Below are 72,089 nucleotides of genomic sequence, written 5' to 3'. Positions count from 1 at the left end.
TATGGTTCAATTGTCTACGCCTCCGCGAGACCATCTGCCTTAAAAATGCTCGATTCTGTACACCACCTTGGGCTCCGTTTGGCATCTGGTGTTTTTCGAACCTTCCCCGTGCTCAGCTTGTATGTTGACTGTCATGAAATGTCGCTTGAAAAAAGGCGACAGCTGCTTAGCCTCACCTATGCTTACAAACTTTTGTCGGACCCAGCTCCCCCGCTTATAGTTGTATTCAAAACTAGGTTTTCGCGCCTCCTTAACCATAAGCCAACTGTTGTGCGGCCTTTGAGCCTTCGTGTCGAGAGTCTTCGCTCCTCCCTAAATCTTGCTCACGATTTTAACCTCTTGAATGGTTCATACCATACTGCCCCATGGAATGTCAAACCCATTTTTTGTGACTGGTGGTTCACAAAATTCTGGAAGCAAAGAGTCTCACCTTTAACTTTACAGCAGGAATTCTTCGCATTGGAGGAAAAATACAAAGATTACAATCATTTTTACACTGCTGGTGCAAAGTCGTCACTGTATGTTGGTGCGGCTGTATACTCTTCTCTTTTTTCCAAAGTCACTCGTCGAAACACTCTTGCCAGTATTTTTACTGCCGAGCTATATGGGGTCATGATGGCGCTTGACTGTATAGTTCAGAGTAAAATAAAGTCATCATCTTTGTAGATTCCCAGAGTGCTGTTAGGGCTGTATGTTCTGTTTTATCAACAAAGAATCGGCTGACCCTAACTGTGCGTGTTAAGGTGCAGCAGAGCCTAGAGGATGGCCACGACATTAGGTTTTGCTGGATTCCTAGCAATGTGGGCATTGCAGGCAACGAGGCTGCAGATAAACTGGCCGCCTGTTCGCAAAATCTTCCCGTGTCACATATCCGCATCCCCCACCAAGACTTAAAAATGCCTACAAGACTTCCAGCCTTGCAATCGTGGTAGTCCGAGTGGTATGTAGAGGTTAACAATGAGCTTCACACCATCAAGCCAGACCTTGGTGCCTGGGAAACATCTTACGATAAAAATAGATTCCACGAGGTCCTCTTATGCCGCCTGAGAATCGGCCACAAATACCTCATTCATGGCTACCTGCTTACTGGTGAGGAACCTCCATGCTGTGAGCACTGTGGTGAACCTTTGAGTGTTCTTCATATTTTATTTATTTGTCCTGGTCTTCGGCAGCAGCACAAATTCTTTTTTCCTAATCTTTTCAAGCATCGCATTCCATGTCACCCTGCCTTGCTACTTGGTGAGCAACTACTGATCTCATTCAAACGTCTTTTTGATTTCATTGAAAATACCGGATTTTTAAACAAACTATAGAACTATTCCCCCATAGTTTAATTCTACTCACCCCTTTTTATTGACTTACCTTGTTTGGCGCAGTATGGCCATTGATGTTCTTGCGCCATTAAAACCGTAAACAATAAACAAACAACTGCCTGGCCTGGGACCCGTTTTTAAAGGGAGATATCAAGCTTCTTTACGCAATACAAGTTGAGCCAAACATATTTATTTTTATTCGATATAGTCGCACGTTCTTTTCTACATCGTCGATGCCTGACATTGTACTTGAAGCCATAAGTTAGTTATATTTTGAAAGCGAAACGAGAAGACAGAGGCACAGCGCTACAAACGTGTTGTAGAACGACTAAAGCTGCTACACAAAATGGTAAATAAGAACTGCATAGTTATTTGTAAAAAAAAAATGTATCGCTTTCATTACTCAATCATGGACTCGTAGCACCCATGATATATATATTGTATTGTATACGTGTCACCTCAATAGTTTTTCGTTTTTTCTGGGGATTATCGATAGTTGGAATAGCATTGATGAAGCAATTTGTTGACTTGAACTTGAGACAATAATATCAGAAATGCACTAGGTTGTTTTTTGTACCTGATGTTGTTTTAACCTGTTTTTAACCATTTTCAAATTTGTTTGTCTTTTATGGGGTGCGTACTTTGTACGTGTTTGTGTTGCATTGGTACGCAATGTATGTATTGTTTCCATATATGCCATCAGCGAGGCAGGTAAAGTTCAACACAACAAAAACTGGAACTAAAGGGCACAGCTGTCAAAAAAGACGGCGCAATTCTTGCTTTCGCAACATTCTGAACTCGCTCAATCTAGAGAAAAAAAGAACGAACATTGAATTCAAGCTTAGCGTCATCACTCGATGAAAATCAAAATTCACCTAAAAAAAATTGAGAACAGCGTACAGTTCTTTGCTCGTAGCACGCAATACTAGTCTTGATCTCGGATACTCTGCCTTTAAGAACAAAAGCAGAGATGAAGATTTCCGTCCTTCTGTATATCTTGGGTCTCGTATTTGTTCTGACTGCAGGTGTAAGGGGAAAATGTCGGAAAGAACACTTTGCCCAACGTTTAGGGAGGTATCCAGACGCCTGGAGGGTGAGTGCGATCAATATTCAAAGATTGTTTGTCATATTTCTATTGTTGTTGTTGCTGTTGTTGCTGTTGTTTTTCACAGTAAGTTAAGTCAAGAGGGATCGAAAAGTATCTGCGAGTTTCCAGAATTTTCCTACTTTGTTTTTCGATTGGAAACAGCAGCAAGTTTATTATTCATTCAAAAACGCAATTTCACCAGTCAATGCAATACGTCTCTTAATTGTAACTAATGTAAAGTTGTCATAAAAGTAAGTTATAACCATGATTTAGGAACGTATTGTATTACAAAGCAAACACTTACTTTTCTCATTTCTTACTTTACTACATAGTTCTGTCTCCTTTTAACAGATACATTCAAAAGAGTTTTAAAATTGGAAGTTGGGAAACTTTCAATTGTGAATATCTACAGCATGTACACTATTGCTTTGGACCAGTGTTGGAACTAACGCGTTACAAGTAACGACGTTACTGGTAACGCGTTAGTTTCTTGACTAGCGTACTAACGTACTCGTTAGAAACCCAAATGACTAACGAGTAAAGTAGTGTCGTTATTATTTTAGGGAATCTCCTATGAAATTACGTTACCCGGTACTCGTTACTTTTGATTAAAAATGGTCGCATGATTGTTTGAAAACAAAATAATTTTTATTCTGTACACTACGAAAAAGTAGCAAAAAAAAACAACAAAGCTATGTATAAGCGGCGTCATTTCGAACTCCTTCGGAAGACACCTTTACCGTTCTCACGACCGGGCCCAAAAGGCGCGAGATTATCGCTGCGAACCCCTCGTCCTTGCTAAGATCACCGTCGCCGTACCCTGAGCAGCCGTCTCGCTGGAAAAAGACATCCGTTCAGAAGACAACAGTCTGCAGCCGCTCGAAGGATTTTTCCTCAGCGTCCCTAGCTACTCCAGCTGGCCACATCGTTCTCTTGAAAACAATGCAATTCTCGCTCTGTCAACACCTCAAAAGATAAACACTAAGTTTGGAAGCGTTGACGTTCCAACGCTTTGAACCAAGACAAGTGTGTCCGCGGTGGCAGCGTGCTGACGTGTCGTTAATTGGAAATGCGACGCTGGTTTGTGAAGGAATAAAATTAAGTTTATTTTACCGGATTAACTTTGATTACATGAAGAGGCCTATTTTGCGTCCGTTACGTTGCGTGCATCCGGTCGTTCTTTTCAGAGCGGTTTCTTCTTCCCAGGCAGGGTGCTAATGGCAAGGTTCAATTCTCTGAATCGCGCTCGCCTAGCGCTACCTGTCCGAGGAAGTACATTTCACATCCTGCCGACAGTGAATATTTTATTAACCTGATCAATACAATGTGAATTTCTTTCCTAGTATTTATGCCGTTATTGAAATTTTGAAATAGTATTATTGTGTGTTGTTTTGAACTGTTTATTTATATTGTTAGTTGCTGGATTGTGCTGTTCGAGTTTCCAACGTATAAATATGATCTGTACCCCACTCCTCTGTTGTAATGCTCCGGCGCTGCAGAGTACAAATGAATAACTAAATAAATAATTACTCTGAACATGTGTATTGTTGGCGAAGTTTATAGAGGCGGTTTATTATAAGCAGCTGTCATATACTAACAATGAGAGGAAACGTAACGGCAAACTAACGTAAAAGTTATGTCCGGTAGTCATGGCAAGTAACGACACCGGTATTTCGTTACATTTGCAAAATAGTAGCGGAGCTCTGTAACGCCTTAGCTTTTTTCCAAGCCAACGAGTAACACTATTTCGTTACTTATTTTTGGTAACGGGCACAACACTGCTTTGGACCCACTTTAGATGGTTCCCAAAAATCGGTTTGTCAACTTACCGTGCTGCGATTTGCAAAAGATGTGCAGCTGAGGGGTGAAAGCTTGGTGAGAAAATATCAACTAAAAAACACACCTCGTTCAAAAAAAAACACTGTTTCGGCAACGCAGCGGCGGAATTCGCAGACGCTGTCATGGCCGTGCTCGCCTAGTTGTATGTGCCGCCGACAGATGTCGGAAGCGTCGAACGTGGGGTGCGCCAGAGCCGAGCTTAGCAAGGAATCTTTCCAAAGTGTTAATGATGCCGGCACGCGCCTCTTAAATGTACAATTCTGAAAGTGCGATAATTTATTCACAATTAAAACCAGGCTGACGGGGAAGACGGATATTTAAATTTCTCCTAAGTCCCCACTTTCGGTACGGAAATAATCGTCGAGGAACCGTATACTTTCTAAGAGCGCCGTTTCCCACGTTGCGCCATCTTTCGTCAGTACATACAACTAGGCAAGCACGGTCATGACATCACTTGCGGATGCCACCGCAGATAGCCCGAAACAGTTTCTTCATTTTATTTCTTAAACATTGCAAGTTTATTTGCTGCTATTACAACTCCAAGCATCCACCCCCTAGCCGCGCCTCTGTAGCAAATCGCAGCGCGATATGTTGAGAGCCCGATTTTTGTGGACCGTCTAAAGTGGCTTCGAAAGTATTGTGGAACGCTCCTTGAACATCCTACAATAAAATGTAGCGTTTGCAAACAAAAATAAAGAACAAATTTTGTTTCAAATTCCATAGTGAATTTATTATATGGGTTAACCCCACTCTCCCTATATATATATATATATATATATATATATATATGCCGGAGTCCGGCCTTCCTGACGAAGGCCGGACTCCGGCCGAAACGTCGAAGATTAAATCGTCCGTTGTTGCTGTTTTTCACTAAGGGTTTTTTTCTTCTAAGTTTTATATATATATATATATATGTGTGTGTGTGTGTTATTTAACATTAACGGCATATTACAAGCCTAGAGCAACTAAACGGAGTACAAAACAGAAACCCAGATACTCTCAAATTTCATTGAAGTTCCTGCAGTGAGCCACTAAATCAAATCATGACGAGTAAGGCGTCAGTGCATCGACTACGATCATCCAATCCGAGTGCTCCTCTTACAGATTCTCAGAAACACGACACAGCAATACTTTCTGGCATATTATTCGTACAGATCGGAAATCGGATCCCGCCAACGGTGCTTGCGTACTATAAGCCGCAGAGAGGATTACGCGAAGCCATGGACTACTTCTTTGGTTTATGGACTCACTTGGGACAATAGTACTCTGTACGTAAATATAGAATTTCTCATTAAGCGATGTATAACAATATAGAGTAATTTAAACCATTGATGTGCGCTCTGGGGCAATAATAATTTGTATAACTGTTACGTATAAGGTTTTTATTGTTAAAACGGCTCAATTTAACACAATATCTTAGAAACAACGCTTTAGTATTGTAGCCAAGATTGCATTTAATCAGGGTCAAGTATTGGGGGCCTCCTGGGCACAGAATGTTGTTGTTGTTGTTTTTTTTAGCTTACTAACTTCAAAATGCCTACGAGTGAATCTTTCAACACACATTATGTGGTGAGTTAACCAAGGATACTTGTAAAGACAAATCCAGTAAGTGACGAGCCGGAACAAAGAAATACAGATTTTCTCGAAAAAGCCTTTCGCGCAAGCGAGCTGAACATCCAAAACTTAATGCTTATTTTGTCCAATCAGATGGCGTTTTGGAGCCATACTGTATTCTGACGTCGTCATTCGTTGACTGAGCTTCGTTGACGACAGCGATGCGCCCAACATTAGTTCTCTTGGGAATTGAAACACGGAGAAATTTCTACAGCGGCCACTAATAGGGCGTCGCATAGCTTGCCGTAAATAAGTTCTCCCTCATTCTTATGCTGAACGGCTGCAACAAAAAGTTTATTCTTGTAAATACATCTCTGAGATGCTGCGATACAGAAAGGAAAACGATGCATGACAGCGGTTCGCGTAGTGCAGAAGTCTCCGAGCCCCGGCCCGCGAGCCAGACTCGGCCCGCGAAGGCGTCCCAGCCGGCCCGCGAGGTCGGCCGAGGTCTTTCTAGTGGCGCACGGCCCGAAGCCCGCTGCTACTAGGGCGCCTCACTGCGCTTCTGTTTAGGGCTATGCCATTCCTTATATAGTACCAGGTGCCGACAGGACTTTCTGCCTGGAAAAAAAAAAAAGGTATAGTGGATAAAAAAAATGACTCGTGCCGGCAGACGAGCTTTCATGCGCTCAGGACAAAACAAACGAACAAAACAGTTCGGAACAAAATTATGAGAGGTTATCACCCTAAGCGAAGCGCACATAAAGGCACCCTAGTTGCTACAGACGGGAAAAATAAGCGGTGGTAAGAAAATGGCACCGCGACGGGCAACAAAAGCGCGAACATATAGATATCAGAAATATTCGGAGAAACGGCATCAAAACGCGGGTAGGTGAGCTAGAGGAGGGAAGTGTGACGATCGCGCTGTGATTCAGCATGAAGAGCTGTGGAGGATTTTAGCGGATTTTACCCTTCGATAAGTAAAGCCCCTTCATATTTTAAAAGCAGCGCAAGGTGCGTCGATGCACGAAAGACGTGCAACGTGCAGGCCTCGGGAAGATCATGGCGGCACAGCGCAGCACTCAATGTTACTGGAGCAAGCTCGCTCCAGTAATGTTGGCAGCACAGAGCTAGATTTCAGACGCCATCTTCTTCCCATAAGGGGTGCGCGAAACGTGTCTCGAGCATGTCCACAACAATGAATAGCACCACTTTTCCAGCATAGAGGGGCTTTATCGATAAGTTTATAGCAGCGCCACCCTGCAGCACTACAGGGAAGGTGAAAGAAGTAAATAAAGGGGCTTCACAAGCACACCGTAGCTTCACTGTAGCCTGTCTTTATAGCGTCGAGTTCAATGTGCCCTGCCCAATTTCGTTATGGCTAACAGGGAAAGATTCAGTATGCGGCACTTCACGATTGTGGTCAACGATGAAGACACTTCCTTCTTTAGTATTCACAAGGTGCGGCGGAGTGCCGTTGTGGCACTGCTACGGCCTTATCGATGCTAACGCTGCGTGTTGAGCAGCATTTCCATTTTCTGCCACTGGATGAAGTGAGCGATTCTCACACTTCCCCTTCTAACCAACCATAACGCGTGTTCTCTCGCCGCATTATTTAGTGCACATTATCACCCCCAGCATTAAATCTCGTAGTTCCCCTGCTTCAGGTATGAGTAACATATGACAAAAGTTTTTCGCACTCTTATGTGTATCCTGTTTGGTGTCTCGTGTCATAACTCTTACATATTGTAGTCATCAGATCTACCATTCTCATTTGTTCCTGCCCCGTGTGAATATGTCAAAGTTTCTATGCGCTTTGATTTATACGTGGTAAGTTCTCTGGGTCACAATTATTTTGTAATCTCATAATTAGCAAAATTTGACATTTCTAAAAGAACTATACATATTCATCCACATTATATCTCTTTTTTTTTCGACACGTTTCCAATCAGGCTTCTTGGTCAAAACATTCGGGGACCCCTGGTCTAGCGCTTAGAAAGTGTGTCTTTTTTCACAGATTTTGTTTATTTTTGTTTTCAGACTGAGTGGCATAGTACAAGTTGGCATACATAAAACGAATGAGTCATTTGTTTTCGACGATGCTTTTTATACGAGATACCCAGAAAAGGGTAAATAACACAATGTGAACCCTACTTTCTGTAGTACATACATATGATTAATGAGCGGTAAGTGCGAGATATTTTACGGTCACTGAGTGAACAAGAAGGGCGGACGGTGGCTTTTCACCCCTACCACTTCCAGCGTGAACTTACCTTTGAAAACTCCTTGGCATCTCCTGACCTTCTAGTACGACGAAGGGCAATGAGAAGGTGCTTGAGGCTATGCATCCATAAGAGACGTCAAGCACTTGTCCCGTCAGTGCCCATGGTTAGGCCGAAGGTATAAAGGTAGATAGTTGCATGCCCACAACCTATGTCTTGACAGATCGTGTACAAACAGAAACAACTATAACAAAAAAAAACATCACGCAAGGTACATAATTAAAACTAACTGTTGGGCTAGTTGTGTAAACATCTTAGTCACAAAATCGGAAAAGACAAGCACAGAACAAAGATACGAACAGGACAAGTACTTGTCCTGTTCGTAACTTTGTTCTGTCATTGTCTTTTGCGCTTTAGCGCTTTTGTAATTAACATTACGCATCGAGGGCGAAAATGTAAGACGCTCTGATTTATTCAAAGGCATAAAATATAATTGTGAAAATAATAACATTGTCATCTAGGTCCGTGCAATGAATGTAACGTTATTAGAATCGTCGAGAATATTATGTATCTTTATTATGGGGGCAGGAGCTAAAGATATTGCAAAAGTGGTCGTTGAAATTTGATGGAAAAAATTATGTCTGGGGTAAGAACATGAATTACATTACCGAGGACCCAGTTAAAACTAATTAAAATCGTATTTTTGATGTGTAAACTTATGCAGGGGAGTACGGCGATTTCTTTCATTGCTCGGCTGAAATACTTTTTTTTGGGGCTTCGCTTGGCACAGTCAAAGGCGCGTGCAAAGGATGAATATCACAACATGTTGAACATATGTGTTTTAGGGCTCCTGAAGGTACAAGGGAAAGTTTAAAAAAAGTATTTTCCCTCAAAATACAATGTTTAAATGCAATCCAATCAACACTTGTGCAAATAGTGCTTAAAATATTATGCAGGGGAAATTCAATGACGTAAGAGGGATTTTCAGGCATATAGAGTACGAATTACCAGTGTGAAAGGTTTCATTAAAATGCCTTAGCAACGCACTTTAGGCGCCAGAGATTACAGCGAAGCGAAAGTATTGATTTATAGTTCAATTATTTTAAACATTCGATGCGTATTTATTTTTGAAGTTCCTTGATGTTGATGCAGGTCAGAGGTTAAAGTGTCTCCCGTAGATTGTAGATACCGCAAAAACAAGAAGAAAAAAATGAGACGAGAAATGCACTATATCCGTCCCTTTGTGCGTTTGTGGGCTGAGTACACTGCTGCAAAAAGAAAATATTTACGACCGGTGCCCCTAAATATTCAAAAAGATGGCAACGGTTTTTTTTTAGAAAGAATGGGCAAAGAAAATAAAAAACATACAGGACATAGCGCGTGGTAAATCCGTGGCGATGATAAGCACCCGTACGTGAGAATCCTCTGGAATTGATGTTGAAATATCAAAATAAAAAATGTGAAATCGAACCCCCAGCCTAAAGAACACGTACATAAGTTAAGGCATACTGTGCATAACATTAACCAAACATATATTGAATGAAGTGCTGTTTTGTAATGGTAATAAAAAGTAAGAAAGCTTGCATCATTTCAGTTTGAATAACTCCTATTGTGTCAGTCAAACTTTCAGCGTGAATTCTGGGTCCTATCAAAGTTCGGCACAAAAAGAGGTTCATTAGATGTACGTGTGTCCTCTCAGGTGCCTGAAAGTTAACTTGGCATCCATATAACTACATCAATGTGCAAACATTTGTGTACTATATTTACGCCCAGACGTTTTTGTTTCTTCTTTTTTTTCAGTAAATGATAAATACACACTTAAATTCGACACAAGCGAAATAATTTATACAAATTTCAAGACTTGTATAGTTATCTATTCAAAATTACTTGGTGAGTATAGAACCTCACATGAACATAACGTGGCATTGAAACTTCGTTCAAATGAGCGCTCTAACAAACTTATTGATTCCTCGAAGGATTACTAGTGTTTTTTTATTTCTCCAAAGTCAATCCAGCGATCACGCTATTTTATTTTTTTATTCTTCTTTCTAATGCCAATCGTCCACATATTGAACGGACTTTTGGCCATGTGATATGTCACGAATCTGGTGGAAGCTTGCTCTGGTATCATTCGCCTTAGGAACTGCTCATTTTAGGCTCGAGTATTAAGATGACGATAGCCATTCCAACGATATCTTAAAATGACACTAAACACATTTTAAATCGCTTTTTTAAAAGCACAACCAGAAAAATAAAGAAATAAAAATGCCATATTCCATGGCGACCAAACATCAGGTTACGCCCCATTTCTGGCATAATCTATCGATCGCGTTTTTAGTAAAAAAGAAAAAAGGCAATCCAATATATTGTTTCGGGGTTTCTAATATGCCTTGTTAGCATAGATTGACTTTGCGTTATAAAAGGACAATCTCAAAATCCTCTAGGGTTCTATTAATAGACAGTGGTGGTCACTATTGTGCCTTTTAAATAACGTGTACAAAACCAAATTCTAAGGTTGCTGTATTACTACTCTTTTGTTGTATTACTACTCTGCGGGAGCAACAATTAAAAAAAATTAAAAAAATTCATTGGTCTCAACAATTGCATTTAGTTTGCTAGTATTCCGAAGAGGTCCTGGCGTCCGCTGTCTTCCAGCATGTTGTTAATGTGGCTAATGTGTCGATTTTAACATTGTTAAAGCTGTAATTGTGAATTTCCGCCACTGTAAGGATAACATCACTTCTATGCAACTATTTTGTGAAAAATTAAATATACTTTCGGTGATGTTCCTGTTTCCTTACATTGTTACTCTTGTTTGTCAAAACGATATCATACGATGAAAAAGAACGTCGAGATGTATAAAGTCAATCCATTCCGATGTTCCCAAATATTTTGCAAAATATAACAGTATGCGAGTTATCAAATGTGTACACTTTTGTAGGATACCAAGTGTGGATTGCAGGGCAGAACCCCACCGGGACCAGTGGTCTCCCATACCTTTGTACGTTCGTCTATGAAGCCTGCGCTGGACCAAACAAAAACTGGGCTTACGATTGGGAGATATGCCCTAAAATTAAACCTATTCAACGTTCTTAAACAGTGCCTAACAGAGCGGCCAACATAAAACCACAAAAAATGAAAATAAAAGTGCATCCTTCTTTTTTTTCACTTTCTTGTCGCCTCCATGCAACGCTGCCTTTCATTTTATGATAACTGGGGCCTTTATCGACAGAGACTGAAGCAGAATCGTAATCAAAACGGAAAATCGTTCATACTGTGGAACACAGGACAGAGCACAACTTTCAACGGAAATTGATTAGAATGAACATATAAAGATTTTAAAAACTGCACATCCGTAAGATGATACACTTAGATTAAAAACCCGAAGAAGCCGGACGACAATGTTGAGTAACAAGAAGACTAAGGTGCGGATATCTTAGTGCACAATTTGGGGAACGTGCAAGAGAACTGTTAATACGAAGTATGTGGTTTCTCATTTTAAGGAGGATAGCCTAAGACTTTTCACTGCTGACAAACAGGGCGGCTTTGTCGTCGTGGGAGAGGCACTGTTCGCGGAGAAGTCCCGGCGAGCCATAGAAAAGCATTTCAAGCTCTTTCAGTCTGTTTCGCTGCCCGAGATTAAAGCGCAAAGTGCAAGCTTCAAAGAAACTTAATTGTGCCAGTTTTCTTAAAGGGCAAAAAGACATAAAATTGGGTGCCCGCTAGGGCAATCGTCTCTGAAAGGGATGCTTAGCAGCGGGAGGCGAGTGGGCTCGTGTGTCACACATCTTTTTGTATTCCAAGAAATTTCAGTTGAAGGGTACGCCCTGTCCTGTGTGCCAGACTTCTTTTTGTCCTCGTCTTTAGGCGTAATCCGCAGTATGAATCCTCACCAACTAAACCAACTCGCAGTCTTCATACAAAATCGTTAGAGATTCAAATATCTTTGGTAACCTTCACCGCAATATTGCTTTATTTAAAGTTTAACCACATCCCGATCGGTAACCAAAACAGGACACAATTAACCGGTAACTAATGTAGTATTATCAAGGTTCGGAACAAAACAAAAACAAAAAGCACTTTGAGAAATTTTATGAATAAAGTATCCCATGGAACTAACTTGAACCGTACAATTTATTTTGTTGAAATATACTTCAATCTCGCGAGCTTTTCTAATGGCATTTATACGCGAGACCTTTGGGCGAATAGAGAATCAGATCGCATCCCGGCCCGCTCGTCTCACGGATTTTATGATACAAGTGCTTTTAATACGAATGTCACTCGAAATGCCAGAGAGGCAGTGCTATTCCGACCTGTAGGCGATCTATGCGGGCATGAACTGAGGGGGAGGAGGAGGCGAGAGGGGACGTCGAGGCGCCGAGCTCAGCTTGGAATGATAAGGGCCAAGACGAGAAGCTGCCGCCTTTCTCCCCGCTGAACTCGTCGAACGCCTTAGAACGCGGAACGCCGGCGTCCGACGTTTGGCTTCCGGATTCGGACGGGTTCGATGAGGGCAGTGGAGACAAAGCTTTACGTCTAAATAATTCAAACCGGAGCTCGGCACGGCGTTAGGACATCCCCGAACGTTCTCGTCTCATTTTCACCCTCAATTTCTGCTCTCATAGAACAGGATATCTTAGGCAAATCATGTCAGTTTTTTCTTTGTTTTTGTTTTTCCCGAAAATATACTATAAATACACCGCTATCCTTACCACCAAAGTATACCTGGCAGATAAAGAGATCTAAATTTTACGGTAAATTTAGTGGCGTCTGGAAAATAAGTTCCACACAAAGAGGCGCTTGGCTCAATAATTGAAACGCAGAGTTGTATGCACTCTTAACACAAACGGGCGATTCCTGTTTTGTTCGTTTGTTTGTTTCTTTGCTTTTTTTTTTTAAATGGAAAGGTTTTCATCAAAACTACTAGTGTTTTGAGATGCGCTCATGTCGGGCACTAACATTTGCGGTACGATCATGTTCGCACCAGTACACCTTTAAGGTGAAATCCGAAAAAAGCGTCGACCTCCATGCTTCGGTATTTCCTCTTAATATAGGAAGCTATGGCTTAGGCTAACATTGTGGTCAATGTACAGTCGGCGCTGAAAGTGATTATCCCAAACGAGCGATTTCCTGGCCGGCATAAAGGCGACACGCGGCGCTGTAGTCAAGCTAAATCGGCTTTAGCTAAATCAGTAGGATAGAAACTGGGTGGCGTGTTCTATATTTGCAGTGCGTGGGAACCGTTCTCAAAACTCGTTATCGAAACACCGCTGCTCTGCCTCAGTCTTTAGCACGCCAGGCATGTCTCTGCACGTGAGGTATTTTTTTCTTGCTAATTGAGTGCTGGGATATCTTATCTTTTAGTCTCTACTCTACGTCAATAAGTGTGTTTATGACGCTCAACTCGCAGGGATTATAGATTAGATTCCCGATGTAGAAAAACAACAAAATATAAAAAAATAACAGCCTTCCGAAGTGGGAACTGCCCGATCACTCTGGAACTCGGTGTATTCGCGAAACCGCTGCGCTAAGTTGCAATTTCATCGTTCCGGTCGTCGACATGCGCTAATATATTTTTTAATGTTGAATGTAAATTTCTCGGTGAAATCTGGTACTGGTGTATGTTTCAATTTTAGGTTGCTGACTTTTAGGAACGTGTTTTATGCGCAAACTCCACGACTGGATTCCTGGTTTTGGGTATTTTACCAAAACCGAACATAAATATATATGCCCTATGATATGCCTGAGACTGTTTAAATTGTGAAATACTGTCGACTGAAAGACGTGCATGTTCTGGATGTTTGTCTTCCTTCCCGTCGGTACTTCCATGCTGGTATTAAATTTATTGGCGATCACGTGATTGTTGTATTTCTTGTGTTCTTGCTGCTTCGGTGCCATCCTTTGCGTGCTCACATTGATTTTTTAACTAATAATGATTTTTAACTTCGTCCATAATAAAGAGCTAGCATTAGTAAACATATGTTTGTTTTCAATCCAATAGAGTTAAAAAAATTGTTGAGCACGGAATACGAAATGGCGGAGAAAAGAAAGTTACCTCGGACATTTTCCTAAAGACGGAACGCTGAAAAGTGTATCACCACAAAAACTAGTCCAGAAAAAATCATTGTTCGTATTTACTCATCAAATTAGGTTTCATAAATAATATTCACTCAGATTTTGTGGCCGGTTTGAGCCTCGTTCAGCTTTTCCACAGATCACATTGTAATCCCAATCACTGCAATCAAAGGTGAAAGGTCTGCGAATGACAAGGATAAAAATACGTTTCGTTCAAAACAAAACAGTTTTTTTTTTTTTGTGTGTGTTTTTTTTGTGTCTCTGACAACGTGAGCATCTGCAATGCAATGTTCGTGAATCACGACTGGTCTCCCTCTGTAGATTGAAATTATTGACTTCAAGAATACTCGGCGTAAAGGTTAACGCGCAGCAGAGTTTACAATGTAACGCTCAACTCGAATCACATATCCCGCAAAGGCTGTTTCCCCACCATCTGTTGTTATGCGTGTTCTTTTAACACTGCTTTGTGCGAAACACCTTGACATGAAGCACACTGGTTTCTCGCAAAGCCAGGTGAACGTCAATTGTTCACCGAAAGCGCTTTTTATTGTTTTAGTGTGCTTTTTCCGGATCGGCGTTCAGGCGGCGAAATGTCTTCCGTTCAACGTCATACGCCTGCTGCACATTTCAAAACGTTGAAGAGGCCAAACTGTGCAAACTGAAAGAACAGGATGTTTCTTTTTTGGTGCACCGTATTCGTAGCGCTTGGTTGCTCGTTCGGTAAAACAGAAGACCAAAAATGTTTCCCAAAAGGCGTAGAGCACCGTTTGCTGCATCCACCCAACGCTTGGAAGGTAATTAAGTGTCCATATAGATATCTTGTTCAAAATGATGTTAGGACCAACTAATGAACCATGAACCAGCGTTGGGTACGTGGCGTGTCAAAGTAGAAACACTAAGCACATGGATTGCGTCCATGAAACATACCAGTCTTTCTTAGGTGATTCTCACCGAGCATTGTGTCCGGTACCGAAGTAACTGAATAGCGTTACTTCTTAGTCTGTTAAAAAGTTACTGAGATTCATTGCCGTCCTGCGAACGTAACAAAATACCGTTACCTTTACTTTCAAAGATTAACGAACGTTACTTTCGCGTTGCCTTAGCTATCAGTAATTTTTCACAGCGATAAAGAGCGGATACGAACATTGACAACATTATATAGTGTTTTTTTTTTTTATCGCCTTATTTTGTTATATTTTGCTGCAAATAACCATGACTTGTTTCCAGCCCGAGAATAGAAAGTTGAAATATTTGAACTTTCTTTTTTTAAAGGACGCTGCACTGAGATAGAATTTGTGTACTTTTCTGCCTATAGTTAACGGAAAATTTGTTTTTCACCCTTGAAAACATAATTAATTTAGATCAAATATTACGAATAACGATTGAGTAACGTATTTTATAAAACAATACCGTAAAATACTAACGAAAACTTTACTCATTAGAAAGTTTCTGTAACGAGTATTGCTAAAAACAGTAAAGTGTTACAAGTAACGTCGTTACTTGTAACACGTTACTTCAAACACTGCTCACGGAAGACTCAGTCATGCCGTTCTTGGATCGGGTGAGGCGATCAAACTTAGATCCCATCAATTGTTATACATATCCAGATGCTCTCGGAAATATCTTTAATTTGGTTCACATAAATGTTTATGCGATGCCGTCTTGCAACGTTGAACGCATATAATGTATTGTGAATGGAACAGGCTCTCCTATTCAATGTCGCAACCGGCTTTTGTACTGTAAAGTTACGAAGGTTATTATGACCTTTCAGAACCCGTTTATACATGGTACAGATTCTGTTATTACATAAAAGACCTTGCGTCGGCGACTCTCGACAACAACCCGCCCCTCAAGAATTGCCTAATGCAGTAAATTGCTTTGTAACGATCAAGTTTCATTGGTTCTTTAATACATGAACTCTCCTCAAGTAGAATAATTGGGGGATTGTGCGGATATTTATACAGCGTGTAGTGTGTCAGCCATTTCAAAGTTGCGACGAGTCACTCGCTGTAGATGAGCAATTTAGCCAGTGCAGTACAACCGCTAGCCTGGGGTCTCTAAGGTGCACCACGCAGTAGTGATACACGATCGCACGCCGGTACGATGCTCATCCAGATCGAAGCGGGCAGGGGTGGGGATTCAACCCAAAATTCCTAGGTTCTGCAACGTGCGCTTTAGCTCCACGTGCTCCAAGCTGGTGTGCGCTAGCCCACTCGGCCACCGATCCCCAAGTAGAAACTCTTGGTACATCGCACTGTATACTTCAACATGCGTATTCCGTGGTTGGCGTAAACGCAATTAGCGCCAGGATGGAGATTGGCCTTGACTATTTGCTTATGCGAGAATTTAGGAAAGTAAAACGAGAGAGCGTACCGAGAGCGTGTCACGAGAGTGCTAGCGAAGCCGATGGGTGGGTTGTAGCATCGCGATAAATGTTTATTACTAGCGCTAGCAGCCGCGTGCAAGTAATGCATGCGACTGCAAAATCACACGACACGTGGCAAGGGTGGCCGAAACCCACCATAGCCTCTAAGATTAATTTCGGTGTAAAATTCTGTCGGGGACGATTTTGTACGGCATACCTTTGATCAGTATATTTTTCCTCACCTTACCCATGCCATGATCAAGTTAGTAGTTTGGGTTATTTGGCTTTTGTTGTTTGTTTGTTTTTAGTTGGAGTGTAAACTCGGTAATGGGGTTACATTTGGGTCATTTTCAATTATTGATTGGAATCGGCAGCCAATTCCTTAAATCAAGTTTGAATTATAAAAATATAATATAAAAGATTTGTTTAAATATACAAGATATCATCGCGGCCAGAGTTTCTAGGGACACTTCTAAGGAAACTTACACAAACATGAGTGCAATATAATTCCTCAGTTCCTAATTTTTTGTGTGTGACAGGATACTTCATTAACACAATACAGTAAGTGGGAAAAAGCATACAGCACGTAATTCACGTCGATGTGTTTTATGCGAGCAGTCGCAATACCAAATTCTGGTCAAATAAGCGAAGCTACATGCTAGAGATGCCCATGCAGTGAATTAACCTTGGTAGAAAAAACAAGCAGTTGCTAGTTATCAAAACATGAAAACATCATTGTCCTTCAGTGGTTCGAGGCCTAATCACCTAAGTGTAATATTAGTCAGATGTCGGAAATACCCATATTGAACAGAATCGCTGCTATGGGAAAAAAAATTCAGCAATAGTTACACAAAAGTAAACGTTGATTTTTCCGCCGTCAGAGTAGACCTTAATTAAAGTTTGTTTTGCTTTGTATCTGATGACACTTACATAAAATATATTAGAAGTACAGTACAACATAAAAATTTCACCTATGAAAAACGTTTATTCGCCTATTGTGACTAAAGTATATGACAACCCAAATTCTTCTTTGGAAACTGCAATAGCGGCAATAGCTGAGTGCGTAGCTGCTCAGCGTGTGCTAACAGCAAGCTTCCTCGGAGTTTTGCATTCCACACCATCGAGATTGCCGGTCTTGGGGACCCATGAGTGTGAGCTCGTTCTGAGCATAACCAGTGAACTGTGCACTCAAATATGGCGTCGAGTGAGTAGCCCCTTTAGTCGGTTACAGCTTAGACGCAAGGTCTGGATTATTTTGGTCACACCTCTCGCTCCCCACTGCGTTCTTCAGCAGTTTGCTGAAGAACCGCCATAATCTCAGTGCCGTAATATCCTTACCTCCGGATCGATATTAGTGTAATGAAAACTTTCCTCACGCAGTTTTTTTTTTTTTTTTTTTGTAAACGATTATACAAGGTGACCCAAATCACTTTGCACCAAACTTTAAAAAAAGAAAACGAATCTCTCTGATGGAGTGAAACCAACTGTATTTTGTTAGCAGTGCTTTTAGGAAAGTAAATGAATTTGTTTTTATTAAGCCTAGTTCGTTCAAGGATTTAGAATAATTAGGTAACTTAATTATTCGTTTAAGCGTTCAGGTGTGATTTATAAAATTTTAGATCGCAATGAGAATCACCTAGTGACTGCTCTAAATCAAAAGCATAAAACAAGCGGCATCTTGCACGCGCGTTCCTCAACGCCTTTATTTAGATTATTTCTAATCTTTTATACGGGGAAGACGTGCGCTTGCGGCGCCGGCGGTGGTGCGAGCGTAGAGTATTTGAGAGCCGTGTATTGAGAGAGTGTGGTTAATGGGAGGCGCGGGCAGAGCCAGGGCGTGCACCAGACGCAGAAAGTGGGTTGGCATGCTCTCTTGGCCAACCAGAAGCCGAAAAGAGTCCCCTAGCGGTGGGAGCGAGAAACAGTTTTAATCATTAGAATATGGTTTTAATGAGCGTGCAAGGATTTAAATGTAGTAACCTTTCATGATTAAAAATATGGTGCATATGATGGTTCAATTATGACCATGCAGTAAGATGTAAGGAACGAATGTGCCGTTCAACTCTGTTTTGCTCGGACAGAGTGTGACCGCTCGGATCGTAGATCCTCGGCCCTCGGCGCCTGGCGTGCGGATTATGTCGATTGTTCCGCTAGTCGCACTCTTCCACCATGATTTTGGATGACCGTGAATGAAACATCACGGGCACCATATTTCCAATCACCGAGAGTTACTCCAGTATACTTATTAGGTTTGTTTCTCGCGACCACCGCCAGGGTAATATTTCCGGCTTCTGGTTGGTCACATTCGAATTTGTGAATGCACCCTGGAATACGCCCAGCCGGCTTTCGGCCAATGGTGCCTCCGGATTTGTCTCCTGTACTTTCCAATGAATGGCCAAACTCTCTACATATATGGCTCTGGGTTTTTGGTCAAGCACAGGAATAATCGACGAAAACCTAGGAATAAACAACTTCGCTGTAAAAAAAAAAAAAAAAATGATAACGCGTTTACAGCGCTCTCATGTGTGCTCTGAAGGAAGGACGGTCACCTTGACACTGGTACACTGTCCGAGACAGGGCTTCGTGTTGGTGTAGGCCCTGAGGATAGGCGTGAGCAACTGCTTTCTCAAAGTCCTATCTTGAACAGGGCACCAGTGATATAGATGGCCTTCGTTCCTTCATATCTCGTCTGAGATCCTTGTCACGTGAACTTTTGTTTATATTTTGTTGTCTCTTTTTTAAGGCTAATTAAAATAAGCGCAGAACATTTCCAATGTCTGCCTTGTCCCTTAAACGAAAATTAACAAGTTAGCTAACCACTCTTAACTAATTAAAGAAACTAGACGGAACAAAAAAAATATGTGAACTTTTGTAAGACGCTTGCTAACATTATTGAATTAGAGTCACTCCCGTATAACGTTTTTTTTAAAGTTTGGTCCAAGTTATCTAGGACACCTTGTACAGTACAGTTCCGTCTGTGCTAAGCGATTGTTGTACCTCTTTTCGCAGAAGCAGCTGGAAGTTTTAGTACCACTTTCTAACTTTGCCATTTACCGTACTTATACCTTTTGGTAATTTGAGAGGGGTTGCATATGTGAGATATATCTCTTCTAAAGTAATTAAAAATAATGTTTAATTAAAATTAACACGTCGTATTTTTCAGCTGATGAGAATCTTCAACGGCACATTTTATCTCGTTTATCACTCTGAAGACTTGGACTTCAAAGCTACTTATCCATGCCTCAATGTTCGCAAGTCAACTTTGGATGAAAGCAGAAAGACCGGTTACTTTGTCTACAAAGTCGCACCAAATGTGACAGTGACGTGAGTATGTTTCTCGAGAAAAGAAAATCAAGTGTTTGATTCTTTCCTTTATTACTACACAAAAAGGCAAAAGGTTCGCTTTATGTTTCTACCTTGTGTCTATACTCATTAACTCCTTCAAAATTCAGCTAGTTTGGCGCATAGGATTCTTGATAACCATAACATGTACTCTGCTCATGTTTCTTGAGATGTTCCTCGTTCTTCCGCATTTTTATCGGTTAATGACGTAATCTCATTGGCTGAGAAATCACCACACTTTGTGTTTCCTAAAGATGATTTTTGACATGATTTTTCAACATCTTCCTCTTTCGCTTTAATCCTCAACTCAAAATTGAAATGAAAAATCACGTGGTCGTTAAGTGCTTAGGCACCGGAGCCGATGACTCAAAGCTTCCACCGTGCGTTTTAAGCGCACCTGGGAACTCGTTATTCTCAAGTGATAAGTGCCGCTGCCGTCATGGCACTCGTTGACCATGAAAACGAACTCCAATATTCGTCGACGGATTGACAGTTGACGAGCGCGTACGTCGATGTGACGCAGGGTCCGTGTCCGATGCGTGAGCTAAGTTCGGATGACGTGCTCAAGCACCGCGGATGCACCACAGTGAAAAGGCGGAGAGCTTTAGAAAGAAAGAAAATACCAAATATTCCGCTATAGCTTCCATTTTTGACACCGAAAAGGAGGCGTTATGTTTTCTATGCTCGCATACTAGTTTTATTTCGGAACACTGAAGGATGTACGATTAGTGAAATCACAATTTATTCCAGCCGAAAATTCATTTCATGGTTCCTTTTAGCTCTCAGCGTCTATGTGACCGATAACCTGACGTCACTAGAAATGCGTATGTAATTCGTTCTGTCTTCTGCTCTGATGTTGCTATTAGCTTATGGCGCTAGCATGTATCTAAGAAACTAAAAACAAAAATAGGCTTCCTCACAAGCTCCTACTTCTTCGTTACGAAGGCCTTGTAAATTCTAACCTCTGTGCCCCCAAAATTGTAACGATATATAGCTGGCAGTATTTTATCAGTTGTTTTCTCAGCCTCCATTTGAGACAAAATCATTTAACTATAAATAAGATAAAGTACACGTAGCAGAGCGCGTTGAAAACTACACAATACACAGAAAGAATAACACATGAAGGACGAACACAGACACACACAGTTCTTTCAATGAGCAGCAAGCATTTATGAAATGCCCTTGACACTACGACGGTGAACTTCAAAGAATTGAAAGAAAGAGAACGAAAAATTAAACGAAAAAAGAGAAAACTAAAATGCATAAGTTTAAAATAAAATAATCGCTCAAATATTTTTAATATACCAAAATAAAGCTATAGGACATTTATGGAAATTAACCCATGAATAAGGGGGAAAGGAAGAAGAAGAAGAAAAAAGGAAAAAAGGAAATTAATTCCTGAATAAAGAGGAAAGAGAAGGAGAAAAGAAAGGAAATTAGTCCCTGAAAACGGGGGAAAAAAGAGGAAAAGAAAGGAAAAGAAGGCAAAAGTTATTAATTGATCAAAACTGGCTTTTCGATAACTCTGGCGCGAGGAACTCCAGCTCTTTTGACGATAACATCAGAAAAGGCTCAGAAATATTGTTCGCGGCGTATTTGATCTTAAACGCCTCAATGATTTCTCGCCAACACTTATCTCTGTGTGTTTTAAGCACAGTGGTGTTTCCAAAGATTCGGGTGCAATCATGGCAGCCTGCAAGTACGGGAATGCACGACTATGGGATGAAATGAGTCCGATGATGCCTTGGTGACTTCTAAATGGAGCTCCCTGAGGCGAACATTTAGGCATCTCCCAGTTTGTCCGATGTATAGGCCTCCGCAGCTCACTGCAATTGGCTTCTGTTTGCATTTAACATACTTGTTGGAGTGCTTGACGGTGCATTCGAGAGGTCGACATGTTCATGCAAATATTTTCATGCACCATATAAGGGAGGAAGTTGGCTAAATTGCGCAAGGAGCCGAAGTATTTTTTACTGCGCGTATTTTGATGAAAGCGAGTGCTTTGAAGAAAAAAAAACTTGTCTACATCATGCTCGTTTGGCTGTTCTTACGCACTTCAACAATTGTAAATGTTAGATCTTTAGCATTTAAATATTCTACCTCGAACAAAGCTTCACAATTTGTATAACCAATAATGATTCGGTTTGGAGGCGACATCACCAGATGAGCAGGCCTGGGTCTTTAAAGGTTTACAAAAACACTAACGTAAAACTTGTTCCTGTACAACAATCAATAAAAAGACTAATTATGTATGTAAAAACCATAAAGAAATGTTTACATGCTGTTTCTTCATCTTATAGACTGACTGGAATTAAGGAGGTGAAAACCAAGAAGGAGGATGCTGCTTACAAGAACCCAAATATGTTTCTTGTGCAATACTTCGAGGGTAGGAGTCTGCATACGATCACAATACGCCACAGGCAACGCGCCGAGAAACTGAGGGAGAGCAAACGAAAGCGTTCGTGGACGTCAAAGCACCGAGCTCCCATTCAAATGAAAGCGGAGCGCGAGTTTGTCCGCCTTTCGCACATGGGTTGGGATGACGTCAGAAGAACGCCGAGCTCTCATTGGCTGATTGAAAGAAATAGTAAGTAGACTTCGGTGCACCTAGCCTCGAGGTCTACCCACAATCCTTTCAATCAAAGCCAATCGGAGCTCGGCGTCGTTCTGACGTCAACACAACCCCTGCCCAAGAAGCAGACGATTCGCTCTCCGCATAGTGGGTAGACCTAAGGCTAGCTGCCTTTGCCTCAACTGCACTCGTGGAACGCGTTCGAATTGCGAAAGCCAAACGCCGCAAGCCTGCGTTCCGCAGCGTTCTAACGCGTTAGCCGAGTGCAGTGGAGACAAAGGCGGCCAGCTTTGAGTCTACCCACTAGTCGCGCCAATCAGAGCTCGGCGTTCGGAAGTCCCTGCCGCACTCTCGTCTCCTCCTCTCCCTCACTTTCGCTGCGCATAGATTCACGAGAATCATGTGCCGGTGAGTAAGTTTAGGACGCCCGAGGCTTACTAAATCCTTGATTTTCGCGTCTCTCTCTTTATTCGTAACTAATATTATAGCAATTCACATGCGGGATCGTCATCAACGGACTTTTGCCCGGTTGGAAAAAGCCCATTCATCCAGGATATATTTAATGGTTGCGACGTGGAATCTGGGGTGAAAGCCAATGAGATTATTTCTTTGCTAATGTTTCTCGCAAGTAAAAAAAAAATCTAGGGAGCACACCAATTTATATTTTAACAAAATATTGTTTTTACAAAAATGTTAAAATTAGTCTTCCCATTGGTCGACCATTATTCATCCTACCACATTTTAGTTTTGAAGTATGTTTTCTGTTAAAATAATTTTTTATTAGATAAGATTTCATCTGAAGCGGATACGTCGAATGCTTTAATAAAAAAAGACCTGTTCCCTGTGCACGACATTGCTTATTGAAATGAGTGTCACTATAAAAAATCGAGACAATTATCTTTGTTGCCAAGAAAATTAAGAACATATAAAGACCATGCAAATTATAATGCGAAATACGGCACTTTTAACAAATTAATATTTCTTTTTTTTTATTTTCGTCAGTTTGGCGCAAATTAGGCATAGACGTGGTCTAAAGCTATGCAATGTTTGCACATAACGTCAGTCCGCCCCTCTTTCTGGTGGCCAGAAACACCTCGTTAAAGGGGTAGTGCAACGATTTCAGTGTTGAAAGAATTGGCAATTTGTATTGCCAATTCTTTCCCCCCCCCCCCCCCAAAAAAAAAAAAACGCGTCACCAATTGCCCCGGAAAACTGCTATTTCGGTGCGTAATCGTAAACAATAAAACGAAACATTTGCCGATCTGCAGCCGCTTGTGGTGGTTAACGGAACTGATGTGGGACGTACTCTGGGGGACACGCGGAAGTGAAGAAAGCCTGTCTCCCTCCGCTGCTACACTCGGCCGTCTCCCCGTGGCGAACGGTCTTTTGTGTCGATCGCTCGCCGCGACCTTCGACGATGCCCATTCTTTAAAAGTAGGCAATCGCGGAGGAAGCGGCTGGGGTCTCTGAAGAGACTGCCCAAGGAGAAACCACGTGATCTCCCAGAGTAAGTAACTCGAAAGGCGACTTGAGAGTTGAGAGGCACTTGACCTTCGATTTGTTTCATTTTTTTTTTTTTACATAAAAACTAGCCCTCGCTCGAAAACACGGTTTTCTGGTTTTCGTTCCATGGGTGACACAGATTACTTTCCGAAGTTAATTGGCCATAGTGTGAAAATCGTTGCACCTCCCTTTAACTCAGCAGGAGCTACGCTCTCACGCGCCTTTTCTCCCATTATGTCTGACCAAGTGGCATCAGTACAAAATGTAAACGGAAGAACTTTCACAGCAAAAATAAGATTATCTAGGAACTTGGTTCGAAAAAGAAGATAAAAAAAAACATGATTCTCCGCTAACGCGTCAGGAAATGTTGCGATTCTACATTCTGATAGATAACGAGGTGTCGGAGTTGATATGAAAGAGAAAAAGCACCTGAAAGTTAAATACTTTTGGTAACTTTACACCTGTCTTTAAAAAGAATTCAAGATGAAGGTTTATTTGTCTCCGATACAAACTGCCTCAAGATATTATTCAAAAGTTGTAACCGAAAGCCAAAATAATATAACAGCAAACCACATCAATTGCGACTAAAGTTCTGGTGAGCGCGTTGGTGATGATTAAATTATCAGAAAGAATAAACAAAAAGGCGGACAAGACGAAACATCTTTCGACTCGCAACAACAAATATTTCATGAGAGGCTGGTGGCAAAAGGACCCGAGGAGGAACAGGGAAGAAGGTGTCGGAGGATGTGAGCGGTGGTGTGTTATCACAACCGGTCCTCACGAAGTGAAAGGGAGGAAAGGAGCAGAGAGGGAAAGGGAAATGGGGTCAAACAGGAAGGACAGGGGTTGGGGGAAATAGGTGACGAGGGCAAGAGAGCGTGGTCACGTGGCGGAGGCCGCGCGGGACATCAGGGACACCAACTGCGGCCGCAGAAAGGCGACATCTCCCTCTGAAAGGGGAAAGCCAGGCCGCCACGTGACCGCGCTCTCTTGCCCTCGCCACCTATTTCCCCCAACCTCTGTCCTTCCTGTTTGGCCCCATTTCTCTTTCCCTCTCTGCTCCTTTCCTCCCTTTCACTTCGTGAGGACCGGTTGTGATAACACACCACCGCTCACCTCCTCCGACTCCTTCTTCCCTGTTCCTCCTCGGGTCCTTTCGCCACCAGCCTGTCATGAAACATTTGTTGTGAGTCGAAAGATGTCTCATCTTGTCCGACTTCTTGTTTATTCTTACTGATAATTTAATCACTTCAATTCCATTTCTTCCAACTGAACTAACTGTTTATGGAGTATTCGCAAGATATATCTTTATGTCCACGGAAAACCAAGTACGTCATTGAGCTGCGAGAACGAAAAGACAGGAAAAAGAGGGGGCGTTACAGAAAATTCAAGCGAGCATTCGCGCGACAGAGTCACATATAGTTGAGTGGTTGGAGTGCTTCTTTTCGCGAACCTTCTGGTGACCATTAAGGAATCACCAAACAAAAGGCAGGAAAATATTTTTTAGAAGGGCCCCCCACACTTTAAAGTATTTTATCATCCCTATTCAAAATTGTCATTTGTATGAGAAATTTTTGTGTCCAATAAACACATATGAATCATACAAGCTATATAATAACATATAAGAACCATATGAGATATATCAGAACATACAAGCGCCATATAAGAGACCTGTGAGAAGTTTCTTATAAGTTTCTTATATGGTTCTTATATATCTTATATAGGTCTTATATACTTCTTTACGGTTCTCATATGTTCTTGTATATCTTGTATGATTAATATGTGTTTATTAAACGCAAGAAATTTTTCATACAAATGACTTTTTTCACTAAGGAGAAACCATTCCCAAAAGCAGGTGCACAAACGAAAGGGGGGGGGGGGGGGGGGGTTGTCGCTTCGACTAGACTACGGATGTTCTGTAGGCCGGTCGAAGATTCTCCTCCGCTGCCCCCGAGCTCGGAGGGTTAGCGAACATTCGTGACGAGGAGTAGGTCACCTAAAACTCGGTGACGTTTTATCACCGTTTCGGGGAAAAACTTCGCCGTGCGAATACATCATTATAGATGGCGAAAAACTGCTTTCCGCACAGAAAACATTATGTTACTGGGAATATCAAGCCTAATAAACGACATCTCTGTGTTTGGTTCTTTTTTGTATTACTTTAAATAAAAACGTTTTTCCGTCGACGTCGAATGAATCCTGTTAAGGTCGTTGTGGCTTTGGGGTTTTAAACGTGTCTATTGAAAGCGTGCGCCTTCCTCTTTAGCTCTTTCAGAGTCGATTTTTTTTACTCGCGTGTCCAACATAACTTGTTGTCCCTTACAGAAAAACTGTAGCATGCTTTATGAAGTATATTTTTATCGACTACACATTGATCCTTGGGCTCAAAACCAAATGAAGGCTGCATGCCTCCAAGCTGAACAATTTTTTCGCAAATTATATTTTTGGACACGGTGACGGTACTATGGAAAGTGGTACACCGGCCTCGCACCCTGAGGTCATTTCTTTCAAGTGACTTTAACCGACATTAATATTTATTTTAAACTGGATAATTTCATATTTCGTGTATTACTAAACGTGCTTATTACTAATTTCTAGATCTCACTGCTCTTCATAAAGCCCGAGATTGAACAGTATTGATTTGCCTTTCTGGAACCACGAGGGAGCAAACCGACAAAGTAGCAAAATTTTCCACCTGCCGTCGACAGGAGTTATTTCAATACAGCAGATTGCTGTACACGTAATAATAAAATTGACAGCCCACTTAGGAGAGATAGAGAACTGGGTTTGAGCAAAATAATAACGGGACGAATATCTTAAAACTTCAAGTAAAATATTTCAAATTACGAAATTTTTTATAATAAAACTATAGATTCATACGTGATTTTAGATCTCAATCAGGCTCTCATAAATGCTACAGTCTGACATGATTGGTTTTGCGGTGATGCCTGCTCAAGGTAACGCATTTGAATCAATAGTTGGAAAGCAATGCTGCAATTTTGCTTAGACCTGTAAATAAGCACGATATTAGTAATTATGCTCCAGAGATTGGCACCGACCAGATTCGAATAGTTAGACAGCACAAAACGCTAGGTGTAATTTTTTCAAAACATATAAAATCGAACAATAACAGCGAATACTTAGGAAACTTTCAAAAGTTGTTGGAATAGTATGTCACTGTCGCTCCTTGTTGCCTGTACACATTAAAAAGCAAACTTATTAAGCTCTGTTTAGCTCACAAATTAACTATTGTCATTTGGTTTGGGGCACAACCATTAAATCTAATATTGACGACCTCACGATCCTACAAAAAAAATGCTGCGTTTTATTCCTAACGTTCCTTAAGACCCTCATACGGAACCTATATTTTTTTTTTTAATTCAATGTCGGGAGAATTTTTGGTGTATACGAGGGCCGTTTGCTATGTTCTTATTTATTTTAGACCCACGAGTTTATTTCTTTTTTGTCTAATATATCCCAACTCACAAACCGTGAATCTTCCATCCTTGTCAGACGCAGAGAGTTCTGGGATATGCCTCATTTTCGTACAAATTATGCACTGCCATCTATTGCGCCTAACCTGCCTACATTACTTAACAAATTCATTTTAGACCACAATGATATTCACTGTTTAACAAAAAAGGATGTACGCGTTTGTTTTGTTAAGACAAAGTCTAGTGTATAGTAGTTGTTGCTTTTACCATGCCCTGTAAGTGCAGGGGCAACAGACCCGGACAAGCTATCTCATGAGACGTGGAAGCTTTTTGTCTGGTACCCTCAGCACAATATTGCTGAAAATAAATATTACTTACTTACTTACTCAAGGAAAGAGATATTCATAGCTAATAAAAAAAAGTTGGTTAATTGTTTTTTTACGAAAAGTTTTACTTTCCACAATGGAACGCCTTTCAGTACACTGCTCCTTATTTAAGTTTACAACAATTTATGATTCTCAATAAAATACTACAAGCCCGTTACTAGAGCGTCGCAAGCAATAAAACCTATTCCAAACAGCTTATGCACACATTATGCCATGTAGAAATTAGCAAAGCGATATTCGGGATGCATTTATCTTGACTGAATGAGATACGAAGATTAAAGGCACTTGCCATGATACAGGTTCATTGAATACAATCCACCTTTTCATTGCAGGTGAGGAGTATGCATGGCGCGAAATTCAGCTGCTGTATACAGATTATATTACTTGTGCTGTCCTAAAATCGAAGCGTTTGGGTAAGCCATTTGAATATAGTTTAATGAATATTCGCTGAACACTAAGTAACCTCAAGCGAATGCAGACCAGCTTGAGCATGCGCAACATCTTATGGCCATCCCGAGAAAATTGGTAGTACAGTACGGGCAAGCGCGGAATGTCTCGGATAATTTTAATTAACGCCAGAACGTTTAAAAATACAATGCAGGGCCTATCACTTGGGTTTACAATTGCTTTTGCTAGACATTGGTTTTTTTTTTTGTTCTTTTCATACCCCTTTAGGATTTTCCTTTCCTCTGATACCGTAACAACGTATTCATATCACTTGCTCATACATTTCAGGTATTCAGATGTGGGTGTCCAAAACTCATTTAGAGGATGTCCGAGAAATTCCTTGGATATGCGCTCTTGTGTACGACCTGGCCACGGACAAGCCTAGACGGGTTTCATATGACTGGAGAGAGTGTCCTCAACGGCTAAAGGAAACAAATAAATAAATGGGCTCGTTGTGTAGGTCGTATCAATTGCTTTCTTAATATTATTTGGTTGATCTTGTTATTTCTAAATCCTTACTTTGTTGCTAATGAAACATGAAAACATCCGAGGGAAATATAACGCCCATGTTAGGCAAAACAAAGTCACGCAATAATCGAGGAGCAAAGCTTCAGGATCAAGTGGTTGGCTTCCGGTGGGCATTGCAGCGATGTGATCGGTCTTGATTCATTTGGAACCAGCTCTTGAATCAGCCAAAAATTAATTTTTGAACAGCAAAAGAAAGAAACTTTTGGAGCATGAGCGCATTTTTTTTAATTAATACCACTGCAAGTATTATGTTATGATTAATGTATGGGCCTGCATGCCCAACTAAACGGCAATGTCTACTTTTGCCTTCTCACTTGCGTGCAACCCTTTGTTAGCATATATTGTGCCGCAGTAGCGATGTCCTCAAGAAAAAAACTAGCGTTTCGTTGTGCAGGACGGACCAGATGGTATCATGATGACCAGTAACGAAGGACAGACCAAATGCTCTCAACCGTTATACTAGATACTGAATCCCACTAAAAAAATCTTAGAAGACACTATTTTAACCACAAAATACTGTTTCCTTTAAATTCTAGAGGTTGCAATAAAGCTGCAATTTATAATTAAGATAAAACCACATCACTGATTGTTATGTGATAATTAACGTCAATTACATTTCATATGTAGAACTTCAGAACAATAATGGGCATGTGAATGATCAATAGGCCTCGTTAAAAACACTCTCACCAAACTCTTTAAGTTTCTTCCCAACCTTCCATTCACTGGTCCAGCCAATTTAGTTCTAACGTGTACAACATCTGTATAAAAGCTATAACGGAATAAATGGGCTAGCACAAGAAAAACAAATACTAGGAAAGAGCGCGTGAAAATATTCTTGCAATACCAAAATATCCTTCCTAAATCTCGAATTGGAAAAAAGCTAGTGCCAGGATATCTCAGTCAAGCATACGAGCCGAAGTCGTATTAAGAAATTGTGTCCCGTCTCTTTCTGGGGTAGTGATTTCCCTTAAGCAGGCGGGTGCGCTGCGGCGAAGCAAGACCCGCAAAATCGCGATGATAACTCCGCGATTGTCGCTTCGCTGCAGTGCACGAGAGCGCAGTGAGAAGCACACTGAGCGAAATTGACTCACCCTCGAGAGCAGGCCAAGAACACGGGAATTATGGCGATACTTTCGAGTACTCTTAATCTGGGATACGAAATGTAATCGACGAGGTGTAATAGAGTAACGTATTACGCCCAAGTCAGCTCAAAGCTCGCCCCATCCTTTTTTTTTTTTTTGTTAGCTGCCAGCGGTTATAATTACTACTAAATATTTCGGCGCTTGCTTTCCCACAAGGTACCCGATGAGCCCATCACCGCAACCTATAATAGCGGAGACGGCGAATGAGAAGATCGAAAACATAACTTCAGCCTGCAACGCAAGTGAGCCATGTGATGGTGACCTTAAATTTTGCACACGATCGCGTCATAAGCAGGCGTGACGCGGCGCACCGTACCTTTATGTTGGTGTGTCACACCATTTGTTGCGGGTGCTTCGCGACAACCTAAACTCAATTACATTTTTCAGAGGGTATTCCCCTCTGCTTGGAGCAAAAGTACCTTAAAAGTATGTTTACACGAACATTGTCAGTGACTGTAAAGTAAACTAGCATCTATATTTTCTTCTTTCTTTTCTAAATTGCTCTTTGAAAGAAATGCCATATCGCAGACCCTCTAACATTTTTTTTTGGATTGTATGTCCTCTCAAAGTATTCACCAAATATGTATTTGATGTATAGTTTATTGGCTTAAAGGTAGTGTATACCTTGCAGCGGAAAAGAAAGCACTCCTTCTTCGATTGATTTTTTTTTTTTCGTATCCAACAGCTGCAGTTTTTCAGAGGAAAACCGCCAGCAACACAAGCACGCACAAGTAATAGGTTATATTTTTGTTGGATGTGAACTTTGAGTATAAACAGAATATCTTCTGCGGGGGTGTAACGTCGTGACGTCGAGTGTGCGCAAGCATCCACTCTTCTCTTGGGTGTGCATCAAGAAGTCAAAAAGAGCATTACAAAAATAGCTAGGCGAAATATTGTTTACTTTGTCGAAATTCCTCGTCAAATGAGTGGAGTTCTTTTTGATGCTTGTCTTCCTTCTGGTTTTACTCACGGTACTGATGACACAGTGCCAAGCCGACGACTGTGACCCCGGCGAGATGGAAAAGTATTTCGAGGAGACTCCGGATGCTTGGAAGGTATTAGGTTTTATATTTGTATTCTAATCTCTGACGTGGGGCCAAAGGTTGACTTTCTCAAATGTCTTCCAGCCAGTCGAAATGTGCGCGTTACAGGCCTCTGACAGCCCTAGTGGCATAAGATTCTTTGTAGAATATAGCTATTGCGCCTTCTCAAAACATGATGCACCACGAAGCAGATAACAAAAAAGACTGCCCACCTTCGTTTCGTTGGTGTTGTACTCTAAAAAACCCCGGCCTCAGGTTATTCATCACGTTCAAACCACCCGTTATTGTAATGGCCTAGGAACAATTACTTTAATGGTCTAGGTCTAGAAAATTGTTGTAGTGTTCAGTGAGAGTGCATGGGTCCAGCAATGACATTATACTTCGGTTCAACCACAATTGACGAACTCTGTTTTTTTTTTTTTTTTTTTCTAGTCACCAAAATATGTTTCTCTGGAACACAAATTTTTACGGATTTGTATTTGCTCAGTTTTCTTGTCTGAGCATGTCGATCGGACAGTCAAAGGTTCTGAGCCTCTGATTTAACTTACGCTCAAAGTGCATTATAACAAATTTGTGGTAAGGACACCAGAAAGAAAAAAGCCGATCCTAAGTAGCTTTAATATATATATATCAAGTCAGTATTAGATCATGCACCTTACAACTTCAGCGCCGTCCGCCCCTAAAATCGCTATGCATCACAGCAGATGATAGACAAAAAATTGCCTAGAGTTTAAATATTTTTGTTATATAAAAAAATGAATTTTTTTCGCATTTTTACGAATAATAAAAATTAGAGACATGTGTTGATTTGTTAATATTGATATATATGCAGTAGAGTTAAGATCATTACAAGCACGACATGTGGGCGCCGCTATATTATGATGCTTGTATATCGTCTGAGACAAGATTTCAGAAGTATGCCCGCGGTTGCCATATTGGTGTGCCTATTGTACATTTTTTCGCTAACACTGAACATACTATGTTTCCAAGCAGAGCTTTGAGGAACCTGTAGATTCTGTCTTGACCTCATTAAGTCTGTGATTTAATCCCCGGGAACTCCGTGGTTATTCGTGTTACAAATTATTTCCTAATGTGTGCACAAAAGTACCCTATCATTTCGTATCAAGAATCTTTCCCGTTTAGGCGTAATAAAGTAAATCGTAACATTTAAAATAATAAAACAATCTTAGTTTATTTTGAAAATCTGCCTTTCTCATCTAAAATGCATTTTTGTAAGCATCCACAAGGTAGACATAATTAACACAAATAAAAAGTTGCTGCCGATATCGTTTTTTGCTTTTTTTTTTTTTTTTTGTAAGTTGTCTTAGTGTTCGCGTGGTCAGCATGATTCTCGGAATAATACACTTACTGGCGCGCAACAGCGTTATTGATCATGAGGCGGATTTCGTTAAATATTAATTATAACTGATATGCTCTTTACAATTTTCAGCTTGTTTGAAAGGTTAGTGGCGCATTTTACCTGGTCGATCACCCACAAAACCCCGGTTTTGACAAAAATCATATATTTTTTTTTTATGGCAGCGAAGGTCAAAACTATCAACAGCAGCAAATTGGCAAAGTACGTCTTCCACAACGTAACTTGAGGCTCAAAAGAGTAAGTATGTACACTTTGTCACCTCCTGCCTTTGGTAACATTGGGTATTTGTTTTAAAAAGCCTCTATTGATATTTTCGTTAATATGCACAAGTCAGTTCTGCTTCAACAACAATTATTTTTGTCGATATTTGCGAAGCTCATTTCGTAAAAAATATATTGTAATGTGCATTATTTCAGAGAATATGGATCGCTGAATATAGACGTTCAGAAGTCGGACAATGCATATGAAAAACAAAATATGTTCGTCGTGGACAATTTCCCGGGTAAGGATCTTGGACATTACTAATGTAAATAGAAGCAAGCTTTAATTACAAGGCTATATCCACCAGTGCTCGTTCGCAATAAACTCTTAAATATCTGGAACAAACAAAACTCTTGCAACAAAGATACATTCGCTAAACCACAAAGCGTTAATTCCTCAGTATCACGGCGAAACATGAGCGAGAAAACGTCATGGTAACATGGTAAAATAGTTAACAGACCTTCAACTGTACATAATCTTCAAATAATAAATTGCAAGGAGTAAAAACATTGAGACATTATTGGAACTCGCGTATAAGTTGGACGCCAATACATCACGTGATTGGGATACAGTTTCGGTTTCAGACATACCCGGGCCTTCTGTCGTTTGATAAACACCCCAAATGCTAGCCGTCCCGCCGCGGCACGGATTCATCATGAAATGCGAATGTGGAACCTTATTATGGATCAGAATTATAACAAAACATGAACTACCCTATTGAAAATTCTCATTTGTATGAGAAATTTCTGTGACCAATAAACGCATATGAATCATACAAGATATATAAGAACATATGTCAACCATTTCAGATCTATATAAGAACGCAATAATAACTATATAAGATATATAAGAACATACAATCACCACATATACGATTCTTACATATCTTATACAGTTCTTATACAGTTCTTATACAATTCTTATATGGTTCGTATATGTTCTTATATATCTTATATGATTCATATGTGTTTATTGGACACAAGAAATTTCTCATACAAATGACTTTTTTCACTAGGGTAAAGCGAGAAAAAATAATACTCCCATGAGGATTCGAGCCCACAACTTCGCGAAGTTCGCAGGAAGGAGCGACGAGCGTGTGTCCTCTCTTCCACCAGCACTTTTTTTTTCTTTTATTGCACTTTTCTTTCTTTATTTCATAAAGCAGAGAACACATGTCAATAATAATAAAAATGCTCTGCAAAGTTTTTGGAGGGCATGTTAAAACACTTTCATTTCCAATAGCTCTTTGCAAAGGCTTCGCCATTCGGGCTTAGGCTCACGGGTGGAAAAAACACTTTCTAATTGTTTAGCAAGGTCAAAGAAATAAAACCGTACTTTTTTGGTAATGGGGTCGGCGTGACGCACTGCCATGCGCGACCGCCATATACTGCACATTCCTGAAAGAAAGAACATATCAAAAGGTACACAATCGTCGTTGCTTACGCTCAAATAACGTATGCCCGACGAGCTGATGCAGAACGCTTTCTTTAACGTACGCTGGAGGAGGTCCCAAAAAAAAAAAACTGCGTCCCAACAGAAAATAAAAACGTGCTCGACGTTCTCGGGTATTTTTTACACAACATAAAATCCACCCAACCATGATACACCCACGCCCTTTTCTCTCAGCCAAGCTTTAACTGGAAGAGTATTGCTATGCAATTTGAAAAAGAAAGCTGTGACAGCGGGTGTTACACATATGCGCTTAACACGTTTGAGTACATCGCGACCATCGCTGCAAATTACACTTCTGTACAATGAAGAACGACGCTAAATGCTACTTTGTGCGACAAACCTAACGTGAAGAATACAAGGAGGAACTGGCTGCAATACGAGCAAAGGAGTGAGCAGCACTGTGTCTTCGCTGACTTCTTTGGGAGCCTGCTTGGACTCTAATGGCACCCTGAGCGTCGGGAAAATGTTGCAAAAGACGCAAAGTCGGCTGGAGGAAGCACACCCGATCACCTTGCCTTTTAAACATATTTTCACAGAGCTGCTCATCCGCACGACGCGCGAACGTTTACTGCATGCGGGTCTTTGTGATACTGTGGCACTGGGGAATAAAAGGTGTTGGATTATAACAACTGAACCAGCGACAAAGAAGGTCCTTAAACGATGTGTGACGTATGACCCGTTTCACTGAAAGTCGGCCATCGAATTTACAGCATCCCTGCCTGGATTGCGAGTGAACCCAGTTGACCTCTTAAAAATCCCTTGCATGGCTTTTGTTGATCCTCTCTTGCTAAAGACTGTGGTGTGGCGAAAAAGTACTACATCCTCGTGTTCACCAGTGCAGTCACCGGAGCTGTGCATCTAAATCTGGTGAGGGACCTGACATTGAAGAAGTTCATCTTGGAGTTCAGACGCTTCATCTCGCACAGAGGGGTGTGCCTAGTGGTGCTGACTGACAATGCTCAGACATTTTACAGATACAACACATAACTCAGTGAACTTTGGGACAGTATGAACGAAGAGAACGTCGCCGCTCCTGTCGCGTCGCTTCATATACAGGCGAAATTCATTGCTAAGAGAGTTGCCTGGTGAGGAGAGTTTTAGGTGCGGATGGTCAGAGGAGTTGAAATAGCATTGAAAAAGGCCTTGGCTCATTTGCTCATAGTTACCTGAAATTTGAGGAACTAAGCATGGTGTTAAGTGAGGTCGAATCCGTATAAAATTCCAGGGCTCTACCGTTCTTGTATGCTGAGGCATCCAAACAAAATACCCACATACAAGCGCATTTCTTCTAGGGGGACCACTTACGTCACTCCCTACCTTCATACGTCGCCTAGCTTTTGAATCCTCCGCCGTGGATATTTAGAGCCGTTGGAAACAACGACAAACTCTAACTAACCATCTCTGGAAAAAATGATGCTGGGAGTATTTAAACAAACTGCGTTCAGCTCACCACTCAGAACCCATCAAATTCAGCGGACTGGAAAAGGAACATTTTGTAATTTTTTACGAACATTTACGGCCACGTCAAAAATGGAAGAAAGCCCTATTGTTTAAGCGTTCCCCGGTCCTGATGGATTCGTGCAGTCTTGTGTGATAAGGCTTCCCAATGAAAAGATCGTCAAACGGCCCGTCTACCAGCTTTTGCATCCTCTCGAGCACCTTAAAAACTAAGAAAGTGTATGCTCATTGCCGGGAAGATCGTTATATTTTTGTTCAGAACGTTTGACTTCGACGCAAGAGCTGCCCGGGCCTCACCGACCGAATGGAGCGAGGGAGTGCGGCGATCGGTCTCCAACCTCTCACCTCCATGCCGCCAGCCGCCAGCGTGACGTGGAAATGGGAGAGGTCACATGCCCTGCAACAAGCACGATAATCAGATTCAATAACAAAACTGACAGTAGAAGACGCCAAACTAACCCTTCCGGCCTTAACGAAAACTTGAGTTGTTATTAATCGTAAAATAAAGTTACCCCGTTTTATTAAACGTAACCCTCCGTAAAACACTGACCGGTAAAATTTACATCTTATTAATTTAGTGAGACAAATGTAGTCGAGGAAAAATTACAAAATACGGGCTATATACTCAACACTAATCTCTAGCTGCAGAGGGCCAAGTGTCGAGGAGTTGTCACCCTTGTCTCCTTCTTACATCGGACAATCGAGAAAGGGTAGTTATTGTCGACCTCTGTTCAGGACAACAGGCCTACGTTGTTATATTTCCCAGTCTCTGCAGAAACTATCCCAAGTATCTGATTCTGTTATGCCTTCCTCTTTCTAACTTTTATAGTTGTTATACTATAACAGCAAATATATTGTTCGCACATTTGTGTTATAGCTATATATACTGTGTTGTCTGCACGGTGCGCATATCGGGAGATGGCGCCACAAGTAAATACGTCTCTAAATCGGTCGTCTGCGAATTCGCTCGAGAGTAACTTTGTCAAATTTGTTGCATTCCTTTCTAACCGAAAGAGAACTATAGGCCTTGAAGTTTCACTCGGTAAACTGACTTCCTAAGTGCATACTCTGTGAAAGTCCGAGGTTTCCATGTGCAGGCGCCGATACCCCGGAGCGGTATTGCATAAGGGTGGTTACATAAATGGGCATACATAGAAGCCAAACGATTTTAGAGCCATACATGTGTTGTTACTTTTTCTATTAATGTTCATGGACACGTGATTGCAGCAGTGACGTGAGGAGGGCTGTTTCAGCCCAGAGCTGCTCGGGAGAAAATGAATAAAAGAAGGTAGTAGGGCCGGTGTTTAGGCGAGAAGCATGCAGGAAATGATTGGTGCGGTGCGACATGCGTGCTGGCGTTAAAATATAGGGTGGTTGACAAAGCGGCGAATGCAAACACCTATTAAACAAACAGATGCCGGAGCTGCGGCGATGACTGGAAAGAGGCGGGAGTTTGATGCAGAGCTTTTAAGGATGATATGCTGATATTGTATACATATTTAAAAGGAATGAACTAGTAGCACGATTTTGGACACTTCGAGTGCATTGATTAGATATATTTAGTGTGGGTTCCAGATTGCAGACGAGCATTCTAGCTTTAAACGGAAAAGCGATTTGTAGGCGAGTAAATTTACGTGCTGCGGTGCAAGGTGGAGATAACGCTTCAGAAATCCCAGCGGTTTTTTAGCGGATGAGATGATAAATGGCTGCACCGGATAGGACGAATGTCCTATCCAGTGCTGTATACCTTTGCGTTTTCGTTGTCAGTATCCTTTTTATGCATGTTCATTTTTCCTACCGTAGTGCTGCCTAGTCGCCATTAATACAGGGACTGTGGGATCGTCAAGATGCTAAGCGCAGCTTTTTTTCCACGGCCCCTCCATCTCTATTTTTACAAGATGGAAAATAAACACAATTGATTTGATTTGATTAGATACTATTGATTCCACGGGGGTGTGAGCGATGGCATAGGGGAATGGGAGCAGGTTCCGGTAGCGGTGTAAACACGTGAGCTTGCATTGACGGATGTTAAGTCTCATGAGCCAATGCTTGCACCATTACTGAACGTCCTCGAGGTGGTCTATTTGTAGGGCTTGTCAGTCTGAAGAATTGGTGCCAGAACGGTAAATTACGCAATCGTCGGCAAGCATCGGATATGAGAGGAAACATGAAGTGGTAAGTCGTTGATCTATATGAGGAACCGAAGAGGACCAAGGACCGATCCTTGGGGGACGCCTATAGTGACACTGGAAAGGGATCCGATAACTCGTCAGTTAGAGAGACTGTAAAGAGGGGTTAATCAACAATTCTTGGATCTAATTTAAGATTTAGGGATTTAGATTCAGTTGTGACAGCTTTAGAACTAACTTCTAATGAAACGCTATGTCCAAGGCTTTCGCACAATCCTGAAAACTGTCGTCAGTTTGTAGATCACACTCGAGGTTAACATACAGATTTTGGAAGAAAATGGCCAGTTGAGTATCGCGAGATAAGCCCTTGCAAAATCTATGCTGTAAAGAATTTAAAAAAATGGCTCGACTCTAAAAATGCAGTATTTGAGAGTGGACATGTTTCATAATTTTGCCAGAGACATTTGTTAAAGATATAGAACAGTAATTTAGCGAAGAGCATTTGGTACCTGATTGACCTTTCTTATTTTCCACTCCTCTGAAATACTGCCTGTGTAAAGTGACTGAGAGAAAATGAAACAGAGGCATTCGGCAACAACTTGCTTGATGCGCTTTTTTTTTTTTTTTTAGTTTAGAGTTAATTTTATTTACGCAAGCTGAGGATGACAGTTTGATGTTTCCAATAACACAATAAATGCCATCTACAACGAACGTGGTGGGAGGCATCGGTGTTGGTACGTTAATCAGGTATATAGGAAGTGACGTGAGAGTTTAATTAGTAAAAACAGATGATAAGGCAGCGTTGACACGTCGGCACATTCAGCATCGTTGATGACTTCGCTTAATTCATTAGTGAGTGCAATGATGTTCGTCTCGTTCGTGTTTACAACCGTCCAGAATTTCATGTGGTTGTTCAGTACCACAATTGGTACGTGATTATAAAAAAGAAAGCGTTTTTGTGTTTTGAATCTGCGGTAAGGTAGTTATATTGAGCCGTGTAGTATTTATCCAATGCACAAGGGTTTTCATTTTGCCTGGCAGCACAAAAAATACGCTTCTTCTTTTTTCTTATTCTGTAATATCTTGAGACTTTCGGTAAACCACGGCATATTGCGGCTGGTACGAATGCCGAGTCTTGGAATAAAAATATTTACAAGTTCTGCTTGTTTCTCTTTGAATATCGACCCACTGTCGTGGACACATCGAGAATAAAAGGATGCTTCAAAAATATGAAAAGAATTGTAAAGCAAATTGCTAGGCGATTGTATTGGATACGCGTAACGTCTTTGCATTAGAGGTGTTTAGCGTCACGTGACCTCAACACCAAATCAGCTCTCCTGCTATATTTAGCCGGGGAACTGACTTTCTGTATAGGTCATGGGACATGAAGTCGTGTGACGGACTTTTATCGATAAATTTAGCGGGAAAACTGAATTTGTTTATAGGTAACGTGACTCGAAGTCATGTGACGTCATTTTCCCCGCTACGTTTAGAACAGAAACTGAATAGACAGATCTCACCAAGGTCGCTAAACTCGTGGAACAAAACATTCTTTGCTTTCTGACGCAGCGGGGGAGTTACCAAATAAACGCCGCAAAGTTTCCTCCTCCCTACACGCGTTCAACTCCGCAACTTTTGACGAAAAATCCCCCGCGATCCCTCGGCGGTGCACGAGAGCACGAGACAGCGCCGCTCGCTGTGCGTTGCCTTTGGGCCCCTTGGGCTCTGTGGGGCCGTTGGGCCAAAATTCGATCCCGTCATGCCTCGCTCCAACGAGGAACTAGAGCAGACGACGGGAGTTCGCCTGCTACGATGAGGCATTCGCACAGCGGAACCGAAAGAAAAAAAAGTAGATTTTCGGCTCGAAATCGCGTCCCGTGGGCCACAAACTCAAGCCTGAGCTTGATTTGTAAGCGTCCGATATTTCACAAAGAGAGGAATCAACGACCCGTGCTTTATTTGCAAAATTTGAGTCGCTATGTTGCCGTAAAGACGCTGAAACCTACCAGTGTGTAATGAAAGGCTCAGGACAAACACAGAGGCCGCGAGACCTCACATCATCATTGTGCGGGTGAAAAATGCAACATTTATCGACAAAGCTCCCACAGCAGAAACCTGTGACGGATTCACTCAGCGTCCGGGAAAGCTAAATATAGAGACGTTGCCCGAGGCTTGAGCAAAATTATATTTAAACGTCAGCTATCTTGCCCCATCGTATTTTGTTTCAGAAAGCTTTCGTTCTAAACGCCCTCTGCAGGGAAATAAAGTATTACGAAACGTATTGCTAGATATTCCAACGAGCTAGATTTAAGCCGTATCCTTTCAGTGGTTCACTCATAATGCCTTGCTTAAAACGAAGCACGCTCTTGTGCGTACTGTGTCATCAATTTTATCTAGTTTATGCTGTATTGTAGTCAGCTGGTTTCGGAAACTTACGCCGTCTGTAAATATCTCTGACAGCCGGGTTGCTTAATTGGAAGTCATCGCAAATATATGTTAGACGTTGCTGAAACTAACGTTTATAGATAAACGTTGGCAGCGACTGTACTCTTGCATTCCCGTCCATCACGTCAAACAGAAATGCGCTAGTTTCTGTTTGAGGTCGGTACTTTTCTACAACACCTATGGCGACAGCATCAGTCTGCACTCGGTTCATTCGGCAAGTTCGTTCGGGGCCGGTTCTCCGTGCAGCACTCCGCGGGTGGAATGCATTAGAACTCACACAGTGCAAGTCTGGATCGCGGATCGAGAGCCCGTCGCTGGCATCACCGGTGGCCATTGCTTTACAACAGGCAATACACGCAAGTCTAAGGGAGAAACACGCAAAAGTAGCAAGCTTGTACGCGGTGCTCGAGGGCGAGTATTTTATGACGTCCTGCGATGATTATATCGGGTGCTTGGAGATCCAATAGACATTCGTCAAGCGTTAAAACATCGATTTAAAAAACACAAAACAAAATGGGCTGAAGCACCACCAACTTTACCGACGTCGCTTGCTTCGGTTCCTAAATAAATGACACGTTCACCGACTGAACAGCACACTCCGAGTTTCAGTTTGTCACGGAAGCCCTCACAGCAGTTCAAAGAAAAAGCTTTCACCAGAAGTATTATGTACAAGCGGTTAAACGATACGAATGTCCCCAGTAAAGGCTTTCTAACTTATCGTTTGCTGAGCTCTGGTGACTCCGAGATCACGAATGACTCCACAATAACTCTCGGTAGCCCTTGTCTCATTAAACACATCACTGTTAACGCACAACAAAGTAGCCCTCAACCCTCAGCCACACAACATTTATTTAAAAAAGAGTGGTATTCTAACGCGTTTATTATTCTTGCCCACAATATTAACTGTTATTTGCGGAAAACACGATAGAAGTTTCATCGTCGAGAACAACCTACTGGCGTAATAAAATTGAGTTTTCCCGTTTCTCCTATAGTATGCATTAGATCGTGTCAAGCGATGACTGCCGGTGGTGCCCCTCGACCCCAGCAATACAGGCGTCTATCCGCGATCCAGCCTACTAAAAGATCAGTGGTGTCAGTGCTATTAGACACAAGACGTTTCTTTGCATTGAATTTTCGAGGTGACAACGTAAACAGCACCACACTGCCAAATCTCGAGCAAAGCCTGTCGTCTGCCGCGTCTGCAGCTTTACTCGGAAGTACCAAAGTGCCACCACGCGGGACAGGTTCGATGAGAGTTTCAGTGGTTTCAGTTTCGTTTTCGAGTTCGTCGCCTTGGTGGCGCAGGCATGTAAACTTTTTTCAGACCATATTTTCTGTGGAATTTGAGTGGAAAATGCGACATGAGTCCCGTCCACACAGACATCGACGCCGGCAAGCATGCCGTCTGCTCGGGCGAAGCCCTCCTTGGTGGCGGCCTTGCTTTCCGCATGGAAGTTAATCCAACGGCTCCCGAGGCACTCGACGATGGCAGCCGCAACAACTCTGACAGGCCGGCTCACAGTCATCTGGGAGACTGACAGGTGCTCGTCAGTCGCAACCATGCCTTGAAAGCTACCGGTTCCGAAGAACCGGAGCGCGCAGAGAACCTGCTGTTCCACGGTCATGGTAAACGCGATTGTCCGCCGCCTCCGGAGTCCGGGCGCCGAACGAAGCTCTTCGCACCGCCAACGCACAACGGCCTTCGATGGCCGGTACTGCCGCCGAAAGTCGTCGTAGGGGAGTTGAAAGGCGTCCCCGCGTCCCGGTGGTCTCAGTAGCCACGGCGACGGTGGCGTAAGATAAGCTCGGCCGAAGCGTACCGCACCGCCATGTTGACAAAGTTTAACTTCGCCTCGATCCGAAGCGAAGATTTCGAGCTCAATCCTCGGCTCTCGCAAAGTTGTGAAACGTCACGTTGACGTCAGCGACAACTTCGACAAACCAGGTTTCGAATTACTTTTTTTTTTTTTTTTAAGCAAACTTCGGAGCTTCAACAGGTTGCCTAGGGACAATTTGCAAAGCATTAATTTTAGCTTGGCGTAGGGATGTAGGGACGAACGGTCGCTACGTCCTCTGCGAAGCCGTTCAATCAGGGGGCTCCTCACGCGCAGCGTCACGTGCTGCACGCGCGCCTCGATGAACTTTGCTACATTCTGCCTCTCTCAAATAAATGAGCGTTCTAATGATTGACACCTCGCTCGGCGCGACGTCAGCGTCGCGAGAGTCCAATTAGCGCGTTCTGCAAACTTCGGGCACAAAGTTGTGCTCGACGAGCTTAGCGACCCAATTGGGGTTCGGTGCCTGCGAGAAGGCACCGAGCGTGTGTGGAGCTGTATCGAATGAGTGAATCTGATTGACCAGGAAGTGTTTTGTTACTGTGTGTGAGTGTTTTGTGACTCCAATGCTGCCATCATTTAAAGGGGGCCGAGGGCCCCACAAGCTGCGTTTGTAGCTTTTTTCCTCGGCCTCCTCCATTCTGTATGAAATGGAAACCAATAAAGAAAGAAAGCCGTTGTAACTTTTGCACACAGGAGGTAAGCGGCAGTGCTCGAGACGATTGGTGCCGTCTCGTGCAGTGTGCACGCAGATCTCATGCGAGGTTGTCGCACGTGCAAAAAGACTAAAGTTCTCTCCATGCATTGCGGTAGCGTGACGTCAATTTTCCCGCTAAATGTACATAGGAAACTATGACGACATGTGACGTCACATGCCACGGATTCCCGAAATGCGGTTTCACGAAATCCGGAGCAGCTAGCCAAAGAACTACTCACGTCCTTTGGCGTCCACGCTCATTATTTTTCCTGAGGTGAATAATGGACGAAAGACAGTAAGGATCATTCGTTAGTATTAGGTCTTAAACGTTGGCGAATGCCAGTGAGACGCGCGTCAGTTCCGATACCAGCTGTGTAGGATTAAACTTGAGACAAGCCCCGAGGAATTCCTTTGTTTCAGCGTTGCTTACTCCTAGGGGTGATGAATTTGTCCAGTCAACACCTGGAAAACTGAAGTCTCCGGAAAGAAGACGGTGTGCTCTGGGGTGGTCTGCGGTGATTTAACTTAAGATGGTATTGAGCCTAATTAGGATACCATATTTAATATGTCTATAAAGAGCTTTTGTTTTATTCGCGAGCTTGCGTATTTCTGCATCTTATACAGATTAAGTTCCGAAAAGCACAGAGTTTTATAAAAAATGAAAATTTAGCAGAAATAAAGTTCGGTGAACGGAAAATCTGCGATAATATTGTACCGCGAAAAGATATACACTCAACTGTACCAAAAATCAGTTGCACCAAAGCACCCAACGAGACCTATGAAATAGTTTTCGCCAAGGTCAGTCGAACGCAGTTCCACAACCGGCTTCCAACAATACAGCATAAACATGGCGCCAGGCGTCAAGCCGAACCATCAGATTTCTATTGTTGACATTTAAACGAAACTACGCAGCTGTTGTTGCTCTTTTTTAATATTGTTTCGCTGTGTTTGATTTAATAGGAAAGGTTAGTATCCACGCATTTTGTAACATTTTCAGGCACTACACAGACATGAAACACTTCGTGGTGCTCTTTTTGGTGACTTTAAAAGTGCGTTCCCAAAGTGCTCTGCCTCCAGAGTGCAGATCGGACTGGTTCGCGGAACGCATCGGAAAATATCCAGACGCCCTTGAGGTAATTATGTCCTTCTACTCTATATTTATGAAGGCTTTGAAATGTTTCCGTGTTCTCGGGGTATATTTCATTTCACCGATTCGGTGCTTTTCGGAGTTTATTTTAGGTGTCAGAGAAAAGACTGGTATTTATCGGTGCCTATGTTGAAGAAAATAGGAACGGGCATGGGACTCCGCAGCCGGCAAAAAAACATGCGCGCGCACCCAAATACTTAGAAAACAAGATAATGGGTATAATTTCGAATAATGCAGCCTCACGTAAAGTTCGCTAGAGGTTATGGTAAATGTAAACACAGAAATCAAGCTTTAATAAAAATGCTCTTCCCGTGAAGCTTGTAGACACACAAAACCAATATCGAGAACAAAGGTTTTACCGTGCCTATTCTGCCTGTCATCCCGGCTAGGATTGTTACGCCCTCCCCCTTGGTCCACCAATTGTTTATCGTGTAAAAGAGCCGACACCGTAGAACACGTGTTTATCGAATGTTGGGACGCTGTGTTCCACTGAGACATCGTCCAGCGCACCCTCAAGAAAGATTTGCCAGTCAACTCACGCGGTATTCGTTATCTGGCTGTGAAAAATGACGATGAAATTCCGTATGATATGATTATGCTATTGAGTCTCCACAGTATGTGGAAAACGAGAATGAGTTTACGACACGCAGACGTGAATTTTCGCACTGTGCGTGAAAACTTTATTGAAAATATCGTTTATGTAAGAGGAGTTTATCGCGCCCTCGCCGGACCTCCAGATTGGTATACCACTGTCCGGATGAGTTGGCCATTTTAAAAGATTTTAACAAACCACCGCGGCCTTCGTACGGCTGAAGCGTTTTAACCTTTGCTTTTTGTTTTTATTGTAAAAAATCTGTCTAAGCAGGCAATAAAGAAAACAATTTCTCCCATTAGCTCAGTGGAACGACGTCTGGCTCATACGAATCAGACACGAGTTCGATGCGTAGTGTAGAATTGCCTTTTTTTTTTTTTTTTTTTAAACATTTTACGATGATTACTTGTTTTTTCTCTACAATTATCGCTGGGAAAAAATTGTGGACGAAGCGTCGCTGAACCAAATTGTATGGGAGTCCCTTTTTGACACTGCGAACTCAATGCAGTAACTTTCCACAAAATTCAAGAAGCATATTAATCGGGTAGCGTCCGCTTTCCGAGGTGCACGTAACTGTTTTACAGGAATTGTAGCCAGCCAGTTATTTGTGTCGATCCCGTTGATCTTTCGGAAACTTGTGCACTCTGCCGCACAATGTCACTTTCAGATGCAGGACATGTGAGGCAGCTCTTCACGCAACATCTTAGAAGTATTCTTTTCGGAGCCGATCACGGGAATTCACCACGGGCACTCACTACTCTTCTCCAACGCCTCAATGTACAAAACAACTCATCTTGGAGTACAGAACAACGAGCAGAACAAACATAACCGCAACGGAATCGCACGGCAAACGGTTCCCCCAACGCAATTCGTCTGCTGCGCACAGAAACAAAAAAAGAAAAGGTATCGGTTGGGTGTAGTCACATGACTTCCGGCTCTCTCTCATCCTCTATAGACCCTTTTCACAAGGGTGCCGCCATGTCGAAATATCGTCACTTCCAGTGTGGCCAAAAACATAGTTTTGCCGTCGCCAAGCCAATAGAATGCATTTAGGAGATAAGCGTAACCGTCACCCATTCTCAATTTGTTTCCCCTCTATTTTTTTACTATTTGCAGGTTAAAACGTTTTAATATTTTTTCGTCGCCCATACCGGATATGCCTACTTGGCGGTCGGGGGTGAGAGTAAGCAGAAAAGGTCTATATTTCTCCGCCCTTCGTGTGAAGGTTTAGGTTTCGGTTTTGAGCAGTTGCGTTTTTTGGCTTTATTAAAACTATACGCGACTCTGTAGCAAAATATTAATTGGGTAGTCTTTCGACACTATAATGAATGGCCTGGCACAAAATTAGGAAGCATTTTTGGGGGTGTCAGTAACCCTTTAAAGGTGAATGGAGTATATCTTTCGTTGTCCGTCCGCGGCCCAAAAGCTATGGATTTTAATTTTCAAGGACAACTCGGATTTAGGGTCTTTCGTTTTGTCTTTTTTTTTTCGCTTTTGATAAAACTGGTTGTGGATTTATTTTCGATGTTTGTCAGTACTTTCCGAAAATACGAAACCTGTGCTTACAACAAACATGACTAAAAAGATCAGGAAACTTTTTATTTTTGGCTGGACAATTAGAGTTTTGTTAAGATTACTTTATGGTAATATACATCCTACTCAGGCATTTTGTATTTCGAATCCACATATTCAGAAAACGTAGTTAATAAAATAAAAATCCTGTCAACATGATGCATTTGACGAAGAGCTTATGGATCATTAAATGTTTCGAGAATCGCGGGCCAAATATTTTGGCTACGTGCATCACATTCTATAGCAAGGGTAGCCAGAGTGACATATTGTTAGAGCCGCAGAAAAAACTACAAAAGTTTAGAGAGCCGCAGGAAAGAAAGAAAAAGAGGGGGTGGTCTACTTATAACAAGAAAAGATATGGAGGGAATAGTCCTTTCCAAGAGCGACTAGTATGAATGTCGACTACAACAAATAACAAAGCAGCGGAACGTCTCTTCAACCACTGCCCCTGACGTCCGATATGGGTTCGAAATTTTTTCTAGGTTAATAAAGGAAACAGGTCACTGGACACATCTAGTGTCAAAAAGAATATGGCTCTATGTACTGAGTGCAGTTCAAGACTGCCAAGACTCTGAAACTTTCTTTTTCTGGAATTTTTTGCTTGCCTGGGGGCACAGGAGTGGGGAGCCGCTAGCCGCACTTGAACCCGTGAAGAGCCGCAAGCGGCTCGCGAGCCGCAGTTCGGCCACTTTTCTTCTATAGCCAGTAACGGCTTAAAAAATGCGGGGCTTTTCTTATTATGTCTACGCTTCTTACTATATGATTCGTACTTTGGAGTTTTTCTTAGCTAATACTGCAATTTCATAGGCTCACAACAGACTTGTACGTAGTTAAATTAATCTACTCAAGTTACTGCAGTTTAACTACTTTTCTGACTAGTTTAGTAACTATCAGTTAAACTTTTATTTCGGTAATTAGTAGCGTACTTTAATTACTCTTTCCAAGTAACTTCTACTCAATTTAAAATTACTTTCGAATTTTAGTGGTTGTTTTGCTTATCTACAACCATTCCTCCATAAAAAGAGATAACATGTTGGAAGATCAGCTGATATTGGCAAAGAGGTGGAAGCATGAGGCATAGAAAGAAAGGGGGGAGAATGTGGTTTGGGGAGTTTGAAACACTCCAAATTTTTCACTGCAACAACACTGCCACGAGGCGCGAGGAGAGAACAGACACGATGCAAGAGAGGCCGAGTAACTGTGGGATTTGCGCTGAAGACTGGCGTTTCTTTGTGTCCCGAAGCTCAAAAAGACTTGACCCATTTGAAGAAAGGGCTGGTCCCCGCTTCTTCCCAACGTAGGATCTCCCGCCCACTAGAGGAGGTCTACACACTGCATCCTCACTCAAAGGAGGTAACAACATGAAGCACCCCCTTTGAAGATCATCTGGTGCTCCCGTTGTTTTGTACTCGAAAAATCGCATGCTAAAGGACAACGCAAAGGTGACCCTTTTGCGTTGCCTTTTCTCCCAAAACACAGAATATGCAGATAAAGATTCTAAGATTGTTCGAGAAACCTTAGTAATTTCCCCAACGTTTTTATATAAAAAATATTAAACAAGCAGTGTTGGGAAATACTCTAAGTACATGGTACTTAGACTACTGCTATTTAAACAACTTGTACTTTAATTGAGGTACATTTTTTGAGCATGTACTTGTACTTTACTAAAGTATTTTTTCTGGTACTTTCCGAGGAAAGTAAAACTCCCGACTCCAATGTGCATTCCCCGAATTTGAAAACAAAGAAATGGCGTATCGTCGTGTGAAAACGCGCTCGTTCGAGACATCATCTGATCATTTCTCTGGGTGAAGTAATGGCGGCTTTAATACCGACACAAATTTAGTGCCTTATAAGTTGATTGTGTCAAATAGCTTGTCAGCGAGAGTAAAACAACTCATCTGTGGCGACTTGACTTTATCCAATATTTTCTGCCATTTCAGTAAAAAAACTGATGCACCTCCGATTACCTCTGAATACCAGTTAAAAAAAAACTGTATATGGAAATGAAAGGGTATCATGAAAGATTGTGTTAAAAGTGCTTGTACTTTGCCTTGAAATATATTGTATTTATAGTACGTTACTTCAAGTACATTGCACCCAGTGTACTTACTACTTTAGTTAAAATAAATGATCTCTCATTCACTTCGTACTTCAAGTACTTTCTAGGTGTACTTGAAGTAAACTGTAAACACTGTAAACAAGAAAACACTGTCTAAAATCAAGCTCAGGCAGTGCTAATCTTCAAAGTGGAAATGATACATTCGCAGTACATCACTGACCAAAAAAAACAGAAGGGTACAAAACAATTAGGCACGCAGAAGCAGAACCTGCTATAGACGCTTTCAGCGAGTCAGTTACTCGAGCTGCCACCAGTCGGCGCGCCCTTCGCGCGCTTTCCGGGCCGCCATAGCCGACCTTCAGTTTCTCGCCGTTGCTCCGCGTTGTGTGCTGCACAGGCGGGTGGTTCCCGTTTCGACCCATTCCCAATACAACCTTCCCGTTTGTACCTTCCCGTTTCGACCCGGCTCAAAACGACCTTCCCGTTTCATCCGTCCCCATTTCGCCCTTTCCCGAAACAACCTTCCTGTTTCGGCCACCGTTCGGTTCGTTTGTATCGCTCGTGAACAGTTGATTAGGTACAAGGGTCCAGTGTCTGTTCTCCTTGCTCACATCACTTCTCCCTCTCCCGAAACAAAACCTGTGTCAGGGAGCTCTCACCCGAACATTTACAACTTCATCACGGGATGAGGCCTTGACAAGGATATCGCTGCAGCAGCTTGCAAATGGTGGTGCCGTGCGGGCCAGGTGACCGCCGCCAGCTATCACAATTGGAGTGTCGCCTTTCTGATGGCGCGATTTTACTGCTCGATTTCTTTAACCAAGGCGATAGCATTTTGTGGTTTCTGATTTTTGCCTGTGTACGTGACGGTTCTGTGTTTGAACTTGTAAGAAAATGAAGTCGCGATCATATGCCCGTCAGCCTCTCTGATTTATCACTCTTAAAAATATCCCGTTCACTATAAGGACGCAAGCGCTTTAGGTAGCTTAAAAATAGCGTCGCGATATAAAAACTTAGGCAACGCTAATTGTTGCTGACTCAGAGTGCTTGCCTGCGTTACGCTAAGACTTTATTAGGGAATTTTAGTAGACCGCGTTTCCCCTTTCGCTAAACCCTCCTCAACAAAGAAGCTGCTACTGCGCCTGCGCGCCGATGGCCTTGATTGTAGACTTCTGGGTATCGTAGCGGATTGCGGAGGAGCGACGCGTGACGTCGAAAACGGTCTACAAAAGCTCCCTGTTTTTGTACAGAGCGCGAAACCGTTAGCGCGAAGAAGCGATCGTTGGTTTTAGCTGTTTGTCTAAAAAAAAATATCAGAAGACTGCCATCAATATTATTAGTGTATTTGAAAGTGCTCATCTGGTCAACTAACCTAAGCGGTAAAATGTGGTACCTTCTAATACCATTTCGAAGTAAAATTCGAAAAAAATTGCCAACATCGTGTTCGTGGTAACGTTTTCGCGCAGTGTACAAAGTCCATTTCGTAGTTACACATTTTGGGGACCATAAATATATTTCGTTGAAGCTTGTCTGAAAGTATTGCATATTTTAAAAATACGTTTACAAGCAAAAATATTTCCCAACATAACTGCATTGCTCGCCTGCAATTTCGGGACATATTCTTAAGCAGAAATACTGCTCAAAGCAGGAATAGAACAATGGACACTTTTCGCGAAGAGGTTGAGATGTGCGGAGCTTTTTACCAGCGGGTTCAAACGGGACGATTTCAAACGAAAAATATGTCTTGGCTACGGGTTCAAATATGAAGGGCGCTTCGGGAATGGGTTGAAACGAGACAGGTTTAAACAGGAAGGTCCTTTTGGGAATGGGTCGAAACGGGACGGGTTCAAACGGGAAGGTCGTTTCGGGAATGGGTCAAAACGGGACGGGTTCAAACGGAAATGGGTTGTTTCGGGCTACACCCGCACAGGCCACTACCGGAGCTTCGTTTTCGCGTTCTTTTTACGTTGCGCGTTGAAATCTTGTATTTTCTTTAGGTCTTTTTGATATTTAGGACTTTCATTTAATCATTTGATATTTATATTTCGACATAACTCTTGTATTTTCTTATTTATGGAATGGAATCGGGCAGCGAATGGGTGGAATGGGTCGACGATACAAGATTGTGAGGCTTCAATGACCATGCAAGTTCATCCCATTCTTGCGTTTTGGTCGCTAATAAAGGGCAGTCAACACTTCTGCGACATATGTAAATTGCAACTGACGCAGTAAGGCTATCACAGTCGTGCTTCTCGCTGCATGAGCGCGCTCGTTTCCGTAAAGCCGACCCGCTTGTAAGCGATTTAGCGTGCGACGAGACGAGCGACAGAGATTTCTCACTGTCTCCCGTCGCATTGCTCGGTTTTGGGATTTCTAGAAAACGTCGCTCACCGTCTTGGTCGCTTGCTCCGTCGCTTCCAGGTTTGCCTCATCGCGCGACTGACTGAGCGAGAGCGAAGCGGGTCGCCGTCGCTTATCTGGTCGCTCGCCAAATCACTTACATGTGTTTTATACTCAATTAATTTCCATGCACACAGCATTGAACCATTGGCGCCTCGATAACCGCATGCAAGCGATTCGGCGAGCAACGAGACACGCGACGGTGACCCGCTTCGCTGTCGCTCGGGCAGTCGCGCGACGAGGCAAACCGCATGGAAGCGACGGGAGCAAGCGACCAAGACGGTGAGTGACGTTTCCTAGAAACTAAAAAAACCGAGCGATGCAAAAGGCGACAGTGAGAAATCTTCGTCGCTGACTCTCGTCGTTGTCGCCGTCGCTCGTCTCGTCGCACGCTAAATCGCTTACATGCGGGTCGGCTTTACGGAAACGAGCGCGCACATGCAGCGGGAAGCACGACTGCAATAGCCTTACTGCGTCAGTTGAAATTTGCATATGTCGCAATGGTGTTGACTGCCCTTTATTAGCGAGAAAAACGTTAGAATGGGATGAACTTACATCGTCTCTGAAGCCATAATCTAGTATCGTCGATCCATTCACTGTCCGATTCTATTTCATAAATAAGAAAATACAAGAGCTATATTGAAATATAGATATCAAATGATTAAATGAAAGCCCGATATATCGAAAAGGCCTAAAGAAAACACACGATTTCAACGCGGAAGGTAAAAGAACGCGAAAACAAAGCTCCGGTAGTGGCCGGTGCAGCACACAACGCGGAGGAAAGGCGAGAAACTGAAGGGCGGCTATGGCGGCAGGGTCACGTGACGGCAAGATGGCGGCGCCCATGAAATGTTGCCTGAAAGGGTCGAAGCATTTCTGTGAAAAAACAAGCCGATTCATATTTGGCTAGCAAAATTTGGCTAACGGATCAATACCTATGTACTTTCTTGTTACCATAAAAAAATATAAAAGTAACTTCAAAAATAATTCGCTACTTTTTACGGCAATTATAATTTTCTTAATTACTTTCCATTTGAGTAATTTGTGCTCTACTCAAAGTAATTTTTAGGGCAATACTCAGTAACTTAACTTAATTACTTTTTTGAGTAACTTGTACATGTCTGGCTCAGAGATAATAAAATCTTCCGAAATTGCCACGCCCTCCGTTTCTTAAGCTCTCCGCGAATATAAAAAGAAGTTTATACGTTCACTTTCCTGCAGAACACAATGACAGCCAATCTCGACGAATAGTGAAAGACCCCAGCTATAGACCGTGTCACTAATTGCGTGCAGCACAGGCGAAGGGAACGCCAGGCGAAGGGAGAAAGGGCAAGCACTAGAAAGGCTAGAGACAAGGAAACCTCCTCTCCTTTCTAACGTTCCTAATGCTCCCCCTTTCTCCTCTCCCCCTACAATGTCCTCCTCTCCCGTCCCGCCTTCCTTATGCTCGCCCTTTCTCTCTTTGCCTGGCATTGCCTTCGCCTGCACTGCACACAACTAGCGACACGGACTATAGCGATGAGGCTCAAAATACGATTAGATCTGAAATAAAAAAATCCGTCGTCACCTACGCACTTCTTATGAGCTGTGAATGCGAAAGTATGAATGTCGTTCTTGCGCTCCCTTTGTTCGTCTGCGGCGTAGTGGCGTGGACGGCCAGGTTTCGCCGGCGGACGGCCGAGCGCGCTTTTGTGAAGTGGCCGCGCCGCGCTGAGCTCGGCCGTGCGACCTCTCTGGAGTCTACCCGGACGGACTCTGTTGGCTCTGCCGCCAGCGCTGCCTCCTCTTACCGGCGGCCGCGCCGCTACGTGCGCTGCGCCGCCATGGAGAGGGCTTCTCTGGTGGCTTTTTGTGGCATTACGCCGCGCGAGAGCCAATGGGAGCCTCGTTCCTTGATGACGCGCGCCAGCCAATGAGAGCATAATCCATCAGAAATCGGCTTCACTTGGGTAAGGGGATTGTAGGTGCCGTTGCGCCAACGTTTGGCATGGTTTAAAAGCTGATGACGTCGGTTCGCTCCATGGGACATTTAATGCTTTCGCATTTAACGCGAAGGGCGCTGAGGCAGCGACCATGTAAAACAGCACGCTCACACTTCCTGTACATATCGCTTTTTTGTGTGTGTGTGTGTGTCTAAGCGTATTCTAAGCTTCGTCATTCGCGGCCATATTTCTAGTGTTCGCATTGTTGGTTGTCTCCGTGATTTTCATGACAATGAACTCACTTACTTTCCTTAGAGTGTATGCATCGAAAGCGAAAATAATTAACGTTACGTTTGGTCGATGCTGATCGGTCCAGTAAAGAGCAGGTGTGTGGATCTGGGACAAATAGGCGGGTACGTTATGAATGACTATTGTTAGTTAGAAAACATAAAAATACGGTATCAACGCTAAACAGCTTAAAGACACATGCAAAGAAAAAGCACTTTTTTTTTAACAGCCTCAATGAGAAAAGGAAGTTATCAAACAAATTTACAATGAAAAAGAAAAATTTTAGAACTATATTTATGGCGCGAAACAAATTTGTATTTGGCTCACGCGGGCGAGGCGAAAAAAAGGCCGCTATTTATCACGAGACTGGCCGCTACTTATCAGCGTAGTACTTGCACTCTTTCCGAAGCTTCCTATGGCCTCTAAAAGTAACTTATTCATCTTCGTTTGAAGTGCAACAAAAAAACGAAGATTAATAAGTAACTTTTAGAGCCCAAAGGAAGCTCCTGAAAAAGCGAAGGCAGACGTGAAAGACCTGTGCGCCGGTCAGAAATTGACGGCGGCGGCGCGCTGGAGTGTTCCCTTCCGGCGGCAGCGGCGACGGCGGCGTGGAGAAACGCGTTGAACCGGCGGCGCACCGCGCTAATGGCGCGTTCACACTGAAAGCGGATCCGCGTTCGCGAAGCGGATCTGCGCGTTCTGAACCGCAAAGCGGCTAGGATCGAGCGGTTGCAGCGCGTTTTTGCCAACCGCTTTCACGAACCGCAAAGCGGCAACCAATCACAACGCGACGCTGACGTGACGTCAGTGACTTTCGAAACAAGATGGCACCTGTCGCTGGTGAGGCGTCCAAGGCGCTGTAGTCCTAGCGCTGTAGTCTTAGCTTTCAACAAATCAACGGAGAAACTTGATGTTCACGTCCGTCACTTAAATCCGCCGCGAAAAGAATTGACTCGCAATTTTAGCGGGCTTCGCACCGGTGATTTGGTTCGGGTAAGAGTTTGTTTATTATTCCGGGTGCCACAGCCCAAGCTCGCTGCCTTGTTAATCTCTGCCTGTAGAACGTCGGAACCCACCCTGATTGACCGAAATGTCAGCTTTTCTACCCACTAGGATAGTCGCGTGAACTTTTGAAGGCTTTTGACACCGTGCATGACCACCACGAAGACCGATAAAGACGTCTTGAACTTGATTGCGTAGCCAACGCATTACCGCGGAGGGGGCAGGATACCTGCGCTAGCTCGACCTGTAACGTTTACTACTAATAAAATAAATAAAGGGAACCTACTCAAGGAATAAAGTGTACGTACCAGACAATGAAGAGGTAATCCATACGGCGTTTATTTGAGCTTAATGCCAAACAAACAGTAGACTCGATCTACGAGCGAGTGACGAGAGGAGAGTCCGTCACCAACGAAGCAACAACCGGCTAGCACCGAACGCATTCCCCCGCACCACGCTCCACCCCACCGCTCACAACTTCGAAAATGATAAGAGCGAACAACGAAGGGGGGAAACTGGCCCTCTATCCCAAGACAAGGTCAGCTATTCATGCGGGAAGGGTCCACTTCGAAGAAAAGGTCCGGAGCATCCTGTTCCGAGTCAGCAAGGCGCGCCTAGCTTTGCTTTGCTTGTGGGCGAAGTCGAGGGAATCACAGGCGAGTTTGGCGGGTTCATGCTTCTTTTTTCCTTGCGTGAACTCGGGATGTGCGCGAACACCCCGAAGAAAAATATTCCGAGTGCCAAAAAAGCAAAAAAGCAAAACTTCGGCTTTGGATCTTGAATTAAAGTGGATTTTGGATTGTAAAACAGGGTTGCCAAACGTAAGTCTCACAAGATCACGCGTGATCGCCGAGAAACCGCCAGCCGCCTCTCGGTGTGTCTGAACGGGGTCGCTCGCGAACCGCATCCGCGACCGCTTCGCGAACGCGGATCCGCTTCCAGTGTGAATGCGCCATAAGCGTGCGGCGGTGGCGTGACTTTTGCGGCGGCGGCGTCTCAGCAGGGCGGAGCACAAGTCTACAACCAGAGGTCGGCATTTTAGGTCGCCCTCACTCACCCTCACCCTCACAGCCACACTCACCTAAGCCCCTCACTCACCCTCACCCTCACAGCTACACTCACCTTCAGCCCCTCACTCACCCTCACCCTCACAATCACACTCACCTTCAGCCCTTCACTCACCCTCACTGAACCTCACGGCCCTCACGCACTCACCGCCCTCACGGCCCTCACGCCCCTCACGGCCCTCACGCCCCTCACGGCCCTCACCGCCCTCACCGCCCTCACGGCCCTCACCGCCCTCACGGCCCTCACGGCCCTCACCGCCCTCACGGCCCTCACGCACTCATAGCCCTCACGCCACTCACCGCCCTCACGGCCCTCACGGCCCTCACGGCCCTCACGGCCCTCACGGCCCTCACCGCCCTCACGGCCCTCACGGACCTCACCGCCCTCACGGCCCTCACCGCCCTCACGGCCCTCACGCACTCACAGCCCTCACGCACTCACAGCCCTCACGCCACTCACCGCCCTCACGCCACTCACCGCCCTCACCGCACTCACGGCCCTCACCGCACTCACGGCCCTCACCGCCCTCACCGCCCTCACGGCCCTCACCGCCCTCACGGCCCTCACCGCCCTCGCGGCCCTCACGCCACTCACCGCCCTCACGCCACTCACCGCCCATGCGGCCCTCACACCCCTCACGCCCCTCACGCACTCATGGCCCTCACGCCACTCAGGCTAGCTTCAGATGGGGCAATTTCGCCCAGAAACTTTACGTCGCAACACCAGCAACACGGGCCGCCCGCGAGCACACGCAGCAACCAATTGCTGCAATTTGCCATCGTCATGATAACATTTTATTTTTCTTGCACTATTTAGACACAATTACGCGTTATAAACGTGTTTTTATGCATTTAAACCTCGTTAAGAATACTAATGCACCTTTCTGAAACAGTTTATTTCCAAAAAAACGATCGATTTCAAACCAGAACCAAGTCATTCGGTGTCATCATCACCGGCACGGGGTATCGCGTGAAAATTTTGCGTCCCTGATTGGATGCAGCCGCTTCAAACGTATTCGAATTGCTCCGAGTTGCTTGCTTATTTCGAGCCGGACCCGATCTCAGCAATTTGTGTCGATCTAGGGAAAGCTAGAGAACAACCCACCGTTAACACCAAAATTGCTGAGAAAGATGCTCGATCTGAAGGGGGCCTCACGCACTCACCGCCCTCACGCACTCATGGCCCTCACACACCTCATGCACTCACCGCCCTCACGGCCCTCACGGCCCTCACGCCTCTCATGCCACTCACTGCCCTCACGCACTCATGGCCCTCATGGCCCTCACGGCCCTCACCGCCCTCACGGCCCTCACGGCCCTCACGGCCCTCACAGCCCTCACTCACCCTCACTCACCCTCACACTCATGAATTTTTCTGGTTCAGAAACTCACTCACCCTCACCTCACCTGTGAAGATGAGGGTGAGTGAGGGTGAGTGAGGGCCCTCATGAGTGAGGTTTGCCGAGGTATGTCTACAACAGGACCAGTGGCTGCTCCCGCGGGCGCCAACTGCAAATTGGTTTTGCGCCTTAAATATAGCTCTAAATTTTGTTTTTATTTTCTTTGTTGTAAATTCGTTTTATGACATTCTTTTTTCCATCTAGGCTGTTTAAAAAAATGATTTTTTTCCTTGCATGTGTTCTCTAGAAAAGGAAACATTTCGGCAGAAATGGCAAAGGAAAAAAACATTATTTTGTTTGCTTTGCATATGTTCTTTAGAAAGGTAAACATTCCGGCAGAAGACGAAACTTCGTCACCCATCTGCAGCCGAGAAAACCCATTCCTCCAGCCGCATGTGCGTCCCGTACCTCAGAGGCTCGAGCGAAGTTCTCACCGGTGCTCTCAAACCATTCAGCATAGCAGTGACGCACAAACCCGTCTGGACCATTGGCCATCATCTTCCTCTTCCTAAAGATAGTTATCCAAAAGAAAAAGCCCAAGGCCTTGTTTATCGTATTCCTTGCGCCGACTGCAACGCCTCATATGTGGGAGAAACCAAGAACTTCCTCGAACGTCTACGCAGACACAAATATGATGTAAACAAGGACATACAAGGAAATGCTCTAGCGGAACATGCAAACAAGAACAACCAGGTCATCGACCTCGACAGCCGTTTCGTCCTGGACGCCGAAACAAACTGGAAAAAACGACTCTTTACAATCATGGCATATTCAGCATACAAAAGAAGAACCTGAACCGGTCGATCGGTACCCTCCCAAGCAGCTATATTCACGGACTTTGAGGAGTCACAAAAATAAGACGATTTTAACGGCAGCGAATAGGAGAAGATGAGAAAGACGTACACCCAGCCAAATAAGTCACCCGTGAACAAACGACCGAGCAGGCCGCGAAACGCCGGGCTATTTAAACAGATTTGGTTAGAGTACCTCCAGCTTCTTTTATTAATGTGCCCTTTAAGAAACGCCACTTATTATGTTCACACTTCGTAATCGGCTCTCCCACTTTCTTATTGGGTGTTTCGGCAACCTTAATTGCTGCGGTGCATGCGATAATAATATGCTTAAGAACTCTCTACTCTCTGCGTTTTTCTGTCAGGGACTACACACTGAAATGTCTGTGAGTTCGCCTTTCTGCCGAACACGGAGACAGCCACTAATGGCAAGCAATAAAAAGATCCCAGCAAATGAGAAAACTCGGAATATTATTAGACAAAAGACACGCGTGATCAGGACGTTTGGCTTGCACATAGTCCTTGCGCATTGAATGGGCTCCCTTCTATTGTTCGTCATTATTGGGTCTGAGTGTTGTGCAGGAAATGAAACTCGTAGATTTCTTTACAATGTACACTCTGAGGTATCTGGAGCATCTGTTTTCACCCAAAGCGCTTGGGTGAACCAATGGCTGCTATCTACGGACGTCGCTGGAATGTATGGATTTTAAAGAAGGGGTCTGCGCTGAAACATTGAGCATGACTTTTCACAGTGCTCAGTGTCACGGTGCAGATTAGTTTTGTTTTGTTTTTCGGTTTAAAGACATAATCAACCCCGTCATTATCCGACCGACCTCCGTAGATTGCAGGCATTGGCTCACCCAAGTGCTTTGCGGGAAAGCAGATGCTTCAGAATTTCGTAAAGTCTATAGGCTACAATCCAAACACTGCTTGCGTGTCAATCCCCCCCCCCCCCCCCAATCACTTGGTGACGGCGCACGAATTAATAGCTGGACCCAAAAATATCACACCCAGCGTTTGGACAAACGAAACCCTGCAGGGGTTGAGCTTTCAAGCCATTCGCTGCATGTACTCCGTATATTAAAGTAACATATTCACCACATACTCAGTGAGAAGGTGGTGGCACATGAATCTTAAGTGGCTGTACCGAATGAAACCAATAATGATCTTGACAAACTTTCTAGGTTCTCACGTCCAATCCCCCACTGTTTTCGTTGGTATATCAGTCTCAAGGACCGAGACATGGTTCAGAAACTCCATGTTTACATACGACAAATATTCAACTTGACCGCACTTCCTGGTTAGCTGAAGTGACTTACGAGTATTATGCGTTCGAAAAGGAAGAACACACAAGGTTTGTACAAGTATATTTTTCAAATATAGGAGCTTTTATTCTTTATATCAAAACTGTTCATTCGATCGTTTCGAAAAGTATTTAATCAACAGGTATAAGCTTTTCGTAAAAAAAATGTATTTGGCATAGTGGCGTTCTTAAAATGTTTAAATCAGCAAATAGCTTGGTCGCGAGCCCAAAGAATGAAATAAAAATGCTTAGAATCATCTTGTCGGCAGCACACACAACAGTTTTGAGAAGACAGCATCAAGACAAAAACTTAAAAAAGCACTGCGGAATTTAGACCAGTGAACGAGTGCTAGATGGTGGTTTCCTCTTCTCCCTTTGATTGTTTTTTTTTTTTTTTTTTTTTCAGGACAGTGCGTATTGTTCTGCAGTGTGATGCCGTCTTTCGCTCATTTTTTCTTGGTCCCTGCTTAAAATGTTTTTTTTTTTTCCTTGAATAAGTACTTCGATGCTGAGTGAGCATTTTATACTAATGTTACACATACTGAATTTGTCACCTACTGCGCTGAGCCAGGTACACAAGCCCCTGAGGCTTACACCGGCTCGTCATTGTACTTTTTGAAAATGTGTGTATTGGAAAATAAAACTATTCTAATCTATTCTAAGAAACTTTGCAATTTTTATTTTTTTTCTCAGATCACTGATTCCTTTTATTTTAAGGCATTTATCACCAAGTTAATCAAACAAATGGTTAGTCACTGACTTTTTTGCAGTAAACGCGGTTCAGAATGATCATTGATCAAGATGGCTTTCTCTTCAGTAGCGCCATGGCGTGAAGTTCCTGAACGGGCATTTGTATTTTATATATAAAGGCATTCTGTCGAGAAAAATTAATTGTATTTAAAATAGTGTGTACTTTATTTATCTTTTATTTTCTATTTATTTTCTTCTTATTTTTTAACATCGCATAATCTATAAATTCTTTCTAAATAAATATTTTTCGTATTATGTGCAACATGGGTTATCAGTGAATATATGCTAATTTATATAGCCTGCATTTATTTCTCTCTAAGCATGGCACAATCGAAAACGCAACCTTAAAATGCCATGGGTTTTGTGAATGATTAACATACATTTTGTCGAGTTATTGCGAAGAAATCTTGCAGTTTCGTCTTCATAAGTGCGTAAACATGCATGTTGAACGTTGTTAGATGTGAGGAACGGGAGGTGATACACATTCATTTTAGGAGGTTGGAAGATGTTAAATGTGTGACCCTTAACAATTTTGGTAATTCATGTCTCCAATAGACTACGTAACTTATAACGTTTAACATATCTTGACACAGTTAGCAGCAATGTGACCAGGACGCCTGCTCACAAATTTTTGTTTCCCCAAAAAACTATTTCCTGCCGCGTTATTCGGACCATTTCAGATATTACAGAATTTTTAAAAAAGCTGGTCATGGAAAGTTTAATGCAATTTGGAATTTGCAACACTCAAGCTTCTCAATTATTTTCCCTCTCGACTAAACGGTTCAGCTGCAGTCCTTAGTTACCTCTTTATTTTATGCAATATATCATTTCAAAGTACTCAAGTGTTCTATTACACCGTTTCACAGATATACACTTTGCTGCATGCGTTTCAGGCAAAGAGGAAATCTAGGATGTCAGATAGTGATACTTTATAATATTGATATTTAGTAGTCACAGTGGGAGCTTCAAACAGCCTTTTTGTTAGGAGGTGCTTTACTCGTATACCTTGACATCTGCTTCAGCCACTGTATGAAGTTTGTGATGCTGCATTGTCCTTGAGTGTTGCACCAACTACACCCGAGCACTGACGATAAAGCAGAATTTGAGAAAACATCAAATTGTGTTTTCACTGATTTTGATAGGCTGGTATGAATTTTCATTTATATTATTTGGTTTGCATTTTTTTGTTTTGAATAGTTTTTTAGGTATTATGGGCTTGTAACGGATCACTTGAAGTTCAAAATTTTCCTGAAAGCAGTGTCACGAAGTCATTACTAAATTGAAACGTGGTACAAATCTAATAACAGTTTGCTTCGGTGTGATTCTTTTTTCAGGATCACTGGGCGTGTGTTCGCCTCCACACTTCATGACGGAAATTCTTCTATCTCTGATAACACTATTCAATTTTATTCCGGTAAACGTGTTCAAAAGATGCTTGAATTTCTCGTATCGTTTTAAACAAGTTCCCTACAAGGAGCTCGCTTGCCTAGCTGATTTTTTTGTTGTTGTTATTTGGCACCTCAAAGCTTTTGATAGAAAAAAAATGGTTTGACGGTTGCACAATGTTATTGCAGAAGGGAACATGGAAGCACGGGAACTGCACTATTGTTCTAGTAGTTTAAAAAAATTATTAAAATTATTTCATTTTTAATTGAATCGTTTTTTGTTTGTTTGAAAGTAAAGTGATTATTCTTATTATTAAATTGAACCATTGCTATTACATATTTTAAATAAATCTATACTTAAGCTTTAGTACCTCTGCTGTTGAGGGCCTCAATTAAGTGTACATTTTTTTAAACAATACATAAAAGCGTACATCTGCGAAAAAAACATCATCTATGGAGCACACAGGTAACAATGCTCTTTAAACAAATTTATTAAATATTTGTCCCTCTTTTACGGGTTTTGAAGGGTCCGCCAATTTATTTCTGTACTGATCTGAAAACCGAGCAACCACAGCAGCCCCAATTCTTCAGTAAAAAACCTGGAAGGTTAACTTCTTCACAAATCACTTAGGGAAGCAAATCCCTGTAGTCTATAGTAGGAGGGAGTCAAATAAAAAGATTTAAATTTATTTATACATAAAAAATAGTCTGCTCGGTGACAGTGAGCATGTCGAGAAGTCATGCTTAAAGGGACCATGAAATGATTTTAAAATCGAGTTTCATCCACTGCACGTCGTAAAAGGTGTGAAAATAAACACAAAAACACAAAAATAGGGAGCCAAAAAAAATTATTTGGTATAGAACTTTTAAAAGAAAACTGGACTCTTTTGCGCCTTCCTTCCTTCGCCTGTTCACTACGATGCATCCGCGGAAATGGAGCACGTCAGCCAAATCCAGGTCGCCTATTGGGTAAGAGCCTACCTCACCAGCTCCGCGATCGTAAACAATAAATAGCAGGCGAAAGTTTCCTAAAAGTTTTGTTAAATAATATTCAGATCCACATTTTGTAGCATAATTAGAGATGTGTGGCGAAAATTGCCAAATTTGATAATGCTGAGAGCCAAGCGCCATCTATCGTGTGGTAAACGAAGCAACTACTGCGCGTGCGCAGTAGGACAGGGCCGACAGTTACTTGGGTGGCGGCGGCCGACGAACGTTTATTTTCTTTGTTTTCCTTCCTCTCAAAACTCTGACTGACTGAACGTTTATTTTTCTACGTGTTCTTCCCGCGCGTGCCGACTTCAAGCAGCAAGAAAACAGTACTTAAAACAGACCACGACGAACAAGAACGCTGGATCCACCGACTCCGACGAAGCGAGCTGCTCAGAATATAGGCCTAGCAGGCATTCCGACTCAGCGCTGCGTTGCTTCGTCGCAAGACCGTCTGCCTACGACCGGCTGGCGTGCTAAATGGAATATGTCCGCGCGACCCTTGTGGACCCTTCCCGTATTATAGTTTGATCACTGACCTCAATTCTAGATTAAGAGGTGAGGTCAATCTCTTCCCCTTGTTTTCCGAGGCAGTGTTGACGAACACTCGTCGAAAAGGGACTCTCGTCGATTCTATCTTCTTGTTTTGTGTGATATAGAGCTAAAATAAACGCCGTGTGGATTACCTTCGTAACACGGTATGTACACTTTGTTATTGGTATGCCATTTTTATTCTGACAGACTGCACGTCACTGTCGAGCTATAACAGTTCGTGGGAGGTATACGTACAACCCCGGTCCAACCTTTCTTTGCCGAGTGTCGCGTCAGTATCGAGTCGCAATCGTAAAAGAACGGTCCCGAAGCGCTTACAAACAGCGCGAATACAGCACTTCCATCGAACGCGCGCGTCCGCTCCGAGTGTAAACAGGTATTTACGTGGCTCTTGCTGACACTCGTAGTTCAAACGTATCTTTTTTAACGTCGGCTCGCTCCTGCATCTCCGAGGCCGCGAAAAACGCCATCTACGTCGCTTTGCAAACGACTGACATGGGCCGGCCCTTCTGCCAACAATGACAGGGTGGTTGACTTCTGGAGTCTTCACCGGAAGACTCGCTGCACTTCCCAACAGGCATACCGGCGTATGGGACTAGTCCCATGCTGTCGCTGTAGCGCAACATATCTCATTGAATTTCGCTCAGCTGCGATGCGGCGATGAGAGGCGCCGATTCAGGAAATACGTCGGTGACATCAGCGCAGTAAACCCTACTGGCGCACCCCGACTCGTTGCCGCTAACACTCCCATTCTCCTATTGCCGAGAGAAATTCCGGTTCCGGAAACGGTTTACGTCACGGCTTGTTTTGCGGTCAGTTGGAGAGAATGAAAAAGTCGATATTTCAATAATTTTTTGTGTAGAAGTTAATAAACCGAGACGAAAACGGATGCCTGTTCGGCATTCAGTGAACATTGACGGTTTAATCTAAAAGTTATCTGGAAAAAGTAAAAAGGTCATTTCATGGTCCCTTTAATTTAAAAGCGCGGGCTTTTTTTTTTCTTTTCGCCATAACTCAAAATATCTGTAATTAAAAAAGAATCGTATTGATAATGGTAGCAAATATTGTTGTAAGAGATGAGCATAGTGCGTTGTTCCGTTTGTTGGTCGAGACCACAGGTCACGCACGTGTTACAAAATTTGCGGAGAGTATTGCCATAACGTCACGATTCAGCGCGGCCCAACTTCGGTTGCCATCGCTGCGTGCGAGGTGTGTACAGAAAAGCGCACACTTAAGACATAAGAAACAAATTTCCGTGTGTCATGTGGTGTTCTCGCCCTCCTGTGTTGGTCCGATAGTCACCGCGCATGTTTTGACGTTCACACGGTCAATACAGCAAGCGTTTACGAGGACCAAGATGCGTTCTCTTGAGAAACTTAGTAGCGGCAACGGGCCGGTCGCGCTGGCACAGGTTCTCTGAAGGCCTGTGCATTGCTTCAAACTGAGGGATTAACCTTATTATATTGCAGATTTTCCTCCGGTTAAAAATATTGAATGGTAGTTTTATTCGCCCCGGAAACATTAAAAAAAATGTGGAAACCTCGATTATAATTGCCATAGTTGATTTCCAATAACTGAAGATGTATAACATATGTCATTATAAAACACAATAATATCTGTGTTTTTTTGTTTTTTGTTTCTTTTAATTTTAGGAACGAACCCAAGTGCTGAAATGCTCTCAACGCGCTCTCAAGTTATATACAACGATCATCACTGTATCCTTATGGAGTCAGAGATGATGGGTAAGCAGTTTTCATATTGCCTGAACATCGAAATACAAAATAGTGTATTTTTTATTCCATTCAATTACGTCTCAACATGTCTCAGCTCGTAAGTCCTCGACTTTTCTACCGCTAGAAAGCCTGAAACCTCCGAGATAACATATAGTATATTGTTAGGGAGGTGAAGACGACGACGGGGCAGTGGCGCGCACAGCGACCTCGCGCCAGGCCCCACGTGCAGGGCCGGCCTTCATAAATCCTTTCTCTGTTCTATCATCGTGCCCTGTCCTGTCCTTTCTGCTGCCGACAGCATCATCCTAACAGTATGGTAGGGGTGCGGAGTCATCCTCATCTCTTGCATTGAACATCGCCGCCGCCATCATCCAACAATTTGGCCTCGGTGTGGCAGTCATCTGCAGCAGCAGAGCAAACAGCCCATAACTCCGTCGCTCAGCCCCCACCCAGACACTATGGCGAGCCAAAACAGACGAAGCGAACGAACGATCCCCCGCCCATGTCCCCCGCCCTCGACGTTCTGATGCTTCTTGTTGTGAGTCCCCCAGCCCGGACCGTGCCATCGTGCTGCTGTGGTTGGTGCAAAAGTCTCTGACGCAGCGGAAGAGGCCGAAATTCAAAGTGCCCATTTTCATCCCCATCCTCGCTGTCGGCAGCTGTCCCTTGTTCATCTATGTGTGTATCTTTCTAAGTATGCTTCATGTGTTCATATATTCACCGGCCGCGACGACCGTGTTCGTTAGAGAGAGTACTGTAAAGCTGGGGTCACCACGGTCATACATCAATACAGTCTGCAAACACAAGTCACCGCATTATCCGTGGTTCGAATGCCGCGTGCCAAGTTTCTCCTTGAACTCATTACCTGCGGCATTCTAAGCACGGATATCGCAGTGACTCGCGTTCGAATCTGTATGCAGACTGTCTTTTGCACGATAGCTTCGTTCGATTCGCCTGCCCGTCCCGCACCGGTGCAGAAAAGAGTAGGGCAGTCTACTTCCGGGTATGTGTTTTGAGATACGACCGGAAGTACACGGGTCTACACTTTTCGGCACCTGTGCAGCATGAGCCCGGCTTTAGTGTGGCCAGGTCCTCACGGACAGCCCACACAGACAGACGGGGTTAGGGGTGTCGCGAACCGGACGAGGTTCGAGTTCGACCATCTTCGACTTTTTCGAACTTCTTGTAAAAAGTTCGACAAAGGTTCGACTCAGGTTCGACTGCTATGCGTATGCGCTACAGGCTGGCCAGTTGGCTTCGGATTGGATGGTGATGGCCAAAGGATGAATTAAGGGCAGCACTGATTGGTTATTTCAGTTAATGCAGTATAAAAAGTTAGGTTATTAACTTCTTCAGTGAAACCCTAACAGTATATATATTTTACAGTTCTGTGCCGTATACACTTTAAAAAAAAAATCCGGTGCGTCAACTTTTCCACGAAGCACTTGCGAGACCTAATCGTTGCTTTCAACGGATAGAACCTGGCGAATGACGCGGCTGAATATAGGCAACACCTAATAGACAGCACACCGTGTGGCACTAAGCATGCTGCGCCACAGGGAAGCCTCAGCGCAGATAGCGTTTTAGGTTTATACATATCATCAGCCTCGTTATTCGCCGAGCTCAATCTACAAAATGTAGCGATCGGCTCCGCCGAGCACTTTGCGGGAAAATGGACGCTCGAGCTTTTTCACAGTTCACATTTCGGGACCTTGGACGTCTAATCCGTAAGTGTATTTAGAAGTAAAAAAAGGAGGATTTTCGGTTTGACCCCAAAACGCTAACTATGCAAACCGAAATACCGAAAAACGCCATGTTTCCCCGTACTCCCCAACACTTTACGAACCATGATTTAACACTCCCAACAGAAACCTTCACGCCAGTCGCTCTCTGTTTTGAAAAAAATAAAAATAACGGTACCAGTTAAGAAGAATTTCTGTCCTTTCACCATGTGACCTTGCATTTCCTTTTAATGAGTCCGACAGTTATACTTTTGGCGATGTTTTACCGAGACTTAACTTACGAATGACGTTGCTTTTGCTTCGGGAAGCTTCTGATTTTGATCTTTTTATCGGTAGATTATAGAAGCAGTTTATCGTACAAAATATGAGGCTCGCCACGAGAGCAAAACGAGCGAGAAAAATTCCTCTCACCTGCTGGCCATAAGCGATCTACTTCTACGTTGTGCAATGAGATTCCCAATTACACAAATAGTTTATCGATGTCTTGGACGGACTAGAAGCTCGGTCTATATGGGTTATTCAGTAGACACCATGTTGTTCGCCGGGCATGCTCAGAACTTTCTCAAATTTATCGTCTGCATATAAATGTTTTGTATAGGTTGAATGCAATATTAGGCGCGTTCAGGCTGCATTCCGCCCAATCATGTTTGTTTTTCATCTAAATGGATCAGTTCTGAGCAAGCGCTGGAAACACCGACGCAAAATGTTTGTCCAGTGAATACTCCCAGAATTGTAAAATCCAATCATGACTGCCATCTTAAACAATGTGAAACCATACATATGTTAATTGTGATTAAGGTTCTTAGTTACCGGTATATAAAAAAATGATACGTCTGGAATCATCGAATCCCATCCCAACCGGTTCACTTTTTATTGGAATTGATTCCGAACATTCTGACCTGCACATCTGATGTTTCGGAATGGATTTTCAGCTTTCTGCCCTGCAAAGTGAGGTTTTCGGTTAGAACTAAAAGGGTGGTATTTAGCCACCTGAAGGTCTTGATCTTCAAAACATTTATGTGCTCAGAACTTGAGAGCTAGCAATAGCTTAGTGATCCTCCACCATCAAATGTTTCCGGGAACAAAAAAAAGTTAGGAAAGTTTAAAACTTGTATGCTGGTTTGTTACTTCGCCTAGACGTACAATACGTTTTTTGAGTAAAAATCTCTAGTAAAGCCAGCGTCATCGAAATTGCTTATATCAGCTTTATGCCATAACTCACGTGAGATATTTTAGGGTTTGTGTTAACCTTTCGTTGTGTTTTGGTATGTTATTTGTTGTAATGTTATGAAAGTTATTCAATTGCTTATGAAATATTATTTATCTCGTCAAAACGCCGAATTTCAGAAGAAATATCAAACGAGCTGCGGGTGACTTAAAAGTTTGCCTTTATTCCTCACAGGTTTTCAAGTCTGGGTTCAAACAAGCTATCTCAAAGAACACGACGAAACTCCATACATCTGCACGCTGTTGTACGAAATTTGCTCGGGAGATACAAAATACTTCGTGTACAACCTTCAAAACTGCACGAAGTACCTAATCGAAAACAAGCAATGATTGGCACATAAAGCAAAACTACTTTTTTTTTTTTTTTGTCTTTGCAAAACAGAGCCTCCTTTAAAGGCGTTTTATATTTGCTTCGATATGTAGGACTTAAAATAAAACAGCCGCATTTTGTTTAATTTTGTTTTCCCTTTTTGTATTAACCATGTATTCTTAAGCCACCGGGTAGCCAAAAACCCAGCACAGTTTTTTTTTTCTTTTCATTCTGAGTATAGTCTTAATCAAATTAAGGCAAAACTGGTAAATTAACCAAAAAGGTAGCTATAGCTTGTCCTAGTCAAACTCTCACTGTATGGTGAGGCGCATGTATCACACACACATGTATAATTCTCATATGTGCTCTCTTAGCCTACAGGTCCCTGGTAAGTCCAAAGTCCTGAACACAATGCGACATAAAACTGGCCTGACTTACTTCAGCCTAACATTCCGAATACTATTAAGATACGTGTAGCAGCGCTGAGGCATAAATAAATTATGTATTATTTGTCTAATGTACGCTATCATTCCTTTTTTTGCGTTCATTGCTTGTAGTTTTAATCTTGCATCGATCATTTTTTTCAATCCAGCGCGTGTTAATTTTGGTGTATAGTTTTTTTTTTAATTCGCCCAACTTGCTTCACTGTATCGTACGTCACGTGCTCTTCTTAACACGTGGAATATTGATTTTGACTCTTTATCAAGATATTTGGTGCATCTTAATGAAAGACGCCGAATCTACCAAAGAGTATCAATGTATATAAAACTGCTTCTCCTTCTGTTATCCTCGATTAATTTCTTCTAAAGCCCGGGGCATTCTACTCAAGCCAACGAAGTATATTTAGGCGCAGAAAATGAAAAGTAAAGATTTTTTTTTTGCTAGTGACTAACAATAACAGCAAGAACAAAAGTACACTATTAACAATACGAACAAAAGTTTGCGTTTTTTAGAGCGCAGCTCTTAGGGGCCCGTTTCCGGCTTGAGTGGCGTCGGCGTCGCCGTCGCCGTCGTCGTCGGCGTAACCAAGGTCATCACAAGGTCACGGGACCCCCAAGGTCACCCCAAGGTCACGTGACCCTCCTAAGGTCACCTCAAGGTCACGTGACCCCCCAAGGTGACCCCACGTGACCCCCTGAAGGCCACGTGACCCCAAGGTCACCCCAAGGTCACGTGACCCCGAGGTCACGTGGCCCCCTTCCCAAGGTCACGTGATCCCCGAGGTCACGTGACCCCTCCCAAGGTCACCCCAAGGTCACGTGACCTGGAGGGGTCACGTGACCCCTTCAAGTCACGTGGCCTCTCCAGGCCACGTGACTCCCGAGGTCACGTGACCCCTCCCAAGGTCACCTCAAGGTCACGTGACCCCCAAGGTGACCCCCACGTGACCCCCCCGAGATCACGTGACCCTCCCGAAGTCACGTAACCCCCCGAGGTCACGTGACCCCCCAAGGTCACGTGACCCCATCCCCCCCCCCCCGAGATCACGTGACCCCCCCGGGGTCACGTGACTACCCGCAGGTGACGTGACCCCCCTCAGTACCCTTCCCTACTCCTCCTCAAGAGCTGCGCTCCCATTCGGCGTTACAGGGATTTGTAAACGGCTTTCATTTTTTTACTCGCAAATAAAGTTGGGTCCGATAGTAACCTTGTCGTTATATTTAATGCCGTTGAAAATTTATTTCATCACTTTAAAAAAACAAGAAAAGTAACGACTGAAAAAGCTAGCTTCCTTTCCTCGCAGTCGATATCTCAAACACACTATATTCACCGTTGTAAATTATTCCATTTTCAAGTTCTGACTACACTTGTCTACCAGTTCATTGGCCTGTGAATCGAAGCGTTGTGTTGCTTTAAAATTCATAATAATGCCTAAAAGATTTTTTTTTTGTATAATCTACATGTAAAGTTGTTGACACAAATAATGTAAATTCCCTATGTTGTCTTATAAAATAATGAAGGACGTTAACAATTCTCTGTAATGCGAAATTAGAGCGCAGATCTTGAGGAGGAGGAGGAGGAGGAGTGCAGGGTACGGAAAAGAGGGTATGCCTCTCCTCCGCCTCCGTCCCGTCCCGTCCTCCTCGCCTCCCATTCAGCAGGAAATCGAGCGAAACTTTTTCCGCTAATTTTAGCGGGAAATATAGCGAAACTTTTCCCGCTAGATTTCGCAGGAAATTTTGCGAAAAGTTTCCCGCTAGATGTAGCAGGTTAAGGTTCCCCGCTAAATTTAGGGGGTTAAGTTTCCCCGCTAAAATTAAGAGGGTTAAGTTTCACCGCTATATTTAACGGGTTAACTTTCCCCTCGAAATTTAGTGGGGGAATTGACGTCCCCTGACCTTAAAACCAATTCAGTTTCCCAGCAAAATTTAGTAGGGAAACTGTGACGTCCCATAATGCAACGCGCTTGTTTATGCCGACACCGACGCCGACGCCGCTCAGCCCAGGAACGGGCGACTAAGTGCTGCGCTCTAAAATGTACGTGTTATGGTAGACTTGTACGTACAGCATTACAAGACGCGTTACTTGCTCCCAGTTACCCTTTCTGTTCACGCTACTTTTCAAAAGAAATTAGAAACATATTTCTCTTTACTTTTTCATCAAGTAACGAGAGACGGTGTTTGGTTACTTATTGGGGGAGCGGTGTTCAACACAAGCGCCCGACCTATCTCATACTAGGTCGCGCTTGTAATTTGCACGACTCGATAAAAGCTGTTGCCAGAGGCAACTGCCCTTCTGTCAAAAGTCCCCAAGTTCGCGCCGCCTGCGCCGTCATCAAGAGTCGACCAGCTGTCCTCCGTCTATTAGATTGCGGCCAGGGTCCCGGAGAGTGACCGACAGGACTTTGTCGGTGCAGCGGCCGATGGTTTGCCACCATGGCGGCGCGAATGCACCAGGGGGGCTATGTTGCATGTTTTGGACTCCCAGGAGACTAGGGAGAAGGAAGTGACGTCAACAACTCTCTTCGGATGCTGATTGGTGGAGTCGCTGATGACGCGTTGCGTGGTGCTGCTAACATATGTTAATTCACTCCTACGTCACTTCCTTCTCCCGAGTCTCCTGGGAGTCCAAAACGTGCAACATAGCCCCCCAGTATACTACTACTCGGAGGTGACATGCATCGTGGAGGAGCTCCGCCGATCCGATCTGGTGCTTTGGGAGGCGGACAAGGTGGGCCGATTCGTCGTAATGAACAGAGCCGAATTCGGGGAGGAAGTGGATGAGGCACTAAAAAAGAACTTTGTTCCCCTAAGACTAAAAAAACGCCCATCGGGAACACCCCGTTCCGAGGTCAAATCTGTTGGCCATTCTCTCAACCTCTCTTCTTTAAAAACGCTAGGTTCTGCCAAGTCTAAACAGTACTTTTTTATCTTCACGGAAAAAACACACAACCCGAAGGAAAAATCCATCAATGTAACCCTGTTTGGCAGTCAATGTTCTCTAGTGGACCGCTGACTGTGCCTGACTGTACGTCAAGCATGTCTGATTGGCCAACAAGTTACTCTGACCGACAGTCAAACTCCAGTCAGACTCCGCTTGTCGGCTTTCTGATGGTTTCCTGGTGGCAGTCGGCCGCCTCGAAATTCCATCAGGATGTCTTGGTAGCGATTCTGACTGCGCATCGATTGTCTCTGACTGTACGTCAAAAAGCTTTGACGTGCAGACAGACGTACGGTCAAAGGACGTAAAGTTCGTTCGGACACCACTACTTCGTCAAATCTATGAATACGAAAAGTAATCTATGCACGAGAAAACGATTTCGGGACGTGAGCCCATTAAACCGCTGACGTTAGATATATGACACGCAACCGACCGACAACCTTGATCAGAAGCAGTGTTGCGGAGTTGCCACTCCGGAGTTGGAATGATTCCGGAATCATTCCGCATTTTCGCGACCCCGGAATGGAATGGGAATGGAATGGCGGCAACGTTCAGGGGAATGGAATGGGAATGGAATTAGATGCCTTTTGCCCGGAATGGAATGGGAATGGAATGGGCCAGGTTCTTCATATTTTATTTATTTATTTATTTATTTATTTATTTATTTATTTATTTATGTTTTACGTTCACCTATACCGAGCCAGTCAGGGAGTCGGTTGTTAAGAAATAAAATGAACGGGAAACTGCGAACCCGCGTAAGGCCCTAGCAGACTTATGCGCAAAAGAAAAAAATGCAATATAAAAAAACAAGCGTCAAAGCAATGAACAGAGGGGGGAGGGGAGGGGGGGGGGGCGGTGGCGCCTTTCACCAGTGAAGTTCAACACATATCCGAATGCGTCTGCGCCTGTAACATTGCACGGCTGGTACGTTATCAGCCGACGTGAACGTGACCTGCTGCTCTGGTGATCCGATACCCAGGAAGGAGGCCAGACGTGGCCTCGCTGTGCGGACCCAGACTTCGTACACTTTCGACTCGTCTCGAGCGCGCTATTTCTCGAAGAGCTCACACCTGTGCCGGCCATCTCAGGTCGCAATCCACGAGGTCTCTGTTTGAATAATGCTAGGCGAAACTTGAAGACTGCCATTCCTGCGTTGGAGGCGGAGAGTTGGCTGGAAGGACCGTCACAACAGGGATGCCACCGTATAGATTTTTCAACCGTAACAGGATAATACATGTGCTTCAGGATGCGTCAGGTGGTCCACTTTTCTCGAAAATTCCAAATGCAACAGCCTGCATGGCCTTCAACGAAGTCAGCTACAACGAAAGTATGTATTGTCCTTTCATACAGCAGTGTGGGTAAAGTTTCATGTTCAAGACAACACCTACAGATTCAAGAATACCAGTTGATTCCACCGTGACGCATGTGATCAGTGCTGACAGGGGCGCCCTTATTGGACAGGGAAGTGGTGATGTTTTTATGAAATTTATTTTAGAGGTCGAAGTCTTTTCGCATCACTGGTCAGTCAGACAGGATGCCAGGGAAGGGACCGCGGTCAATCCTTGATGGAACGTTTTTTAAACCCATTTAGGACTCTTCGTCCGGAACCACTACCTTCAAGGCGAAGTGCCAAGCCTGCGGAGAAGTAATTTCGGGACCAAAAAAAAAAAAAAGAAACTTCCACTTCAAACTTAAAGCCTCATCTCAGTTGGCGTCTCAAAGAAATTTGAAAAATGTATTGTATTATCAGTATTCATATTTCTGCCCTCCCTAAAATGTATTTTTGCATTTGCATTTCCAAAGACTTTTTGCCTCTTTTTAAAATGTATTTCCGATACGTATCACGATACATTTTTATAGATATATTTGAGACTTGAGTATCAGTATCTTAGCAACTATTTTCATCTATCCCAGTATTTGTATTTCCAAATACATTTCTGAAGATTTCCGCCCAACCCTGCAACGTAAT

At 43.2% G+C, this 72,089-nt stretch overlaps 2 protein-coding genes and 1 pseudogene across 2 annotated transcripts; all 3 read left to right on the top strand.

The window, feature by feature from the left end:
* The first annotated feature begins 2,283 nt into the window (after nucleotides 1–2,283).
* On the top strand, nucleotides 2,284–11,111 carry LOC115311914. The gene is made up of 5 exons (XM_029970778.2): nucleotides 2,284–2,406; nucleotides 5,344–5,507; nucleotides 7,834–7,922; nucleotides 9,816–9,905; nucleotides 10,957–11,111. Exons 1-5 carry the CDS (start codon nucleotides 2,284–2,286, stop codon nucleotides 11,109–11,111), a joined length of 621 nt encoding a protein of 206 aa, XP_029826638.2.
* A 3,650-nt stretch (nucleotides 11,112–14,761) lies between these two features.
* LOC115331308 lies at nucleotides 14,762–28,582 on the top strand. The gene is made up of 5 exons (XM_029993402.2): nucleotides 14,762–14,884; nucleotides 19,619–19,779; nucleotides 22,098–22,183; nucleotides 28,025–28,105; nucleotides 28,428–28,582. Exons 1-5 carry the CDS (start codon nucleotides 14,762–14,764, stop codon nucleotides 28,580–28,582), a joined length of 606 nt encoding a protein of 201 aa, XP_029849262.2.
* Nucleotides 28,583–56,225: 27,643 nt separating this feature from the next.
* Nucleotides 56,226–66,884, top strand: LOC115331303 (annotated as a pseudogene).
* Nucleotides 66,885–72,089: the final 5,205 nt, after the last annotated feature.

This window comes from Ixodes scapularis, unplaced genomic scaffold (assembly GCF_016920785.2).
Source record: "Ixodes scapularis isolate PalLabHiFi unplaced genomic scaffold, ASM1692078v2 PGA_scaffold8__174_contigs__length_109621045, whole genome shotgun sequence".
Lineage (NCBI taxonomy): Eukaryota > Metazoa > Arthropoda > Arachnida > Ixodida > Ixodidae > Ixodes > Ixodes scapularis.
The sequence above is the reverse complement of the archived record's forward strand: the minus strand, read 5'-3'. Positions and strand labels throughout refer to the sequence as shown.

What these genes read in the sequence shown, in the direction of transcription:
- LOC115311914 (XM_029970778.2), top strand. Translation starts at nt 2,284, where the DNA reads ATGAAGATTTCCGTCCTTCTGTATATCTTGGGTCTCGTATTTGTTCTG. An exon ending in GGTATCCAGACGCCTGGAGG is followed by an intron (nt 2,407 to 5,343) that starts GTGAGTGCGATC and finishes CTCCTCTTACAG; the next exon opens with ATTCTCAGAAACACGACACA. An exon ending in TACGAGATACCCAGAAAAGG is followed by an intron (nt 7,923 to 9,815) that starts GTAAATAACACA and finishes CTTTTTTTTCAG; the next exon opens with TAAATGATAAATACACACTT.
- LOC115331308 (XM_029993402.2), top strand. Translation starts at nt 14,762, where the DNA reads ATGTTTCTTTTTTGGTGCACCGTATTCGTAGCGCTTGGTTGCTCGTTC. An exon ending in GCACCAAATGTGACAGTGAC is followed by an intron (nt 19,780 to 22,097) that starts GTGAGTATGTTT and finishes TTCATCTTATAG; the next exon opens with ACTGACTGGAATTAAGGAGG. An exon ending in CCTAAAATCGAAGCGTTTGG is followed by an intron (nt 28,106 to 28,427) that starts GTAAGCCATTTG and finishes CATACATTTCAG; the next exon opens with GTATTCAGATGTGGGTGTCC.